This window comes from Bidens hawaiensis, unplaced genomic scaffold (assembly GCF_021521415.1).
Source record: "Bidens hawaiensis isolate Kalapana, Puna unplaced genomic scaffold, B.hawaiensis_p1.1 tig00045921_1, whole genome shotgun sequence".
Taxonomy (NCBI): domain Eukaryota; kingdom Viridiplantae; phylum Streptophyta; class Magnoliopsida; order Asterales; family Asteraceae; genus Bidens; species Bidens hawaiensis.
In genome coordinates, this window is record NW_027498162.1 from 1 (window position 1) to 63,896 (window position 63,896).

Below are 63,896 nucleotides of genomic sequence, written 5' to 3' on the forward strand. Positions count from 1 at the left end.
GATGAATAAAATAATGAACGGAGACCGGGACTAAACTTTTAATGTTTTTTATTAAAAACTTTGTTGAATTGTAAACTCTAATACTTTATCAACTTTGTATTCGTATGATTCAACTTTGTACTCTAATACATGCTTGCAAAGCTGAAAATCATCATTTTCTTTTTTTTTTAAATTTTTTTTGCAATGCCTACATAGAATTGAAAAAAAAAATAACTATAACTGAACCGAAAATAACCAAAAAATCGAAAACTAATTTGCTTGTATATTCAAAAAACAATGACTTCGGTTTCAGTTTTGCCTAATAACCAAACCAAACCGAACCGTGTTCAGCCCTGCCATTTCTTGCATTTCGTATTATTCATAAAATAACTGAAAAAAGCGCTTGGATCAACGCCTCTTTTTGTGAATTTCTGCTTCATTGGAATATCTAGTAACTCCGACTCCGAAGAACTATCCAATGAGCCTGGAATTTTGAACCATTGCCACACGACGGTACATATCAATTTTGCCACTTTACAACTAACCATAATATGTTCTAATATTTTTGATTCAAGTCATACTTGAATAGTTTGTTATTCATATTGTATAGAGGACCATCATTGGATGAACTTTGGTTAAAAGTCAAAATAGTACCATTTCCAAAAACAAGTTAGGTCTTAATTTAAATAGTGTACTAAAAAGTAAAAAACTAAATAAAGATCATGTGAACCCCTCTGATTGGCTACCAAAATAAAGGAATTGACATGCTGCTTGTGAGTCTACTCACGGCCCACCCCGATGACCCAGCGTGGTGTGTCGTGGTCGTGACATCTAGATGGTCATCCTCCCTCACGATTACAATTCATTACACATGGTCTTAGAATCATGGTTAATAAACATTACATAAAGTTATCCGTTAAAAATGTTTAATCCAATCAAATGAAATTAGAAATTAGCATTCGATAAAAGTTGGACGCTAATATTTGGCTCGAAGTCTTAGGATGTGTTTGAAAGATAGTGTTGTTAAGTGCTGTAAATAGTGCTATGATATGATGTTAAATGGTGCTGTAATAAAGTGTGAAAATGGTGCCAAAATTTTAGGGGTGAACAATAACCGAATCGTTAACCTAAACAGAACCGAAAACCGATGAAACCGAACCGATATAACTGATAACCGAATTAACCGAACCAAACTCTTCGTTTTTAAATATTTTCAAGCTTTTTTCCTTCTATTTCATGTATTATATGCATTAATAGTTTAATACTATTATTTTTATGTATTTATATCTTAATTTCATGTATTAATATATGTATTTATATCTCAATTTCATATGTTTGAACCTTCATTTCATGTAGTAATGCATTCATTTCATGTATTTAAACATTAATTTCATGTATTTTTAAGCAAAATTTTAGCCCAAGTTTGATACTGTTTATTAATCGAAATTAACCTAACCGAACCGATAACCGATCAGTTAGGTTGGGCTAATGCTAATAACCTAACTTAACCGAACCGTGCACACCCCTACAAAATTTGGTGTTAAGTGTTGTAAATAGTGTTGTGATATGCTGTTAATTAGCGCTTAATTGCTGAAATCTGATGTTGTAGATTGTACTATTATATGTTGTTAATTAGTGCTGAAATTACTGCAACTTGGTGCGGTAAATTGCTGTAAAATGGTGTTGTATATTTTGTGAAACTATGCTGAAAGTTGTAGTAAAAATAATTCTTAAATTTATTGTAAGTGTTTCTTTAACCAAATACAAATGGGTCAAAGTGGTTATGTATGAAATGAGTATATGGTAAACTTATATGGTTTGGTGATATAGGTGGACAATGGGTCGGACGAGTAAGTGTTTCCATACAAACTTATTACAAAATGGCATTTACTAAATCGTTCAAGTTTGTAAAGTTTTATGAACAGGGTAATTAGAACATGTACCGATACGAATGTTTTGTACAAACTTATAGAATGACATCTTGATAAGGTTCATTAAGGATATAAGAATAGTCGATTTTGGGATATATAAATACATGATGTTCTATGAGTAGAACTAATGAAGTCGAAAATTTATAGATGCATATTTTATTTTTAACCTTTGATTAAATTTTTATGTTGTACATTTGTACATGATTATAGAAACACTTATACGGTATAATTATGTGTAGACAAGGTTTTGTCGTAGGGCATCTCGGGTATGAAATCTTGGATCAGATCAAGAAGAATATTTTGCGTACGTCAATGGTAACAAAATCTTGTTTTTGTATTTATTAACGTTTTTGTTGCACTTAAATATAGTACACAATTATGTGTTGGAGGTTTTTGAGACAATTAACATGAGTTTGTTTTATCTAATTAACATTGGTTAATTATAATGAAAGTTTGTTAGAAAATGTATTTTGGTTGGTTATATTGAAAGTATTTGTCATTCAATACAATTATTAGGAGTTATGACTAAACAGATTTATTTTATTCGCCACGAAATAATTTAGAGGTGTAAAATAGCCATTCTGCACAATCATTAAGAGGTCTAAACAAACAACACTATACTGGTTCAACACTTACTGGTTCAGTCAGACATCTTACTGATTCAACACTTAATGGCTTAGCATTTGCCAAACTAGGGTTGTTCAAAAAGCCCGCGGCTCGAAACTCGCTCGAAAAAAGCTCGGCTCGAAAAAGCTCGATTCTAAATGAGCTCGACTCGACTCGGCTCGATTTCTAAACGAGCCGAGCTCGAGCCAGGGTCAGCTCGGCTCGTGGTTCGGTTTTGGCTCGACTCGTTTGCTCGGCTCGTTGGCTCGTTTATATTAAACCATAAATTTTAATATCTATATATAATAATATCATACCAAGAAATAAATAAATAAAAATTATACATATATTATGTCACTCGATATCTAAAACCTTATAAAAATAACGAAAATAAGACAAATAAATATATTAATTCTTTAGTTTATAAATTTTATATAATATGTTTGTTAAAATTATATTTTTTGTATTTTATATATCAAAATTTGTAAAATATAAAATAAAAAAATAATAAATAAAAAATAAATTTTTTTTAAAAAAATATTAAGGAGTCCGGCTCGACGAGCTCGGCTCGAGCTTTATACGAGCCGAGCTCGAGCTCGATTTTTCAGCTCGACAAAGAAAACGAGCCGAGCTCGAGCCAGCTCGATTAAGTTCGAGCTCGAGCACACTCTGGCTTGACTCGACTCGGCTCGTTTACAGCCCTATGCCAAAAAGCCCCTTAGTCAAATACTTAAGTTTTTTTATTATTATTAAAACAAAATGGCAGAATAAATAAGTTTCACGAAAAGGTTAGTTAATCTGTGTTTCAGGGCCGGCCCTAGGGTAGTGGGAGCCGACAGTTCGCCGAGGCCCGTAATTTTTGGCTCTCAAAATTTCTTTTGTATATATAGGTATGAAACTTAATAATTGTTAATATATAGGGCCCAAAATTTTTTTATCGATTATCCATTTAAGCTATCGGGCTAACTTAATTTAAAAAAATAAATAAATAAATAAAAATAATTACATCCGATATATTAAATTTATGCTTAACTTATATATTTCATTATTCGTTAGAGGACAGAGGTTATGACCATTTTTATTTCCGTTCAACCGCAATATCTCAATTATATGAGACGGGCCTCTTGTTTCTTTGTAGTGATTTAATATAATTAATAATGCCCAGATTTTCAATACGGAATGAACATACACGGAAAGGAGTCCTCATACATTCATTTACCCCACCTTTCATGGCCCAACTTTTGTCGTCAAACATATTTTTATATTGCTTTTCTTATTTTGGTTTCATGTGTTAATTAACTTAATTTAGGTGACTTTATCTAGTTTGCATGGTAAGATTAATGAAAATGAGAATATGTAACCGTGTAAGATTAAAGAATTGAGGAGATAGCAAACCATTACTGGTTAAGAAGTTTTGCGTTATAAGTTGGTAAAAAAAAAACTGTAATTGACTATTATCTTGAAACTTGATGTTTATTTGATTCAAGTCATATTCAAATAGTTCGTTATTCACAATACATAGATTGCTTTTTGTTGGATGAACTTTGAATATTGACACTTCGATTATGAAGGAGAGCCTTAAAATATGACAGATTGTGAATGTCATAACATATAGTACCTTTCGCAAAACCAAATGTAATTAAACCACATTCAGACGATCTTACAACAAAGATAATATTCTTAATCAAATTAGGAATAAGAAGACAAAGCGTGCTAAGGGAAATTCGAGAGATCAAGGAGACATGGCCAATACTAGCCTACGGTCCTTGTTAATTATGTAGCACATGCTAAGAGTTGCAATGTTAGATGTATACAGGAATCCAGAACAAGCAGACTTTCAGGTTAGACCCGATTATAAATTCTAAGGGTGGGACATGCATATCATCGGAAAAATCTTTCTAGATTAAAGAGGTTATACCTTTCTCTTGTGTAAACTCGAATACTATCTATTTGGAAATTATAAAAATTCAAAATTTATGACGACTTCAACAACTTGTGCATCATTGTCTATGTTTAGACTAACCCAAAGCAAATTGAATGGTTTAAGGTTTGTGTAGTTTAGTTCATGGTTTACGATTTGAAAACCAAATTTAATGCTTAAAACCGGGCATGTAAACTAAACCATTAGTTTACCTTTATTACTTTTCTTTTTGTTTTAGGAATTTGAAGTTTTGAATATGTATAATGAAGCATCTTATCATTTTTATATATTTATAACATATGCAATTGCCTATTAAGATCTTTATAAACAAAACATGACAACTTATATAGACATTACTTTCGTAATAATTCATCCATGGAACGCTTTGACAATTCTAAAGTGTTTATGTATGTCTACTTTGAACATCTCTTAAAGTTGGACAAAATTAGGTTTATGTGAATGTAAATGCTTGAATGACATTTCATCGCTTTTGACGTTTTTTATTATTTTTGTAAGACAAATATCTTGTATTTTAGGGAACTCGAATCTGATACATTTAGATTTTTAAGAGACTTTGTTACTCTTACTGAGTCACCATTCTCATAACACATGTTTTATTGTTAGTTGAGTTTCAAAATTATTAAATTATTATATTTTAAAACAAAATGTAAACTAAATTTGTTTGAAAGTTGAATTTAATATCTAAATAAAAGTAGGATTTTAATATTGTATCCACATGAGATAGCAGCATGGTGATTTTTGTCTTGGTGTAAGGATGAACATGGACGCAATTAAGATGATGTTATCCCTTTATAAACCTGTTTTTAGAAAATCACATAAATTATTTTAAGTAAACTGCGGTTTTTGTCCCTGTTGTTTGTCCAAATCAGAGGTTTTAGTCCAGTAGTTTTAAATCTGCGATTTTCGTCCCAATGGTTTCATTTCATTTGTAGTTAAATCTAACCTCACTAACCCCGTTAAGTCTGGTCGTCAAATCCACCAGCGTTCCCTCACGTGAGGGGCAGTTTTGTCCGTTTTCTCCCCATATAAACCTCAACCATAATTCGCAAGACCCCTCACATGAAGGGCTGAGGTATATTAAGGGAAAAAAGGACAACATTACCCCTCACGTGAGGCGCGCACTAGTGGGTTTAACGATAAAATTTAACGAGTTTACTGGTGTCGGGTTTAATTGCAAGTAAAATGAAACAACATGAACGAAAGTCGTCAATTTAAAATTATTGGACTAAAACCACAGATTTAGACAAAACACATAGACGAAAAGTATAGTTCACTCTTATTATTTTTTTTCTCACGTATCAATCACAAACATATTACAATAATATTTATATAGTTTAATTAATAGATTATATCGCGTAGTGGGTAATTATTGTCAAGTTATGAGTAATAATTAAAGTATGCATTGTCTTGTAATGTTTTGACCATTGATATATATATATTTAGTTAAAATGAAGTTGAAGTTGAAAACGAGATCAAGCAAAAGCATTACTGCATTAGCAAAGAATATAACTCCAGATTTGGGGCAAACACCTAATCAAATGCTTACTCTTTTATCTTCTCCCATATCTTGTCTTTTGATAAAACATGGAATATACCAAGTTCACTTTATTTTATTGTGGGTTTTTTGCTACACGAGGTTTTTTTACAAAACGAACATCGTATCACTAGACCATAAACTGTCTTTAACTTGATGAAATAGATGATAGAATTTGAAAGGAGTCTAAACTCTAAAATGTGGGTTGAAATTTAACAGAGAACGACTTGAGATTGCTGGGAGAAAAGGAGATTTTGTGTTGGTATACATAGAGCATAGAAGATTGGGGTTCATTTCTAATAATTGTTATTTTTAATTCTCACAGTTGATCAACCAAAACGGTCATATGACGTTGCACATCTAAGGACTCGGGAAGTAATCACGGTACCAAGGGGGTGACTTAATGCTCCTGCTGGTCCCGCTTAACCCCGCCTCCCATCCCGTCAAAGTTTGATTTATTTTCCTAAACCATACAGGTTGAATTTCGCGGTTTCACCTCATTCAGATTTCATTAAAATACACAAACGCAAACAAGATATCTATTATTGTGTGTACGCTCGGCGTAAATTACATAAATACCCTTTCAAGCTAATGTCCTATAAACACAAACCGTTTTTCGGTATAAAGAATGAACAAATGAAAACATACATGTAAAAAAAACAAAAAGACAGACACTTACACACGATATAAACATGAAAGTAACAAAACTTCTTAAGAGTTATGTGTGTTGACCTTTTTTGCTTCCGTTTGCTTGAAGTGCTTTGGACATTGACCTTAGCCTGTTTGTGATCTCAGTAAAAGACGGTCGTGCGGTGGGGTCCCCTGACCAACATTGCTCCATCAATTTCCTCCACTCGGGATCACACTTTTCGGGTATTGCAGGACGAAGGGTGTCCTTCACAATCCCTCCTGTCATCGTCATTTCACATTATTAAACATTTTCATGAAATAGTTATCGCATAATAATATACAGAAAAACAGATTACCAATGATTGCACCACAATGCATGTTTGCATAAGGTTCATCCCCGGTTAGAATCTCCCACATTGTAATGCCGAAAGAGAACACATCAACCTGTCAATAACCGAAATTAAGTTTGTTTTATTTAACGAATAACTCGATTTAGCTTTCGTATTTTATGGCATATGACGATACAAGATATTATTTGTACCTTTTCAGAAACTTTGGTAGTGCTACTATTTAACAGTTCAGGTGCCATCCAAGGTAAGGTCCCTCTAACGCCACCTGAAACTAGAGTGTTTCGCTTGATCCTCGACAGCCCAAAATCTCCAACCTGCAAGTATCATAGATGTTACAATATTAAAACTACTTTTAGTTATAAACATGTCATACAAGACAAACCACTCGAGATTGGCTCGCTAAAAGGTCGAATCGATCCAAGCTTAAACAAGCCCAAGCCAAAAAATAACCTTGTTTAATTAACGATTCTGAGCCAAAGCTTCACTTATGGAGCCAAAGTAGGCTTGCGAGCATATATACTTACGTAATATTTATTAATATCATTATATATAAAATTATGATAAAAGTAACTAAATAGTGTATATTATGTTACAATAAAATACATAATTACTAACTAATTATTTATCAAATAAATAATTAACAGGCAAAGTCCGAACAGAGCTCAATCTTGAAAAATAACTCAGGAGACGAGCTCGAGCTCATAAGTTAAACAAGCCAAGCTCGAGCTTAGTTGAGCTTGGGCTCGGCTCATACAAGTGTAAAACAAAAAAATAAATGTCTCAAAAGAAGAGATGGTTAAATGGGTGAGTTATGTAAATTGTCAAAATGAGCTGTTTTTTAAATGGGCGGGTCTGGTCAGGTTGACCTGGTATATATATTTTTTTATTTTGCATCTGATAACAGCCAGTTCATTAAATGAACTTTTATAACCTGTTATTCTATCATTAAAATAATAGGTTGTACTTTGTAGTATCAAAAGTATTATACTAATTACATTTGTTGATGTGTCATAAGTGTTAGTTGCTAACATCCTCTAATAAATAGTTTTCTGAAAAAATAAGATCGTTATTTATTAGCCTAACTTCCAATTACCTTGCAGATGGGTCGTTGTGGGTCCCGCATATTAACAAGCAAGTTATCACACTTTAGATCAAAATGAACAATATTCTTTAAATGCAGATATTCCATTCCAAAGGCTGCATCCATGGCTATTATAAGCTTTCTACGACGATCAAGTGATCTGCACATAAATTGAATTTTCAGTAAGAGTTAAGATCCAAAAAAAAGCAAAATAATGACCAAGAGCAGAAAAGTAAATTCACCTGTCCTTTTTAATCAAAACATTCCTAAGAGAGCCATGAGTCATGAATTCAGTAACAGTTGCTAGGGTCCCGCCAGTCCCATCTGGTACAACCCCATAAAAAGCAACCACATTTGGATGATGCAGCTTTGAAAGGATTTGAGCCTCTCTCCAGAAGTCATTAGTCTGCATAGTTGGAAGTTAATGATGAAATACTGCAAATATTTATAAAAAACAAAAAGAAAAGTTACAAAAACATTTGAACAGGACCCACCAATCGTTCTTGCTCTGATGATCTCCCAGAAAAGCAGCTTTTTTTAATCCTTTTAATGGCAACATCTGAACCGCGCCATCTGCCATGATAAACAGTTCCATATGTCCCAGATCCCAACTCTCTTAACTCTTCAAGTTCAGCATCCTTTATTATCTGCATACACGATATTTAATGGCTCTTGTTACTTAACAAACCACCTCTAATTGATGAGAAAATGATAGATTGGCTTATCTGTTAACAGTTATAGTAATGTGTACCTGGAGACCATACATATCAGCTTCCATTTCAGCTATTAATGCATTATTGAACGGGCCTTCTTTACCTTCATTTTCGGTTGCAGCGTCCTGCATAACAGGGAAATGCCTTACTTCTCAGTCAACAGGTAAGATATACATATAGTAACATAGCATAACAAAATTCAATACCACAATACTATAATCTGAGATAGCATGCACAGCTTCTGTTAAACTTGTGGAGAGAGCTTCACTGCTGACATCACCTATAGCATCAGTATCCAGTTGTTTTTGTACCATACTATGATGCTCTTCATGGCCCAAGTGAGCAACCTTCTGTTTGGTGTGATAGAAGTTTTCATCAATGAATTTCACTTCTCTCCTAACTTCAGCACCTGTTGTTGGTATCTGCGCCAATGAAACATCAGCTTTCTGTATAGGCTTATGGTTATTTAATTCCTTCTGATGTGAACCTGGTAGTTGTACAGCAGGTATATCAGATCTTAAACCAGCAGATAAGTGAGAAAGAAGATCATTCAATGATCTGTCAGCATCAGATATATTATTATTGTGACTGGGAGCCATACTTGTGATTCCCATGATATCAGGCCCGGTATAAACCTGCTGCTGATGTTCAACAGGTTGTTGTACGTTACTGCTTAAAAATGGCTGCATCGCTGCATTTGATATAGGCTTTGGGTTATTTGTAATTGATGTAGGAGCAATGTTTGGTGTGCCGGTTACAAGAACAGGTATCTGCTCATGATTGACCCTTGAATTATTAACAAAATTCCCAGATTGAAGAAAAGGTGGCCCATTTCTATCATAATCATGTCGCAACTCAGCACTCTTATTTGAACCTTCTTTCAAATCTTGATGCAAAAAATCTGTTTGAGTGTACACAACAGAAGGATTCACATTTGGCATCTCAAATGGGACTTGTGGATTAATACTATCATATTGTTCAACCGACTTCCCCTGCAAGAAAGAAGATGCAAGCTGTGCAGGTAGTGGCGGAGGTACAAAGTTCATTGTAGAAGGAAAATTCGATCCATCTTGAGATCCAAATACAGAGTTTGCTCCACGTTCTTGAAGTTGTGGGTCCGAAAATGATTGTGGAATACCCAATTGAGACCCATCGGGTCCCACAGATATATTCACTGGATCGGGAGGTAAAATACGGTTTTCAGAATGAAAAGCACGACCCTTGAGTATTGGGATCTCAATACTATCAGATAGCGAGTCATTGTACACTTGTGCATGACCATTTATAGCATCATCTTGTGGCACTAGAACAGGTGAAACAAGAACAGATGGAGTGGCATTCGTGTCATTTAGACCAGCATCATAATCGAAAGGATTAAAAGGCGAATGCTTTATGGGCAAGCTTGGATTTTGGTCAAAACTAGATTTTAACTGACTCACTTCATCTGTAGAAAACGGTTTATCATTGTTTCTTGTCAATATATCATCAACTATCCCATTAACAGCAGCTACATATTGGTAATCTGGATTGTTCTGGAGATTAGCATCAGCTTCAATGGAAATTGCATTTTCTAACTCGGTCAAAGGAATCAAAAAGATTCTAAGTCGTGAAGAGCCATCACGACTTCCAAGCCCATTATATTCTTCAATCATATTCTGAAAATCCTCATTAGATGCCACAGATATAAGAGCATCAAGATCTTCTCCAGGAAGCTGGTACTTGATCGTGTGAGGCTGACTGCAATATTCACTTGCTCGCTTCACAAATTCATTGAACGACATGTTTTTCTGTAATGAAAAGATATGTGTCTCACCTCCCACATATCTCAGTTTCCCATCACCAGGTCTAGGCAAAATTTTACCACCAGAACTGCAAAGAAACTTTATCTTATCTCTTTGAGAATCATTTGAAGCTCGGTGAGGCAAAGATGGAACTGAACCAATGACTGGTGCACTAACCATAGAAATAATATCAGGTGTATTCGAATTACTTACAAAATCCCGTCTTTGCAATCCAATCATACCACTAATTTCATTATAACCAAGAAGCCCATTGACATCACTTCTTGATCCAGCTATAGGCCCGTGGTTCAGATTCATCTCACCATTAGGAATCCTTCTTGTACCACGATCCTGAAGAAACTCAAGGGAAAACTCTTCACCGGTTCTTAAAGATATATTGTTATTTGAACTCTTGCCTACTAACCTTTCTTTTACAGTTGAAGAACTTGAATCTTGCTCAAGCTCACTGGTCATTGCTGCAGCATCAAATCTAATTGCATCAATTCAAATAAACAATTTTCACTGAAAAACTGTGTTTATGCAGATCTTCAATCACCGTGAATGTATTCAATGCTAACTTCTTCACACTGAATACGTAACAAGTGAACAGACCAATTTTGCTCCCAATAAGTTAATGCAGCCACAAATTATCCTGAACTTGATCTTCCTCTAAATCGTATTGCAGAATCTATACAAACACAATAGACAGCATAACTTAAGAATTGCAGATGCTTCACAAAAATACACAAAACAGTAATTGTAAATTTTAACTAATTCCAGTTATAATCCTAAAATTTGAAAAAACCACCTCCGTATCAAAAAAAAATTACCGATCAGAAACGTAATTCAACCCTAGTAAATGGATCATGAAAGCCTATTCACACTGAATCAGTTACAAATTAATGCAGACACAAACCTCACAATTGATCCTTCACTACCTCTTCCTCTAAATCGTATTACATAATATATACAAACACATAAATAGCATAGCTTAAGCAATTATCAAACAAACTAACTATCTCACAGACTCTTCATCAAAATACACAAAACAGTAAACCTAATTTAAATAAATCGCCTCCGTATCAAACAAATTTTACCGACTAGAAACGTAATTTAACCCTAGCAAACCGGATCATGAAAACGTATTCACACTGAATCGGTTACAAATTCAATGCAGTCACAAAACTCATAAGTGATCTTACACTTTCTCTTCCTCTAAATCATATTGCAGAGTCCATACAAACACAATAAACAGCACAACTTAAGCAATGATCAAACAAGCTAACGATCTCGCAGACGCTTCATCAATATGCACAAAACAATAAACCTAGTTTAAACAAATCGTGTTCGTATCAAACAAATTTCACTGACAAGAAACATAATTCAACCCTAGCAAACCGGATCATGAATGAGTATTCACACTGAATCAATTACAAATTCAATGCAGTCACAAATCTCACAACGATCTTACAATTTCTCTTCCTCTAAATGGTATTGCAGAATCTATACAAACACAATAAACAGCATAACTTAAACAATAATTAAACAAGCTGACAATCTCACAGGCGCTTCATAAAAATACACAAATCTATAAACCTAAATTCTACATAATTCCAGCTATAAACCTAAAATATGAACAAATCGCTTCCGTATCAAACAAATTTTACCTACTAGAAACGTAATTCAACCCTAGTAAACCGGATCACGAAAGCCTATTCACACTAAATCAGTTACAAATTTAATGCAGACACAAATCTCACAGAAAATCTTACACTTCCTCTTCCTCTAAATCGTGTTGCATAATCTACACACACACAATAAACAGCATAGCTTAAGCAATTATCAAACAAATTAACGATCTTGCAGATGCTTCATCAAAATGAATAAATCGGCGTATCAAACAAATTTTCCGATTAGAAACGTAATCCAACCATAGTAAACCGGATCATAAAAGAGTATTCACATTGAATTAGTTACAAATTTAATGCAGACAAAAATCTCATAAATGATCTTACACTTTCTCTTCCACTAAATCGTATTACGAAATCTACACAAACACAATAAACAGCATAACTTAAGCAATTATCAAACAAGCTAACAAGCTCACAAGCTCTTCATCAAAATACACAAATCAGTAAACCTAAATTAAATGAATCGTGTGCGTACCAAACAAATTCACCTATTAGAAACGTAATCCAACCGTAGTAAACCGGATCATGAAAGCCTATTCACACTGAATCAGTTACAAATTTAATGCAGACACAAAAATCCTATTGCAGAATCTATACAAACGCAATAAACAGCAAACTTAAGCAATTACCAAACAAGCTAATGATCTCACATACGCCTCATCAAAATACACAAAACAGTAAACCTAATTCAAACAAATCGCGTCCGTATCAAACAACTTCACCGATTAGAAACATAATTCAACCGTAGTAAACCGGATCATGAAAGCCTATTCACACTGAGTCAGTTACAAATTTAATGCAGACACAACACTTATAAATGATCTTACACTTTCTCTTCCTCTAAATCGTATTGCAGAATCTATACACGCACAACAAACAGCATAACTTAAGCAATTATCAAACAAGCTGACGATCTCACAGGCGCTTCATCAAAATGCATAAAACAGTAAACCTAATTGAAACAAATCAATTCAACCGTAGTAAACCGGACCATTAAAGCTTATTCGCACTTAATCAGTTACAAAATCAACACAGACACAAATCTCATAAACGATCTTACACTTCCTCTTCCTCTAAATCTTATTACATAATCTACACAATAAACATTAAACAGCATAACTTAAGCAATTATCAAACAAGCTAACGATCTCACAAACTCTTCATCAAAATACACAAATCAGTAAACCTAATTCGAACAAATCGCCTCCGTATCAAACAAATTTAACCGATAAGAAACGTAATTCAACCGTAGTAAACCGGATCACGAAAGCCTATTCACACTGAATCAGTTACAAACTTTAAACAGACACAAAAATCCTATTGCAGAACCTATACAAACACAATAAACAGCATAACTGAAGCAGTTATCAAAGAAGCTAACAATCTCACAAACTCTTCATCAAACTACACAAATCAATAAACCTAATTTAAACAAATCGCGTTCATATCAAACATATTAAACCGATTAGAAACAGAATTCAACCGTAGTAAACCGGATCACGAAAGCCTATTCACACTGAATCAGTTACAAATTCAACACAGACACATAAATCCAATTGCAGAATCTATACAATCGCAATAAACAGCATAACTTAAGCAATATACAGAAAACAGTAAACCTAATTAAAACAAATCGCGTTGGTATCAAACAAATTAACCGATTAGAAACGTAATTAAGCCCTAGAAAACCGGATCATGAAAGCCTATAGCATATCCTATCGTTAACAATAACTACCTAACAAAACAAAATTAAAATCGATGCGTATATAACTATATATATATATATAACCTGTGATTTGATAGTAACGGATTCGATTGGTGAATTGTAATATGTATATATGTGTATATGTATGTATATATGTGATTAATTAGAGTTGAATCTCTAAGGGGAGATGCGTGCGTACACAGTGCACACACATGGGGGGTGAGGTGGGTTAATTGTGATTTTGAATTAAGGTTATGTTATGAATTCATACAATACAATACAATACAATACAATTGGACGTCGTTATCGACGCTACTGGTCAGTCGTCTTGGGTGGATTCATACTTCTCTCTTACTTCAATATATAACTTTTTTTAATTTTAATAATATTGTAGCGATAAAAACGATACATGAGGAATTCTTTAATAATATTATCGATATCAAACATGAGCTAAAATATTGTTTAAAAATACATGGAATGAATGTTTAATCACATGAAATGAATGTATGAATATATGAAATTGAGATATTAGTATATGGAATGGAGATATAAATACATGAAAATAATACTACTAAACTATTAATACATATAATACATGAAATAAAGGAAAAAAATGTTGGAAAATATGAAAAAAAAAATGAAGAGTTCGGTTAATTCGGTTATTTAGGTTTTTGGTTACTTCGGTTCGGTTCGGTTCGGTTTCGGTTAACGATTTGGTTATTGCTCACCCCAAGTAAAATGCATTACATTTCGAAAGCTATCGTGTTTTACAACGGAATAGGATGGGAAGTCGTCTGGTATTGGTTTGTTTGTTGTGGTAAAAGTTTTGTGTCAAATATTTTATTACCAAAGCTGACAGACTGGAAAGTAAAGACAAAAAAACTAGTTTTTAAAGTTGAGGGGCTAAATAATAAATATATGAAACTAAGTTGAGAGGCTAAATTGTAGTAAAAGTTTAATTAATCAAAGTTTATAAATAAAGTTGAGAGATTAAAAGGTAAATAATGAAACTTATGTGGCTACAATATAAAGAATTAAACTCTTTATAGTGTGATGAAACTTTATGTTGTTAACAACAATAATCATAACTAACAAAATCTCATTCAAAGTAATTGGTTGGAAACTAGTTGCTTTAAACCGACGCGTTGCAGGGGAACTCGGTCGATGTTGGTGTGATACATTACGGTATGGGGTTGTACTATATCAAAAATATGTGGGGTTGGTTGTGTAACTTAATAGAATATGAGGGTTATCGTATTAAAAGTTTGTGGGGTTGATTGTGTAATTTATGAAACATGAAGGTTATTTGTGTAATTATATAAATCTTGAAGGATACAATATGTAAGTTGTTACGCATTGTTTTCGAATATATACTTTTAATATATGTTCTAAGAGTAAAAGTTGAATGTAGTTAAATAATAACTCTATTTCACATTGCATGACTTTTAAAAAGACCTCTAGCTTCGAAACTATATCCCGGGTTGAAAAGATATTAAAAACATAAAATATTACTAATACTCATGGAATTTAAATAGCATAAAACAAGATGTACTTTAAATACAACACCGATAACATAACAATGGATGAAAGTGTACAATAGTAGCGTGTAAGGCACCATATAGACACGAAGAAAGTAACATGCAAAGACCATCAAAAGTATTGCCTAACAAAGCATTACTTTGATTAAGGTTATAATCATAACTAAAAAAATCTCAGTATAATAGATTTTGTGGACTTGAGCTAGATGATTACGTCTTACGTCATCCTTAAGTGACCTCATTGTTATCTATTGTTTTAAAGAAGTCGACAAAATGACTTGCTTCGTGTTTTGAAGATGTTCGAAAGAGTTAAGTTACCGAGAAACCCTTACATGTGAATGGTCTAATATAGAGTATCCAATGCCTTTCATTACTCGAAATTTTCATGGATGATCTATGAAATGGACAATATGTGGACCTATAATAATTATGCGAGTGGGATTGTCCTTGACAGATAAATTACATGTTACATACACTAAATACATAATGAAGGTTTTCCTTTACCAAAAATGGGTTTTTTTCACATGTGAAAATAAAAGGAAAAACCGAAAAAAAAAGTAACCATGTATATATAAGTACATGTTTGCGAGTAAAATGCTTTAAAACCTAGTACGAATCAGCAAAATCGACCTGTTTGGCACGCAAGAGAATTTCATTATCCGAGAAATTGATTCACTACTAGTTGGCATGTCCAAACTGGCCGTTAGATTAGATTTCATATATAAAATTCACCTCAAATATGCTTGTTAAACTTGTTGATACTAAGAGCTATGTTGATGGTCTATTTGGGGATTGTTGGGTGCTTGTCCTTGTTCCGAGAGTTTTCTTGTAAGGTTAAGGATGGCGGGAACTATTTTGGTAGTTACCGAGAGCATTCCCGTAACCTGGAGAGACACAAAAACAAAAAGTATCATATAGTAGAAGACTAGAAGCTATTGCTATTAGTGAGTATAAAATTTGAATAAAATGATTTTGGCGGTTTTATGTATGAAAAATACTCAAAGCCATTGCGGAATGCAGAGGCAACGTCGAGTTGAACCCACAAAGCTTTTGCGGCCAAATAACCGACGAAAATCATAACTAGATACAACGGATTCCTGAAAATTTTGATAAATGAAGAGAGGTTAGTCACTATGTAATCAAAGAATATTATGGATATGGGAGGTATGCTAAAGCCGAAAGAACCTTAAAAGAGTCACGAATTCGTTGAATCCGAGAACAAATAAGGCCATAATAGCCCATGGAGGTGGTAACCAATTGGTGCTTTTCTTGTTAGCTTCCTGAAAATCACAGCAGAAACATATATTAACTAACGAACTTAAACATCAAAAACGAATCGCGTGTTTAGATTTGCATTTTGAATTTTATTCTGATTATTAAGATTTGAAGTCGCGAAAGTTAGCTTTTAATGTCGGGTCACATAATCAGATTTGCAAATGCAATTTCAAGCTGCAAAAAGTTAGCACATCCAAACATGTAGGGGTGTGCGTGGTGTGTGGTTCGGTGCGGTTTTGGGTTAAAACCAAAGTGAAAACCAAAACTTCGGTTTTTGGGTTCTTGTAACTGTTTGGTTTCTGTTTTTTCAGTTTCGGTTTTCGGTTTCTGTTTTTTCGGTTATTGCCATTTGAGCTTGAAAATTTTAGGCCGAAAATAATGAATTTATGTATAAATAATTTTGTTAATTATTAACTAGCAGATTGTTATACATTTGGCCAAAAGTATTGAGTTACATGTTTATTAAATTCTTATAAATTACTTAAAATGAAAAAAATAAAAAACAATAAAAATCTAGAAATTCGGTTCGGTTTGGTTCGGGTTTTTCGCTTTTTATTACATGCAAAACCAAACTGAACTGGTTCGGTTTTTACAAAAACATAAAACCAAACCGTCGGTTTTTTTGGCTCGTTTTTTTTTGTTTCGATTTTTCGGGGTTTTTTTTTAAATTTCGGACGTATTTTTCGGTTTCTTGCACACCCCGACCAGACACTATTTTCTATAACCAATGATTATCGAGCATCACATAGTCATTTTAAACCATGCATCCAAGCATCCATTATTATGTAACCTTATGTTAAGCATGAGAACCCAATAGTGGAAATCTCACGGGACCCCACCAGTACCCTACTAACCAATGAGATTTATTAAAACCAGTGGAAGCAAGATTCATAACCGAGAATTGATATTATTAACATAATAGCATTATAGCTAACATACCTGGGCAGAAATAGCTTGAGTAACCGTATACTCGGTCTCTTTTTGAAACTGGATCCACAAAGTTTTGCACTGAACGGGAGTAATCAACGTCCTTGATGCGGGGACCTATACGTTTAAACAGACATAAATAGCCAAAAACACGGTATAAAAAAATCTTCAACATTCACATATGATACCTTATCCCATGTGCTTGAGGCCAATGGATCATTTGAAGTTGAGCTCTTGGCTTTCTTTGGATCTAACAAAGCAAGGGTAAGTGTATCTGAAATCTTATCAGTGTCTCCATCCAAACGAATCGCAGCCAATACCGATAGCAGCTTTAAACACTGATTTTGTTTTGTAAAATGATAAATAAGAACACACGTATAACATGTTGCGACTATAAGATTATATTCTCTAATGACGAGATTCTTACAGAGGAACGAGCTGTTTTAGTAATTTCTCGAATATCCTCCTTTCCACTCCAAACCCGAGGCATTTGATCGCTATTGTGATTAAATATCATTGTAAACCTGTGCATGGTGTTTTAGATAATCACATGATAAGTAAGATTAGTGAAAACTAAAGAAAGAAAATGACTGAAACGGGTTGACATTTCTCGAGTTTTTTTTGTGGAACGAGAAAAACGTAGGAAACTTTTTAGTATTTTTACTTTTTTAGTTTTTGATTTATATTTCGAGTTATGATTTTTTAATTATTATTTTTTTTTTAATCTCAACCCATTTCAAAAACCCCTCATTAAAAAATTAAAAAAAAATAATTAAAAAATCATAACTCGAAATATAAATCAAAAACTAAAAAAGTAAAAGTACTAAAAAGTTTCCTCCGTTTTTCTCGTTCCATAAAAAAGCTATAGAAATGTCAACACTTTTTGACCCGTTTGAATCATTTTTTTTAGTTTGACCCATTCTGACCCATTATATACATTTTATTACAACTCATTCAACCCAATGGGTCACATTTGTCACCCCTAATAAAAAAAAATGATGTATATTAACCCGTTCATAAGTAAATACGTCGAAATTACGAACTCTAACTATGAGCCTCGTGATAATAAAGAACAAACAAATACCTTTCTTTCATAAGATATAGAACTCTGCCGGCTTCTTCTTTGGCCTTCTTTTCAACTAATGTTATCGAGTAATTCTCCAATTTCGATAAGAAATCCTTTTTGGATTCTTCTTACATTTCAAAGCCAGAAAGCGCAGCAGAACACTCAGTGACAACAGTTTCAGTCTCACTTTTAAAAAGTTTTTTTATTGCAGGCCAAGTTTCATCATTAGGTGCTTCTAGAAGTGCTTCTACCGGCCCATATAATGCATCGTTTAGTTTCGACTGCAGCATAATTCATACAACTGTCACGTGTTCTCATGATCATAAAGAAATAACGGGCAAACATGATTACAAAACTAGATTATTATGTTAACGAAAATATTATGAACTCTTTATCACTTAAATGATTAAGTAGGAGTTATGCATTTCGATACATTTTAGATGACGTTAGATTTTTCTGACCCGTTAAAAAAATAACCAAAATTATTCAACTAATATTACCTCGTATAGTGTAGAAAGTTCGGATAGCTTTGCATTACAAGCATCGGAAATATGTGCGTCAAGATCAAGCGAAAGCTTTTCCCTTTCTTTAAATGTATCCCAGTCAGCTTGTTTGATGATAGCACCTGCATAATCAGTGTATTAGACCCGCAAAAATCAACACGAGACGTGTTTAAGCACATAAATATGATGATATTAACACCATCACAAATAATTATTTGAGTGAACTGCGGTATTCGTCCCTGTGGTTTGTCCAAATCTGCCATTTTAGTCCAATAGTTTCAAATTTGTGATTTTCGTCCCTATGGTTTCATTTCACTTGCAATTAAACCCAAATTCATTAACCCCGTTAAGTTTGATCGTTAAACTCATCAGCGTGCCCCTCACGTGAGGGGCATTTTTGTCCTTTTTCTTTCCAAATAAACCTCAGTCGTAATTTGCAAGCCCCCCCTCACGTGACGGGCTGGGGTGTATTTGGGGAAAAAAGAACAAAACTGCCGCTCACGTGAAGGGCACGCTGATGGGTTTAAAGACCAGACTTAACGGGGTTATTGAATTCGGGTTTAATTGCAGGTGAAATGAAACCACAGGGACGAAAATCCTGACCCGTTGCCCAATCCGCTGTCAAATGACTATTATTGTGATAGTGCATAAATATTTTGTTAAAGAAATAAAAATGGTCATAGTGTTTGTGACAATGGCATGTTTTAACCCACACCCGTCTTGACCCGTTGCCCAATCCGCTCAACCCAACGATCTTGCCACTATTATTAAATTGTCGTTAACTGAAGGTATACCTTCAGAATGTTCATCAAATAACTTCATGATTGATGCTTTGCAATTAACAGCAGCTTTTGAAAACCCTTGTCCATCACTCAATGCACTATCAAATGCTTTATTAAATTTTTCCAATGTTTCAGCCCTTATGTGTTCCAAAGTTGCATGGTATGCCGGTTGAACAAGCTAAAAGAAATACAATACCATTAAGCATGTCGTCTTGTAAATGTCGTTGGTTAGTTAATATAAAAAAGGATTAGCAAAACGCAATGTTGAAAACAAGATTCTGATATAAAGTAAAACGATAAGCAAAGTAATTCGAGAACAAAAAGAGCAAGATAATGCCTACAATCCGAGACGCAGGTGATCATCCAATGTCTAAAGACTCAAAACTCGCAAAATCGAAACCCTTGTCACTAATACCTTGTTTATATTAAACAACTTCCTAGACTTACCATAAGGTTTTTTTTTTTTTAATATCTAATTCTTGCAAAGGGTCACAAGAGAAACATCACCTGCAACAATTTCTCTTCGAGTTGCTTTTGCTTTGCTGTCCTAACTCCTTCTTCAAAAAACGTAGTCTCGGCATCATAGCTGCAAAAAGTTCATAATAAATAAACATGTGAAGCCAAGTATAAAACAAACAACAAAATTGTAATAATGTTTGCCTCTAAGTAGGGGTGAGCAATAACCGAATCGTTAACTGAAACTGAACCGAAAACCAACAGAATCGAACCGAAGTAACCGAAAACCGAAATAACCGAAATTAACCGAACCGAACTCTTCAATTTTTTCATATTTTCCAACCTTTTTTCCTCTATTTCATGTATTATATGTATTAATAGTTTAGTACTATCATTTTCATGTATTTATATCTCCATTGCATGTACTAATATCTCAATTTCATGTATTTATACCTTCACTTCATGTAGTTATACCTTCATTTCATGTATTTAAACATTCATTTCATGTAATTTTAAGCAAAATTTTATCCCATATTTGATATCGGTTATTAACCGAAATTAACCGAACCGAACCGATAACCGATAGGTTTGGTTAGGTTAATGCTAATAACCGAACCGAACCGTGCACACCCCTACCTCAAAGACCATGTTAATTAAAAAAAGTAAAGTAACTAGACACAAAAACCTACCATAAAAGCTAAGTTTTTATATCATATTATCAGAAGCACACTAAACTTGACAGCAAAAGAACAATTTCTATCACTTAGATAAAAATTTTTTGAAAATATCAAGTTTTGTAATTAAATCTATTCACATGTGAATGGATGATATAATGTGTTCACATGTGAAAAAAATCTATCTTTTTGGATCCAAGGGCCAGGATTGGTTCTTTACTTCATAGTTTTTAGTGGCTCTCAGATTAATTTTCTCCTAATCATATACAAAAACAGTTAAAAATGCTTAAACATATGCAACATATGCAACATATACGCGCGTACCCTGAAAAACAAGTTTCAAGCATTGAACTAAGCTTCTTCTCAAAATCGGGCACCAAATGAGATATCACAGCTTCCTCTAGTTCACACCAGTCCTGTAATATTGTAAGCAAATTAATTCCAAAACCTTAACGAAGAAAAATATCGTTAACTAGTAGAAATGAAAGCAACGAACCTTGTTTGAAACAAAGCATGAGTATTTCTCATTAGCGATTTCTTCACAACGCACGGTGGCCACCATCACCTACAAAAAGCATTAGACATTGAAACTTTTTTAAAAAATTTGTAGTTTTTGTGCCATTATCACCTTTTGATTTTACATAGCAAATTACAATACCTTGTGAGCTGGCAGGTCAAGGTCGCGATTCTCCTTGATAACTTTCCAAATATGTTCTGAGCTAAACGAAAAACCCGAAGCAGGAACGACTCCTTGCCTATCACCAGCAAGCCCTCCAGGTGCAATCGAGTTTTGGAATCTTTGCCTCAATTTGCCAACCTTACATTATAAATATATATAATTAAAATGTAACTAATAGGGGTCGAGTCACGTCGAGCTAACAGTGAACACTTTGTTCATTTTTTAGTCATAAATAAATGTGTAATATATACATGATAACAAAAATGATATCACAAGAATTATCTTATTATTCTTTAGTAACTGATTTATCCGGTCTATGTGTCGACTGTCGATTATAGGATTTTGTTAAAAGAAAACATGTACTACTCTACCTGTTCTTTGAACAGGTCTTCCTTCGCTTCGAAACTAGAAAGAGCAACAACTTCAATCTGATCAATTCATCGGTAAGGAAAATAAAAACTAATATAGTTAAACATGATAATTTGATTGTGACGGATATCGGGATAATGTTAATTAAAAGACAACAAAGAGCAATATATTTAGGATCTTACATTGAAAAATGTACTTAATGGTGTTTCTTTATGGGCTTCTGGCTTGGGAACAGAATCCCATATCTATAGCCAAGAAACAGTTGCATAGTTAACAATATAAAGATTTTTATTAAACGATAAAAGAATATACGAAAACTTGAAACGAGTTGTTAACGAAATTTACCCTCTGAATATCTTCCCTTAAGACGGGCTCTAAATATTCCAAAGGTGTCTTGAAGATAATAAAAGAAAAATCAGCAGACGAAAATATTAAAAAGATTTAAAACGTCTGTATAAGATAGATTTTAGATAGTCAGATAGACAACACTTACCTTTGTTTGATCGCGTATAACAAATATCAACGTTGTTTTACGCAGGCTAAATAATTTCATCATGACCTGAACAATGAAAATATCAAATTAAATTGTTGGAAACTTTGGTTAAAAAGAATAACACATAGATGTGTATACATATATGTATATGTATGTACCTGAAAAACGGTTTTTAGTAGAGGCTTATTTGCAGCATGCTCACGACCAATATCATGGCACCACCTAAGCAAGCGACACACGTTTTTATGAATCGAAACGATACTGGTATACATGTTCTGTTCAATTTATGTAAACACTGTATATGTTTATCTGATTTTTCAGCATACTTACATGTTTATAAGCACTATGTCCGAAACAGCAAGCGCGAAAAGTGCACTTTGTTTTTCAAACGCGGTATCATCCTGAAACATGTGAAAGTTTGCTGATATGCAATCAAGAATAAACCATAAGTTTCTTTATATATAGACTGATTATGTATTAATTGTAATGACACGTTCAATGCAGTGAACTGTGAGAACTGCATAAACACTTGTACAACCAATTATTCTTATGTGTCACATTCAAACCAACAAGCATACATGTCTATGCGGTTCTGACAGTTCTCTACTTAATTATGTACTGAACATCCGTCTCACTACGTAACCGTATTATACACACAATTAATATGCCATTATCCTTTATGATAATTTATCAACTAAAAGAAACTTGTATAATATATGGATTCAAAATGCTACCTCTCCTCGTTCTCTTCCATCGGTACCCTCAAGATCCATAACTATAGTGCAAGGTTCAATGCCAGCACAACTAGCCATCCATATACCTTTAGTGGTCTGTGACCTGATAAGAATAAAACACACTCGGTTTGCTGAGCTGGATAATCGAAAAAAAATTATAAAAATAAAAAATAAATGACGAAAACGGAAGTAAACGCTTGCCTGCCTTTAAACGCATCCATTTCCCTGAAATTGGTATGAAACAGATTATTCAAAAGTGTGCTCTTCCCTGTTCAAAACATACAATCCATCAATTGTTTTCGGGCCAAAAAACTACATCAATGAAAAACTGGAATATATACCGCTGCTTTGTGGGCCCATGATGGAAACAACAGCATAAGAAAGACCGCATTTCGTGAGGCTTACTTCCTTCATGAATTGTTTGAGTCCAGCTACATTAAAAGTCCCGTCCCCGTCTATAAGGTGGGTCGAGCAACATTCATTAGATTCGCCTGCAAAGAGCAAAATGGTACAAGTATATCAAGATTATGATTTCTTTGGAATAGCATTATTTTCATATATGTTTATTAGTATATGGCCTACGGCCCGCGCATAGGCTTCTCGGTTTACCTATATATTGAAGGTTCCCTCCCTCGTTAAACATTCGGATATATTTTCGTTCAACAAAGTAACTTACTCATACACGTTAGTCTCATAAGCGGGTAACATACTTGGTCAAGGAACTTACTCATAAAACCTTTTGAAAAACTGACTTGTTACCCTTAAACGAGTCTAGAAATGCCGTTCAATGTACAATGTTGACGTGGATAAAATTTTCCAATTATATATCATGATATGCATTCGTAGTTAAAGCGGTAATAAATGATGAAGCAATGTCTTAGTTCAACTGACCAAGTATCAGCAAAATGTTGATTGCATGCGTCCACATATATAATAATTTCGATAGTAATTAGCCACTAAATATAGTTTGTTTCCCAAATACATGTAATTTGAACAAGTCGAGGGATTTTAACGTAACCAACTTTGGATTTTAATAATCCTAACTATTACCTATTGGCCGATAATAATCCATAGTTACACTTTGACCAACGATAATCCTAACTTTCACTTTTGTTGCCAAGAGCAATCCCGGTAACATAATCATCACATATTTACGCTTGATTTTCACTCGGTTTCTCACAATAATGATTATGACCGAAACGAAGAAACGTACCAACAAAATCACGAACTAGGAATGTTATTAGTGGACAAAGTATAAGCATGAATCATATTCCGACCTAATATTTCATCATTCAATATTACATAATACATACATATCACGAATTAAAATTCAATATCAATTTGTTTCTAATTATTATACAACCTATATATATCAAATGAATCATGTAAAACACATTATATTACAAATGATAGTTACAATTCAAATGAGCTAGAAAATATAAATTGATCGGCATTACCCATGGGATTATGTTGAATTATTATGATCAGACAACGGTTGAAGAATCAGATACAGATTCGTTGATATGAATTACATATTGATGCGTTTTGTATCGTGTTTGTAAAGGCTTGAAGCATGGAATTGATCGTTGTAAGTTGTAACCATCGAGTCGAATTTTGTTAAATCAAAGGAGTACACTTTTGCAAATTTCAAAGGTCCGTAGGAATCTGAATTATTAATTAATTCATTTCTTTATAATTTTTTTTTAATTTTACTAGTAAATTTATGTAGTTGTATTGGTTCCGGTGGTTAGGGGTGTTCACGAGCCGAGCTGGAACCAAAGCTGGCTCGGGCTCGGCTCGAATTTTGATCCAGTTGGCTCGCCTCAAGATCGAATTCGAAATCGAGCTGAAAACCTGAGCTCGAGTTTGGCTCGGTTTTAAAACGAGCCGGCTCGGCTCGATTCGAATTGGCTCGAAATACAAAAAAATAATGTAAATTTTAAACTTAATAGCTTAACTTAACATATAATATTTAATTTAATAAACCATATACAAAAAAAGTTCAGCCAAATAGATAGATGTCCAAATCAAGTCCATATATAAGAGATAAATATATAATAATTAATATATACATATATATACATTATTAATTATATATATATATAACCACGAGCCGAGCCAATGAGCCGAGTCGACCATGGCTCGGGCTCGGCTCGTTTCGAAACCGAGCCGAGCCGTTTTTGTTCGAGCTTTTTTCTAGCCGAGCGAACCACGAGCAGCGAGCTTTTTGAACAGCCCTACCGGTGGTTGTTTATATGAATTAATGAATTAACTATCATATTTGTTTCGTTACTAACAGAATTCTAACGCCAGAAAAATGTTACTAACAGAATTCTATCGCCAGAAAAATGTTTTTGACCGAAAACTCAACATTTTTATCTAAACATCTTTGTAACATTGGATCGGACATTTAGGAACCTTTTTGTTAGTAAAAGCTCATAGGCTTGTAATTTTGGCTTGATTTGTTGCTCTCTCTTTTGCAAGTTTCTTATGCATCATAGGTTGTATTCAATGCAGGTTTCCTGAACTTAATATTTTTGTTAACTATAACATTTACCTAATTAGATTCTGAAATGTTATGATACAACAACGTACATAGACTTTACGTGATTTTTGAATATACCCTTGACATGTTTTTATCTACATTTCAAATCGAAAGTATGACAATCAAATGCATGTCCTATTATTGAGGTCACAAGATTACAAGAACCCTAGATACATCATCGGAATCGGTTGGTGGTGCTAATGTGGTGGTAGTTGGTTGGTGGTGGTGGCGATGTTCAGATAATGTTCAAGTTGAGTTTTCCGGAAAAAAATGTGACTTTCCGGCCAAAAGCGTTTTTCCGACAACATGCAAGTAACGTCATTAGGACTTTGTTAGTTGCGGGCCGTCGGGAACACATACGTTAAAGATGAGACCGTCAGTAGCCAATTCGTTAGATGAAATCGATAGCGACCAAAAGATGATAGTTGAGATTAATAAAAACTAACGTATCATTTATATATTACGAATAAAAGTGATTTTTATATTTTTTTATTACGTATTGTAGATCCAATCGTAGAATCAATTATGTTTTCATATTGTTATTTATAACATATAAAGGATGTTCAACGCATAATCGATTTTAACTAGCGAATCATTAGAGCTGTTGTACGTAATGATCATTATATGTAGTGGAAGTGAGAAAGACGCCGGTTAGACAATCAAATAACCGTTTTTATATATCATATTTGTTATTTAATATAATAAGTTTGTATTTTGGTTATCACAGTTTTATATATAAAGCTGATTGTGTGTTAAAACGTTTATTTTGTCATAAGTTGGTACTCAATGAATCAAAGTAACTATAATTGTTGTTAGCAAAATAATGGAGAGGGGGGGGGGGGGACAAGGGACGTTATCTTTAGTCTTTCGCTCTCCTTCATACACCTGAATCAAACACATGGATGTTTTAATAGTTATGCGATAGGAGAGGTAGCGAGTGTCGAGAATGGTGTGTTGGTGTTGACATCATGCCAGGCCTCAATAATAATGTGTGCCAAGTTTGTTACATGAAGAAAATAAAGATTTTATTTTGCTACACAGTTACAATTACAATACGTGTATTACTTTGATATATTTTAATGTGATTAGCCCATGTAATAATTAAAACGGTTTATTTTTATATTGTATGCATTTAGCTCATATGTTTGTATCAAAATTTAAAGGATTATGATTGATGAGTTATTGGATTTTAATAATCTCAACTTTTGCCTATTAGTCAATATTAATCACAATGCAGAAAATGTTTACAGAATGTCTCAATTTAAAAGTATTTCCTCCATCAATTTCATACTAACTGAAAAGTAACCTCAGATTTTTGATGAAACTGAAAATAAAATATGTTCAAAGTTTGACATGTTTTTAAAAAATTCTGAGTTGAAATTAATCTCAACCAATAGACAAAAGTTAAGATTATTAACTTCCAATAATCCAGATTCAATAGACAATTTTATTATTTTAAATGTATTTCTTAAAGGAGTTTGTGATTACTTGTTGTAGGTGTGTTTGCTTGTTATGTACTTCAACTCATGTTGGCAATCTTAAAAGTTTTCTTGATAAAAATGCTAACTTGTTTATATTTAGAATTAATAAACACTTCAAAAACATGTTATACCTACTTGTTTTGCAAGTAAAATACATTTTGAACATAAACAATATCAAACACCCCTTATTGTACGCACTCCAAATAATATGATTATATTTATGACACTTGGTGTAATCTAGCGACTTAACAGGTGTTTACTTTCAACTTAAGAAGCTATACGAAAACATGCCCAAACCTATATAACGCCATGGGTATACGTTCAAGACCTTTAGTTTCAGGTAGGCGTCACATCACTCACTTTATCAGTTTTCACTTCACCTCATCTTAAGGAACGCTAAACTCCGTCAATTTAACGTTAAAACAATTCATAAATTATTGTGTGTGAAACTTTGAAGGTATAATATTTAAAGTGCATTAAAATTTTAACCCATCAGTTTTAGTGTGAGATTATTGATTTATGGGAGTAGATTTTAATGGAACTAAGACCACGGGGAATAGATTTATGCCCATTAACTCAACGTATGCGTCATATTGCCCAATTGTACACCTTTTTACTTCATCTTATTTAAAGAAAATGGTTTAAACATGCTCAATTGAATTTAAAAACAATTATTAAATTATTGTACGCGAGTGTAGAGAAATTTAAAGTCCGTTAACACTTTAACATAGGTTATCTTTAACGCTCCTTAACCTATAAAGAGAGTGGTGTCCCCACTCACACGAATTTATAGATTAATATAATCAAAATAATAGTTTGCTTTATTCACGAATGGTGAAAGAAAACCGTCATTAACCAGAAAATCATCTAGTTGTCATATGGGGGACAAGGAGCCCACGTCTTAAGAAAATGAGGACGAGGAACTCCCCCTAACTAGGGCTGTCCAAACTGCTCGCCGCCCGTTCGTCACTCGCTCGAAAATTGCTCGAACAATGCTTGTTCGATTTCAGCTCGGTTTGGAAATGAGACGTTTGATTCAGTCCGGTTTGAAAACAAACCAAGCACGAGCAAAGCCTCGCTTAGTTCGGTTCATTTTTGCTTGAATTAAATTTTTAATATATAGATATATATATATATATATATTTATACATATTTTATGTGTATATATAAAAATAAAGTAATTTTTAAAGTTTTTGAAATTTAACTCTTTTGCGTTGACTTTAAAGTTCAATTTTAAACTCTAGCTAATCGTTTTATATATGTTTTCTTGTTAACTTTGAGTCTTGGACATTTTAGCGTTAGAATTCTAGAAATTTTGGAGTAAAAAGTCTTGAATTAATGATATTTTTCACTAATATAAATTCAAAATAAAAAACTTTGTACGAAACCAAGCAAAACCAAGCAGCTCGGTTTCAAACCAAACCAGGTTCAACCATAAAAATATCGATTGTTTCTTAAAATTCAATCCGCTCATTTCGGCTCGCTTTCAAACCAAACCAAGTACGATCAAGCCAACGTTTGGTTTGGCTCGGTTCATGAACAACCCTACCCCTAACCCCGACTTAAACTAAGTTTTTAGTAGTTATATCTACTACTACTAAACAAGTTTTTAGTCGTTTTTTATTGATTGATCGTTCAAAAAAAACCGCATTTACATAAACTAGTCTAAAACGTAATATCTGAGTTTAACAATTTTTAGTTTTTAACACGTAAAAGAGTTGCATTCGAACTGATTTGACTACCATTCATTTAACAATATTTAATGTTTTGAAATATTTTACTTAAACCCGAAAATATAAAGACCGTTACGGGCTTTACTTTGACCACCACCATACGACTTATTAACAGAAACAACTTTCCAGAGCAAAACCCACTAAATCCAGAACCACACACGCTTCACCAACTTGTACATTCACCACAAAAATACAAAGTACAACCCACCACCGCCTCAATATCCACCGTTATTCTCCCACCACTCGCATCCGAACGTGTATGTAGTTGTATCTATAGATTCTATATCACTCCTTTACACCACGACGCCATTGATGCTGTTACATGCTTCTATATTACGCATTGTAATCATTATTTGTAGATCTGGCTGGATAATAATAATAATAATAATAATAATAATAATAATAATAATAATAATAATTAATAACCGCTGGATATGACTGAACCGGAGCTCATTCAGGTTACTGGACCGGAAATAGATGACGGTCATGTAGATGTTGCTGCTGGTGGTTCGGTTTCTAACGGCACTACTAATTCGTCAGGTTATAGATTTATTATTATTATTATTATTATTATTATTATTATTATTGTTATTATTATTATGTTGATTGAACGGTGATGTTGCTGTTGCTGCCGGTGGTTCGGTTTCTAACGGCACTGTTAATGCTAATTCGTCAGGTTGTTAGGTTTTAATTTGTTATTATAGATTTATTATTATTATTGTTATTATTATTATTATTATTATTACTACTAAATTAAGTGTTGATTAAACGGTGAGTGATTGTGTGAGATTAGATTTGAATATATTAAGGCGGTTATGTGATAAATTGATAGGTATTGATACCTTACCGATTAGTTAAATATGTTTAACTGGATCGAAGTTAATGTTAGCTGTAAACGAACGGAACCGAATAAGGACTTGTTTTTGTTCGTCGGTTCAGCTTTAATTGGACAAGTGAAAACGATCCGTGGACACAAACGAATGAACGTGATGAACACAAACAATGTTGATAGATTTGGCTGACCGAGAATGGTCGGTGTCGGTGGTTTGGTTCGGCTACCAAGTTTGTGGTGTTTTTTTTAGCATTCGTATTCATATGTTAATATTACATATAATATGTAACGACATAACACTATATGTATTTTTGTTTTATAGTTAATAATTTTTCTTAAATCTATATGTTAAGATTAGAAAAGTCATTAAAGAGTAGTAAATATATTAGAAAGTAATTAAAAAGTATTAAAACCTTAATAACAGACAAAAACGAACGTAAATGAGAACGTTACCTAATGCTCACGAACACAATTGAATGAGCATGGCCTCTGTTAGTGCTCGCTCATTTAGTTAATTGAACGAAATTCCTTGATCATGTTCGTTTATTTATCAAACGAACGAACATAAACGAACTTCCCACCGAACAGTTCGTCGAACGCTCGGTTTGTTTACAGCCTTACTAATTTATAAATGCTTATTCAACTTATTTTGCAGAAATTTCTAGTTCTCATAAGTTAGAGTTATCTTCTGGTCAACGTAAATTGCGTAAATTACAATCAGAAATATCGAGCTCTGACAAGTTAGACTCGCCTTCTAGTCAACTTAAGTTGGAGAAATCAAAAACAGAAAGAGCAAGACGTAACAATATACTTGTTGAAGACGCTTCTCAAATATTTGATCAAAAAATGTCTGTTAACCAGAAGGTACATTGCTAGATTTATGTATAATCCGCATTGAACGTTTGTTTTGTGTTATTATCATATTTTGATGGTATTCATTTGATGTAGCTGCTAGATGTTCTACACACGCGCATATCTGTGATTTCTGTTAAACATTTAAATCATTGCAGCTCAAATTGTTGAACAGAATTGCTACTGTAAAAACCGATGGAACAGTAGAATTTGAGATCCCTGCAGATGCTGAGGCTAATGCTTACGTGGATGGAAGTGGCAAAGTACAAAATGTATGCAATGAAGATTTTGCTGACTCAGTAGAACTTCCATGTATTCAACCATTACAAATTGTAATGCTTATTGTTGGAACCCGTGGTGATGTGCAACCTTTTGTTGCAATTGGAAAATGTTTACAGGTCTGTAAACATTTATAGTATCTATGAAATATGGATTTTTTAATAGTTTATGAATGCAAAATGATGTTTCATATATATTTTATCAGAAATATGGTCATCGAGTTAGACTAGCAACACATTCAAACTTTAAGGAGTTTGTATTGACAGCTGGATTGGAGTTTTATCCGTTAGGTGGAGATCCTAAAGTTCTTGCTGAATGTAAGTTCTTACTGATTGTACGTTCAAAATATATGATGTTTTGTATTTTTTTTAATGATATTATAATGTGATGCAGACATGGTTAAGAACAAAGGATTCTTGCCCTCGGGTCCTTCAGAGATCCCGGTTCAAAGAAGTCAAATGAAAGATATCATCTATTCGTTACTCCCAGCATGTAAAGAGCCTGATCAAGATACTGGGATTCCGTTTAAAGCAGAGGCAATTATAGCCAATCCTCCAGCATATGGTGAGTGCTTAATCATTTATAGTTAATGATTTATTGTATCTCTACTGACTAACACAGAAAACTGCTACAGGACATACACATGTGGCCGAGGCACTGAAAGTGCCTATTCATATATTTTTTACAATGCCTTGGACGTAAGTCTTTCTGATTTTGGTGTTATATATATTCTATACTTTTCTAATTATAAATCACTTTTGATTTGTTCAATTCAGGCCAACTAGTGAATTTCCTCATCCGTTATCGCGAGTTAAGCAACCAGCTGGATATAGAGTAAGTTTATCATCTGACTTTAAATATTAGTCATTAAATTACATGTTAATATTCTCATTTCTTATTCTATGTCTGGTTTTTGTATGCGTAAATTGCGTAAATTACAGCTGTCATATCAAATTGTCGATTCTTTGATTTGGCTTGGAATACGAGACATGATAAATGATCTCAGAAAGAAGAAACTAAAGCTGCGTCCAGTCACATACTTAAGCAGCTCACAAGGCTCGGAGTCTGATATTCCACATGGATATATATGGAGTCCTCATCTTGTTCCTAAACCAAAAGGTACATTAAATTCAGTTTTAGTTATATAGATAATATTTTAACTTAATATTTGAACACTTGTTTTATATATGTTTTGGTATTTTTGTATGCAGATTGGGGACCAAAGATTGATGTGGTTGGATTTTGTTTTCTGGATCTTGCTTCAAACTACGAACCGCCTGAAGAACTTGTCAGCTGGCTTAAAGCGGGCCCGAAGCCTATCTACATTGGGTTTGGTAGTCTTGTGAGTCTTTGTTTCTTTCTTTGTCTTTCAACCATTTTTATTAAATGTTGCATTAAGATTTATAAAAAAAATTAATTTCAGCCTGTTCAAGAGCCCGAGAAAATGACAGAGATAATCGTTAAAGCTCTAGAAATGACTGGTCAAAGGGGAATCATCAACAAAGGATGGGGTGGTCTCGGCAACTGTAAGTTATGCTTATTAGTACCTTCTCACAAAATCAAATTAAGTTAACTAACCATTGTTTCTCTAGTGAAAGAACCTAAGGATTTTGTATACTCATTGGATAACATCCCGCATGACTGGCTTTTCTTACAATGTGCATCTGTGGTGAGGCTAATTTATACGGGTTATACTCGCTATTTATATTTGTATGTGGTGACAGTTTTATAATTAATTTATTTATAAATGTATTTTAAATTTTAATGTTTATAGGTACACCATGGAGGTGCTGGAACAACGGCTGCTGGTCTTAAAGCTGCGGTGACAATCTTAACAACTTTTTTACACTACTTTCTTGTATAATATTTTTGAATGTGTTTCTGAATTTTCCTTCACTTTTTATTGCTATTTAGTGTCCAACAACAATCGTACCGTTCTTTGGGGACCAACCTTTTTGGGGAGAACGGGTTCATGCCCGAGGCGTGGGGCCCTCACCCATACCCGTTGATCAGTTTACACTTCCTAAGTTGGTTGATGCAATTAAATTCATGCTAGATCCTAAGGTAATTAACCTTCTATTATTGTTATTTCATGTTTCAGCATGTTGGGAAATCTGGTCAAAACAGGTTAATATGTCGGGTTGGGTTGGCTTAAAAGTCGAAACACTCGTGTTCACTTTATATTTTTTTAAAATAATTTGTAGGTGAAGGAAAGAGCGGTGGAACTTGCAAAGGCAATGGAGAAGGAGGACGGGGTGGATGGTGCGGTGAAGACTTTCTTACGACATCTACCCCGAGACAAGCCTGATTCAGATCCCCCACCCACATCGTCAGGTTTATTCTCAATACGCAAGTGTTTTGGTTGTCACTAGATGTGGTTTTCAAGTTCAAGTGTGTATGTATCTATCTTTTCATTAAGCATATATATATATATATATATATAGTATTGTTGTAAGGATGTATAAGTTTTCTTATATTATTAGGTTAGGGTCGTTTTTGTCATTTTAAAATTGCCCGGCAAGATTTTGGTTAAGGTCGGTAAACTAGAATCAAGTTTATATTCGGGTTAAAATGTGACCAAGTTGATCTTAGTTGGTGCAAAATTCTCAAAGTGTTTTAGAATATTACTGATGTGATAAGTTAAAATAAGGGTGGCCGGTGGGTATCGTATCTCCACTTTATTTGTAGAACCATACCATAATTTTATTAATCTAGTTAATCTAGTCTATTGAGCTTAATCATGAAACCCTTATAACGAGGCTAATATGATTGTGAATTTGTATGATTTGTATCAATTTACACATTCAAAGTGAAACTCTAAACTAAATTCTACAAATTTTTCCTATTGTAACAATATATTTCTCCGACTAACCAAAACATCCTTTATTTTAAAGTCAAGAACATGGTATACTAGATGACGAAAAAAGACTAATTTCGTTAAGAGGTAGATGAGAGAGAACAATGACAGTCTCGTAAACATATATAAGCGTACTGACAGATGGATTTGGGCAGGTTGACGTGGAGGGCCCCGCAAGAATCCAAGTGAATGTTTTATATTTCATTAATTTTTTTTTTTGAACGACCAACTAAGTAACGCCGGGTACTCCGTACGCGGCCCCCATTAGCTAAAGGTAGCCCGAGCCGGCCACTAGTCCGGACGGACGAAGCCCTTAGCGGTCCACCTATTGAGGAATTCCCCGGATAAAACCCGACCCCTACGCCTGCCACGGCACGACAGCGAGGAGCCGGTAAACCAGGTGAGATCAGGACTCGAACCCTAGCTCGCTCATATATCCCATATAAATTGGTGATATTGAGGTTTGAACCCTCTACCTCTCACTTATAAAGTGTGCTCTATCGAGCCACATCCAATTTATATATTTCATTAAATTTAACCAAAATAATATAATAAAAAAAACAATCCTTTTCGTTACAAATTAATTCATGAACTCCTAGCCAAAATTTTGTTTCACGGGATTGTGTTAATTGCTTGTTGGAGCATTTGAACTGCAAGGAATGGATTTTTTTTTGAAAAGGAGATCAAGACCGATCTAATAATCGGGGAGATTAAATTGTTAGGTTTTTTTGGTACAACCATAGACAATGTTGCAAAAAACCCGACTAGGCGTTGATTAATTCCCGATTAATCGCTAGTCTATTCACTAATAAATTTTGGTCAAATCGGCCAATTAATCGGTCACTGGTCAAATCCGGCCAAAATAAGGATTAATATGACTCAATCGGCCTTTCTCTAATGAGGTTTTGGCCAATATCAGCGGCTTCCGGCCAAAATCAGCGGTTTATTGCGAGAATATAGCAAAAATCAGCGGTTTCCAACGAGATTTCAGCCGGTTTCTGACCAAGATGTGTTTCTGTATGTATAAAACTGAAAAATGAAAATTACATATAAAAGTATGTCTGTGTACATATAAAACTGAAAACTATACATTAAATTCTGATCCAATTAATTCGATTAATCGCTAGTCTTTACCTCACCTCCCGACTAGAGACTAGCGATTCATACAACACTGACCATAGATCAAGTAGTTGTGTTGTTTCATGAGTTTGGCAATCCTCCGGCTTATGAAAGGTACCCGATCGACGTTTTTGTCGGTTGTTTATAAAAGTATACTTTTCAAAAAAAATGAACTCAAATTGCTGAAATGGAGCATAAGATCCTGCGATTCTTACAAAACTGCAAAACCATCGATCAATTGAAGCAAACCCACCTTCAAATCCTCACAAATGGCCTTAAAGACAACACCTTTATACTCCAAACCCTAATTACACTATCCTTCAATCTCATTTCACCTAATTACGCTTTCACCATACTCCAATCTTCAAAGTCACCAAATGTAATCACTTACAACACCATGATTCAATCATTCATTGGCAATAACACAATACCCACAACCCATAATAACCCAATCACTGTCTACAAATTAATAAAGAAACAAGATTTTGTACTACCCAATAGTTTTACTTTCAGTTTTTTGATTAAGTGTATTCAGGATTTGGGTGTTGGTGGAATGATTCATGGGGAGGTTTTTAAGATGGGTTTTGATGTTTCGAGTGTTTTCGTTGGAAACGGGTTGTTGAATTTGTATGGCAAGTGTGGTGGTGAAGGTGTTGAGTGTGCATATAAGGTGTTTGATGAAATGCCTGTGAGAGATGTTGTGTCTTGGAATACTATGATTGGGGTGTTTATGGATTGTGGGGAGGTGGGACACGCGGTTAGGTTGTTTGAGTCGATGCGGGTAAGAAGTTTGGTGACGTGGAATTCGATTGTGATGGGGTTAGCGAAGAACGGGGAGATGGGTCGTGCGCGGAAAGTGTTCGATGAAATGCCGGAGAGGAATGAAGTTTCGTGGAATTGTTTGATTTCCGGGTACTTGAAGGCGGGTGATTTGGGTAAAGCGGAGGCGATGTTTGGTGAGATGCCGGTAAAGTCTGTGGTAGCGTGTACGGCGATTATGTCAGGGTACGCGTCGGTTGGAGACGTTGAGTCTGCGAGAAAAATGTTTGATTGGATAGGGACTAAAAGAAATGTGGTTACTTGGAATGCGATGATATCGTGTTACATAAACAAAAACATGTTTGACGAAGCGCTTTCGTTGTTTCGACTAATGTCGGTTGATGGCAAATGCAAACCGGATCAAATCACGTTGATTAACGTGGCATCCGCGTGTGCTCACTTGGGTTCACTTGAGAATGGAAAGTGGGTCGTCTTTTACATCAACAAAAACAAGATAAATATTTCGACCCCTTTAGGAAACGCGTTGATCGACATGTTTGCAAAATGCGGTGACATTGCAAGCAGTAAATCAATCTTTAATCAAATGTCAAATAAATGTATAATCACATGGACAACAATGGTGTCAAGCTTAGCTGTTCATGGGATGTGTAAAGAAGCATTAACATTATTTAACAACATATGTATGCAAGGTACAAAACCGGACGATGTCATGTACATTGCGGTTTTGTCGGCTTGCAACCATGGAGGTTTAGTAAAAGAGGGTAAAATATTATTCAACCAATTGGTTTATAACTTTGGGATCAAACCTCAAATCGAGCATTATGGATGCATGATCGATCTTCTAGCTCGATCGGGTGATTTAGACGAAGCGATAAAATTAACCGAAAGCATGGATATGGAGCCGAATGCAATGATTTGGGGGACGTTAATTGGTGCGTGTAAGCTACATGGGAATAGTGAGTTGTTTGAGTATGTAACTAAAAAGATATTAGATCAAGAACCGTCGAACCCGAGCTATTTGACATCGGTTACAAATTTGAGTTCGTCGATTGGACGATGGGAAGATGCGTTGCGGTTTAGGCGAGAAATGAGGGTAGAAGGGGTTGAAAAGGTTCCTGGTTGTAGCTCAATTCAAATAGGAGATAATGTGCATGAGTTTGTAGCTAGAGATACAAGACATATGCATAGGAGTGATGTGTATGAGATGTTGGAGTGTTTAAATGGTCACTTAGTGTTAAAATCTTATTTTGAGGGATTATGTTTGAATACATTATAAAGTTTTGATACTTAAACCTGGTGAGTAAGCAGAGTCCTTCTCGCTTTCAAGGAAAGGCCTTCTACCCTGATATGATTTTTAGAGAAACAAAGTTGTGTGAAATTGATAACAAGGTGTGTTAAGGCTAATATAGTTGAACTTAGGTGCTGTTCTTTTTTATGAAAAAGATCTGCGCAGCCTCTTTTGTCTGTGCCGCGCAGCGACACGCAGACATTGTCATCTGCAGACTGTTTGGTTCTCGAAGACGTTTCATTAAAAAAACGCATGCGTAAGCTCTTCTTGATGCAGACGTGACAATCCACTTCTAAGATCTGCAGAGGATTAAAACATCACACTTAACCAACACCCACTGTCCACCACCACCGCCCACCACTCACCCACCGTCTACCTCCACCACCCACACACCGTCGGCCACCACCACCACCGTCCACAACCACCCTCCGTCCGCCACTAGCACCTTCCACCGCCTTCTACCACTGCCACATCCATCACCACCACCCACCGTCCGCCGCCACCACCCACCACTATCACCATTCAGCACCACCATCACCCACTACCAAAGTTCGTACACCACCATCAGTTTATTTTAGCAAACTACAGGCGTTAAAAAACAATCAGTCCTCCTTGCAGACTGCAGAGCTTTGGTCCAACTCCTCTTCTGCAGATGTCTGCAGATTTGGTCCGCAAACTACAGACATTTTATCTCTGAAAAAACAAACAGCACCTTAGTACACATACATTCTAACCAATATAAGTTTATATAATTACAAGATGAGAGTCTTTGTTCTCGGTGTCACATAGGAGTTGGTCATTTAATAGCAGCTAAGTTGACTGATTTCTTTGCTTCTTAATGAGGTCAAAGTGGACTCTTATGATTAGCTTATAAAACACTTGCTTTGACTCTAAATTCAATGATTTGTTTTTAGCAAGATTAAAAGCAAACAACCTAATAGTTTAAAACACGTGTTGACTTTTATGGTCAAAAAAGACTTCAAGTCAAAGTTATAAACACAGGATCAAGTAAATCTGGTTTGATGATGAAGTACAACACTGTTTCATAAGATACCTTTTCGACCGAAGGCCAAGAGACGTTCACCTCATTAATAATGTAGGCTCACCGACACCAAGTCAACTCTAACACGTCTTAACTTTTAAAAATTATTTTCTATCGACGGTCCCCTACAGTATTCTATGTGTTTGTCTATACATTTTTTTAGTTGTGTCTAATTTAATGCTAAGGTCCATGGCAAGTGACACAAGCTAAAAATGTATGCTTTTGCCCACAACCCAAAACCTTGATGTACATGTGGGACATTTAAATAATCAGAAACTATAAACTATATTGATCATGAATCTGACAAGAAGGAACAAAAAGGCTTCGGTACGGAAAATAAATATAATATGCAAAAACAACACTGGACTACGCAAAATTTGGGCAGATAATAGACGATCATTAAATCCCGGGCAACACGTTTGAAGCCATGTATGGTGAAACACATCCTTGTACCTGAACAAAAAAAATAGTTTAAAACAATTATGAAGCAACACATTATCCAAACTACAAACATTATAGGTGAAAAACCAGGCGGGTAGGACTGGGCGCTAACGGGTCAATGTCATAATGGGTTATATTTTAAGGGTGAACTGAAACGGGCCGGGTTGACAACTCACCAACACTTCTTGGCAATTATTTCTAAAGATAAATTGTCACATTAGATTAAAAAACTATATTACCACTTTAAAATAGCAATTAAGAATAAATAACGTTTATAGATTCGACCCATTACAAAAAATATATATATCAAAATCAATCAATTCATTAGTAATTGTAAAATGGAGCCTGTAACCATCAATGTGCTTTGATAATTAACCATCATTCTTATGAAAAAGAACAGCACCATTTCAACCATTTACTTAATCAATGGTTATCTTTCTCTCTAATAATGCATAAAGTGAAAATTTTGGATTTAAGAAAAATGGATCGAAATTCGTACATGATGTATTTATAACACATAAAACCTCAAATCTATTTATTAAAAAAATAGCAATAATATTAAAATAACAATATAGGTGGTGCACCTGCAGCAAGCAAGTAGGAATCTGAATGAACCCTTGCAGTAGAACATCAACATCCTCAAGAACATTTAGTGGTACAGGAGTAATTATGTAGAGAGTCCGTCTCGATGTGTCTATTCCTCGAACAATTCCTGAAAAAAAATTCCCAACATATCAATTTCAGAGCAAGTTTAATTAACTGACACGTTATATCTTCTTAAAGACTCTTAATTAGAACAGAATGTACATGAAAGAGCTGAAACAATAAAAATGTTAAGCTACTGTGATATATTTAAATATTACAAGCATGTATATATTGGAACATAACCTACCAAGGCCAACACATCGAGGTGGATGCTCAGAAACTTCAGAATTAACTGCCAATCCAACTATACTTGCATTTAAACTGTAGAAAATTTCAGCTTTTGGTACCTGTTTGTTTTACAGAAGTTGAATTAAGATGATGTAATCCCGCCTAAAACAGATCGGCAAATATATATTTCTAAAGTAGCAATTTACACAAATTTATCTATGTATGGGACAATTTAAGTTATGGTTAAGCCCTAACGGGTCATATATAAAAAACAAAAAAAGTCACATAGATTGAAACTTGCCTAAACTACAGACTCCTAAATCATTTTATTTAAAAAAAATAGATTATTATTGTAGTAAACCAGTTTTTGTGATCATAATGGGCAAAAGAATTATGGTCAACTGAGCTCGTACTAAAATAGAACCTGTTTTTACCCAGTTTTACCAGTTTTTTTCAGGTAAAATAGAAGTTCATATAAGCATGTACATCTAATTGTTAATTGAGCTTTGTGCCTATGTCACATGTAAAATATATTAAACCAAAAAATAAGAGGATAAACAAAAAAAACCAGGACGAAGAAACAAAAAGCTATTGAAATAAATCTTGAAGTAACCTCACAATGAAGGTGCTTAATGTTGACAGCTGACACGGGAACTTCATAAGGAGGGTGAGCAGCCAATGCTTGAGCAATTTCCTTAACAGAGCCCATATTAATATCACTAGGAAAACACTGTCTGAAATATGTCACAATACTTAAATCCCGTATGTGTCGCGAATCCTTGTGTACCAGAACCCTGAAAAACAAAATAAATATGATTATATGAATGCATCACCAAGATGGCAAGATTCACTTATTTAAAGCTTGATAGATAACAAAATCAGTATACATACGATCGATTTAACGAGTCTTGGCGAGCCGAATTGATTTCAATTAGGGTAATGGCCCCAGCATCTCCATCGTGTGACCAAAATGCACCAGAAGGTAGGTTCTTACGTTTAGAAGAAATACAAATATTAACCACATGACTAGGAGTAATGTCCTGCAACATATCCACCAGTACATCATATCCAATACCTGTGACACAAGTAACAAAATGTTGCAGCTTTATAACATTTTATAAAGATATGTATTATGATGTAACAAATATAAAGCATACCTTTAACCCATCCGGGCGTGTTGACAATTAAAGGCACCCCGCTATAGTGTTTCTGATAGTGATCGTATAGTGCAAATATATGTGTCAAGTAAAACTGTGGATCTCTTTTTGAAGATATGTCACCATAGAAGAAACATCTGGAGAATATCAAGACAAAGGTTTACCATATGAAATATTTGCAAAATGTTTCTTCTAAGTGAAATAAAAGCGTTAATAATAATAACAATACTTTTGTGGTTGAACTTTGGTATCTGTAATGCAAGAAAAAAAGACATGTGTGAGAAACATAAGGTGAGATTTACAAACTAAATAGCGAATGAGGTTATGAATACCAAGGATTTGTGTATCTAGTACAGTAAGTGAGAGGCATCCAGGAGGGGTGAATTCAGGCTGTCCAACGTCTGAATCTAAGTAAGCAACTCTCTTGTGCCTGAAAACAGATACATCACTCAGAAGACCTAAGTCTAATACTATCATCAAAACAAACACAAAATTACAGTATTTACAAACAAATAAAACTAAGTGCAAAATCATCCACTACTACTCAAATCGTTGATATTAACAGGGAACACCTAAATGCAAAATCATCCGTTACTACTCAAATTGATGATATTAGCAGCAAGACCTAAGTGCAAAACCATCCAATGCAACTCAAATTAAGAGCAATTTTCGGCAAAACCTAAGTGCAAACTACAAAATACCTGACACTAGTCAAATTGATGATATTAACAGGCAAAACCCATGTACAAAATCATCCGAAACTACTACTCAAATTGATTAATTAACAGACAAACAAGGTCAAAATCATCCGATACTAGTCAAATTGTTGATGTTAACAGGCAAAACCTAAATGCACAATCATCTGATGCTAGTCAATTTGAAGATATTAGCAGGCAAAACCTAAATGCACAATCATCTTATGCTAGTCAATTTGAAGATAGTAGCAGGCAAAACCTAAATGCACAATCATCTTATGCTAGTCAATTTGAAGATATTAGCAGGCAAAACCTAAATGCACAATCATCTTATGCTAGTCAATTTGAAGATATTAGCAGGCAAAACCTAAGTGCAAAATCATCCGATACTAGTCAAACTTATGATATTAACAGGAAAAACCTAAATGCAAAATCATCCGAAACTACTAGTCAAATAGATGATATTAACAAGCAAAACATAAGTGCAAAATCATCCGAAACTACTACTCAAACCGATGATATTACCGGCGCCGGAGAATTTGAAGAAGATGACGCGAGAAGGTTGACTTGCCGCTGTTTTTCGGACCGCATATAAATGCAGTTATAGTGTGTGCACCGCCACAAGCAGCTATGGTGTCGGCTGCTTCGGACCAGTCTTCCGGTATATGTATTATCATCTCCTCTTCCATTGCTTCTTCACTCACTTCAACCTCCATTGGTGCCATTTTCTATTTCCTATCATAACAGGTCAAACACGACACGATAAGATACGATAAAAAACACGAAGCTGTTATAATTATAAAACAGTTACGGATATGTGATACAATACAATATGATATTATGAAGCGTCACGGATTGATTTACGCATATTATGAGGTCAATTAAGTGTAGTAGGTATTATTATTATGATGATGTTATAATTTGAATTCATATATAATAATAAAGTAAAAACTGAATTAACGTGAACCTGACGTTGACCGGTGGTGTACGACGACGGAGAAGGAGGTTTGACAGGCGAATTGGACGGCGGAGGAGGCTTGACCTGAATACACTCGTTCGTCAGTAACTAACGTGTGCTCTCAATACATATATATCCGGCCCATAGCCCAATCATTTGGATAATTAGGTTCAGCCCATTTTGTTAAGTCTTTTAATAAATCGGGCCTGGATGGACCTGTCTGTCTTTATTCTAAGGCTTGGTTGGTTATTTAAGAGGTGCACAAATCGGGTTTTTCAAATACCCGGGTTCGGTATAGAACCGGGTTCGGGTATGACCTTGTATTGGAAAATCGGCTATTGGTAATACCCAGGTCGGGTTCGGGTCCAGGTATTGTCTCTAAAAACCATACTCTATGCATCGGGTTCGGGTAGGGTATAGAACCGAGTATTTAAATAACTTATTTTCGGGTATTGAAAAAACCGTATTTTTGGTTTTTTTCGGGCTTTTCTCCAGGTATTTGTTGGGTATATATTGGATTTTTTTAAAAGTTTGCACTTTTTAGGGGTATTTTTCAGGACATCGGGTATTTGAAATAACCGGTTTCGGGTATTGGAAAAACCTACCGGTTCGGGTTTTCGGGTATTACTGGGTACAAATCGGGTCCAGTTCGGGTTTTAGCACCGAAATGCATACCATATCTGTACCCTACGGGTAGGTTCGGATTTAAAGAAAAAACGGTTCTGGGTTTTTATTTTGGGTTCGGGCTTTTTGTCCACCTCTGGTTATTTATATTTATAATTTAATTAAAAACAGTAATTAGGGCTGGCAATTAGGTACCCGTTTATAACACGATAAAATATGTTAATAAAAAAAGTGCGGTATATGATTTTTTATTTTCATAAGTAATTGAAATTAGTAGGCTAGACTCAGTTTTTCTTTATTGGCACATGAAAACTTAAAATTGTATTATAGTCATGTCAAATGAATAAAGTAGTTAAATGAGTCGGATTCATGTTTGATACGTTTGTTAAGTGTATCGCTTCAAACCTGTTAAGACATGAATTGTCAGCCATACCTGTAATTAACTTATTTCTTTGATCATTGTGTAATTGTGTTTATTGTCTATGATTTATCTTAAAACTGGTTGTGTGATTACACAACCAATTTAAAAATTGGTTGTGTAATTGTGTTTGTTGTCTATGATTTATCATTGTGTAATTGTGTTTTTGAGTAGGGTTCAGCGTGTTGTACATGGAACCTCTTCAGCTTTTAGGTCCCAAAGTTTCATTTTTAGCAGGATTGGATTTGATATTCAAAAGGGGTTGCTGCACAACTTGTTGCCCGTTTGTCTGCCACTTTATTGTAATTGTTTTAAAGGTTTATTATTATTATTAACAAGGAAAAAAAATTAAAAAGTTTTTGAATTTTCTTCTATATTTTAAAGTTTTGAATATGTAACTGTGTATATGTCTAGTGTTTATAAAATACAATCAATTACGAAAATATCATTGCAAACTCATGAACTTGAAACGAAAAACGTTATTCAAACCAGGAAGTCAATCGTCTTTGGTGGGTTTGGTCCGCCTGATACGTCCGGTTTAGTTTGTCGGTTTTTAAAATCGTAGTTACTCGTTCAATATAGAAATTTTGAAAAAAAAAATGAACCCTACCATGAATAACCACGGATAAATTAAAAAACAAAAATAAAACAAAAAAAAAAAAAAAAGAAAAACGAAAATAACTAAACAGGATATGATTGCGTATAATTATATATTCAAGCCAACATTATTATCTTGCAGGTCTTGTCTATTATCTTGAATAATTAAAACCAGTCTAATATATATTTTCTTTATTTCAATTATTAATAAGTGAATTATATCAATTATCAATTAAGTTTTCATACAATGTTCAGTTCTCTTGATTATAGTGTTGAGTGATTTAAAATACAAACGTCAAAATCAGCATAATCAATTAACATCTCGTCTTAAAAATATTTACTCAATCATTGTAAAGTTATAAAGTTAAAAGAGAAGGTTTAATAACCCGTTAAATTATAAAATAAAAAATAAAAAGATAGGTATTTCATATTTGGATGGCGGACAGAAATGGATAGAATCGCGACATCGGATGCTCTCTTCAAGAGAAATGTTGTGAATGAGATAATATGGTGCCCTCTTTGTGAAGGCGAAAAGGAATCGGCGGTTCATGTGCTAACGTCTTGCTATGTTGCTACGGTAATATGGCAATTCATTAGTAGTTGGTGTGGCTTAAACCCGGTGTATGCTTTTGATGTACGAGACCTGCTTAAGATTCATCTAACTTGTGGAGTAGATAAAATAAAACAAAAGGCGCTTCAAGCTTTAATCCTTACGACGTGTTGGTGTATTTGGAAGGCTAGAAATGAGGCTATTTTTGATAATAAGAGAGTCTCGGTTAATAGAATCTAGAAAGACATCAAACGGCTTAGCTTTCTTTGGGTGAAAAATAGAGAGGAACTTGTAGACATAAGTTGGGATAGTTGGTGCACTTTTTCGTTTTAATTTTCTTGTTTCGGTGTTTTGTATTGGGCCTTTGTTGTGTATAGTAGCCTCTTGCTAGTCTAGGCTTCTTTTTTTTTATTTTTCAATAATTTCAGCAGTTCAAAAAAGAAAGGTATTTCATATTTGCTAGCAAATATAGAGAGGTAGAATAGAATAGACGGTGAGTTAATTGGCTGGCAAGCTCGTGTCTACAGAATATCTCAACAAATGCACATGGACACGTGGCTTCTCATCGTACAACCACACACTATCCTATTCGCATTTATTGCTATTCTAAGTTTTACAATTCACATTTTGTCTTACGTTATTATTATTTTTGTTTTTTACTTCGTAAAATACTATATCCATCTAAATTATTTTTTCATATATCTTCTGATTTCATGTTAAAGAAAAACCGAGAAGAGATTGAAAAAACATAATTATTGGTATCATAAGTTTATCCATACAAGGGGTATGTTTGGCAAAACTAGCTAGTAGCTATAGCTGGAAACTGCTAGCTGGTGGTTGGAAGTTGTAGCTGTTGCTGATAGCTGTAGCTTTTTAGATATATTTAAATGTTTGACAGAGTAGCTGGAGCTTTTAATAAAATGTATAAAATTACTAAAATGTCCATAAGCATAAACAAAAATAGTGAATGTATTTATTTTGGAAGGTTATTTAAGTAAATTAACATATTAAAAGCTTGTAGTTTTTTTCTAAACATTACTAGTAGAAGTTTTAAGCTTTTTCTTCTGACCTAAAAGCTTAAAGCTCCTTGAACCAAACAAGGCTTTAATTGAGTATGAACTTTTTCTTAAAAGCTTAAAGCTTGTAGCCCCTAAAAGCTCATAAAAGCTTCATGCTTAACATACCCAAGATATAATAAAATTATTCGAATTAAAAAAAAAAAAACTATTCAATAGCATGTATCAATTATCATAAGTACATAACCAGCCGTTATCAAACTAGCCGTTTATTTTTATGGTTGGATAGTTTAAAAAAATGAATGACAACATAAATAATTTAAAACAAAATATGAAGGTTGAAATGCAGTCCAATTATTTGATTCAGTTCGTCAGTTTAGGTTACTCTTAGATGGAGTTATGTAATTAGTTTTTAATCCGGTCAGTTGATCTGTTCTGTTACGATTATGGTGTTAAGAAATAAAAGATAAGTACAACAGAGTTTTTATTTTTTGTTTTTGGTTATTTACCAATACATTGCATATAATGATTGCCTAAATAAATAAATTTGCGGTTTATAATTTGTTTATGAGAGACATATGCAAGGATTGATAATAAATTGCAATAATTCACATCATGTGAAAATTTTAGTTGTCTTCAAATAAAACACGTTAGAGTACATGTTATTCAAATAGTTAAGTAATTATAAGTCCAAATTATATATGCCTTTATTTTTTAATTGAGTTCTTTTTTAATTATTTTATTTTATAGCTATAGTAGGTTTGATTGAAAATGAGTATTTTTTTTCTTTTACTAGCTAAAAAGATATTATTCATCAGAAATCAAAGAAAAATTTAGGCTAATTACAACTAGAAGTTTTGAAACTCATAATTCTAATTGCAATGCATGAAAGAAACAACCCGACGAAGCTGAGAATTTCAGACACCAAAGTGTTCCTAGCATACGCTACTTTCACGAACTTGTATAGCTTTTTAGAATATGAAACACCCGATATATTACCGACCTAGCTGTGAAATTTCTTGCTCTTGCGAGAAGTCATAAACGCAACAGCATGCGAATCATGTGATCGGCCGATCCCACCCCATAAACATTGGCCACTTAGCGAACACGCATATTATAAGCGAGTATTATTAGTGTTAAATTATAATTATTACTACTAAATTAAAACAAAGATAATTTGCATACTTACTAACTTATGTACTTATATTTTAATTCCGATAAGAATAAAAACGTGTCACCATCTCAAATGATGTGATCTCAAATTAGTTTTATAGAAAACAGCCAGCAAAAATCATTGTTTTATCATGAATTCATGATATAATGTATTCTTGTAGTACATAAATAGTAACTTCTTTATTCTTCAGATATATGTTTCTTTTTCTTCTTTTGTTAGAATGCCTGAATTCTACTTTATACAAGACTTAACTCAATAATTCCCAACCTGTCAGTGTTTAAAGGCTTTGAGATCAATGAACTGTCAACCATAATTGACAAAATCTCCCCTCAAATTTATTTTTTTTATTTATTTACAACAACTAATTAAGAGACTCTATGATACTTTGCATTTCCTTTGTCTTTTTACAACACTTGGACTATCACCACTTGAAAATACATATGTTTACAACCCCCCCCCCCCCCCCAAAAAAAATGTCGATAATTTTAAACGATCAACTTTTATGAATAAAAATGAATACTAGCAAGATGCTAGGATTCATAAATACTCCATTATACACTGAAATTTCTCTTACCCGATTGTTTATATAAAATTTTGTTTTCTTTCTTTCTTTTATTTTCTTTCGGTCTATAAGTTGTATGAACTATTAAGATCATTCATACGAGCATTCACACTCCATCCACTATCTCTATCACTATAACATTTTTTAATATTTTTTTAATTTTTAAAAACCTCCCACATCTCATTCCATGTTTTTATCTTTATCTTATTCAAAAATTATTGTTCTATGATTTTTTATCATTTTTATACACTCACAAAAAATTGATGGATGATGAATAGTAGCTTTTTAAATATTAAAAATTGTTATAGCATTTTAAAAAAAAATATGGTGGATGGGATGTAATATGTTTTTATAAGTTTTTTTATATATATTGTAAAGATGGGAAAAAGATGGTGGATGTAAAATATCACAACGTTTTGTTTAGTTTTGTCGTCAAGAGAAATGTTAGGTTCATAAGAGAAAACAAATATGTAAGCTCGTTGTGAACAAAACAAATAATTTTGGTGGTTTAAGGGGGTCTAGTGTTACAAATGTTATCATAGCCACTTCCATAATGAAAGTGAGACAATCCTCACCGAGGATGATGAGTCCCGGGGGGGGGGGGGGGGGCTTATAACACCTTAGGCAAATCTCACATAGTTCTGTTTGGTTATGTCCATATGAGAGATGTTGGGTTCATAAGTATTGTTTCGTCTCAAATATCATTGGCGTGTTTTGGGTTTAAGACTTCAAGGCGGGGGATGAGATAAAGGATAACTCCATAACAAGTCGATCACAGTTCAGACGAATGCAACCTTTCTTGATTATCGAGCGTATGTATTGGTTGTGTTTGACTAAGCGCATGGGTTTGGACAAAGACGATATTCGGAGATATTAAGAAGAAAGCATTACTTGTCATTTATTTTGTTAGGACAGTATCCATAACAATTTTATAAATAATGACTTTTCATGTAAACATGACTCATTTCAGTCATCAATTACTGGATTTGGTAGTGATTCACGTGTCATGCGTTGAGCCTTCTTATCGGTATGTTAGTTGCCCGCTCCAAGGTTTTCGTCCCCGTTAAGGCCGCAAGTTATAATTTTAAACGAAAACTATCTAGAAGATTGAAAGACATCTCTATGCCCTATTTAGTATATAGTCGTGCCAAATAGCAATATTGTAAAGGAGAAAATGACAACTCTATGAATTTAAGTAACATAGTCATGTAGTCTATTACAACCTATATGACTTCCCTTGGCAAACATTCATTTCAATTTTTTAATATTTCAATCCTTATAACACTATTCTTCTATGGCTAGAGACAACATTAATCTTTTCCTCTATAGGATAAGATGACATTACTAGGCTTTCCGGATTTATTCTTAGTATATAGAGTGCCCTTGTGCCCCTTATCAAAGGTATGTGCTTTAGAGTCACACTTTACGACTGGTGTATGTGACACCTTCAATACTGTGTTAGCAAATCTTGCAACACGTTTTGGGTTCCAGTGTGGCGAATGAATTCGTTGGTGTTCGTAAGGTCATACTTTTGAGTTGTTGCAGCATAAGTTCCTATCAATTAAGTCGAGGCTTGAATTAATATTTCGTTTGCTTATGTCAATTGTGCAAGAAGTCTATTGGTTTACTTTTAAAATGTATAGTTTCATAACAAATATTAAATAGTTAGCTCTAGTGAGTGTGTAAAATGCTCTCAATTTAAAATAAGACAAAGAAAATGTGGTGAAATTGTTAACCAATGATTAACAATTATATGAACCTTTTAACATGCATGTATTGGCTGGCAATTCGTGTTTTAACAGGTTTAACAGGTAAGAGGCGACGCGTGTAACACAAATATCAAACTTGAATACGACTCGTTTAACTACTTTATATGTCATGACTATAAGACAGTTTTAAGTTTTTTATATCAATCTATACTATATATAATATACCATTGATGGGCAAATTAAGACGCTTTGTTTAAGTAATTTACAACATTTAATGCATGAGGTACAACATTAATTAGGGGCACAAATGTAATGTCATTGTAACATCCATCAAATCTCACGTCATTTGCAATGTCTTCAAAATAATTACAAGTTTTATCCCTTAAAATTACACCATTAGTCCTTGGTCTTTTACATATATATTATTTTATTTTCATTTTTAACCCAACTACCCCCACGATTTTTAAACGGTCATAACTATTTCGTACGTTAATATTTTTTAAAATAAATGACATCATAAAAACGAGCATTTTATTATCTTTAATTTGAGTATCATATTGCTATAGTTTTCGAAGTAAAAAAAATTATGCAAAAATGTGTGTGGTTTGCTTTTGATGGTTTTTTACACGTTTACCGTCAACTTTACACATTTTTTTTGTCGTCGAAAACCGAAACTAAATTGTTTCTAAATAAAACCCAACTAAACCGAACCATTACCAACGATTAGACTCTGATTTAGTTTGTACTTCGATAAAAAAATTGAGTTTAAAATTTAAAACAAGAATTATTAATCTGCATATACATTCACTTCAAACTAATCATCAACTAATACATTATTAAGAGAATCATACTATGAACAAAGATAACTTTGGTCTTATAAATAATAAACCTTATTAGAATAAATAGAAGGCGAAATAATAACAAGAACAAAAATTATAAAAAAAAACACTGAAAATTTGGCTAAAGTTGTAATAGACGAATTTGGTCGTATTAAATAAAACGGTGGTTAACTATGTCTAATATATATTATATCTAATACTAAATAAGTAAATAATTAGCATTTCAATATGTACGGCCACCTCCGGTTTCAACCGTGAAACCAAACTGGTGAATGATCTCACAGTTTTAAACGAAATAATGAACACCCAAAAATTTGTTACAAGATTATCAAAGTATGTGTTCCAGTTTTTCGCTGCATCGCGCGGGGACTCTTCTAGTAAGGGATAATGAGGGAGTCTAGTCTAGTAATTTCAATTATTTAAGAAAATAAAAAAATCAAATACCGCACTTTTTTGCTTAACAGGTCTTATCGTGTTTTTAACAGGTACCCAATTGCCCGCAATGTAACCCCCACAAGGTTGTCCTCATGGTTATTTTATTTGTGATTTAACTTAAATACCCCAAAAAAAAAAGAGTCATGTTTGATTTTCTACTCAGACAATCTTTTTTTGCTTTTTGTTAACATAGATTGATCAATATTTTAATAAGATATAATTTTTCATCAAAAGTGTAAACTAATTTAAATAATTACTTTAAATGATTATATATAAATTTAACACCATTTTGATTTTTCTATCACCCATGTTTTAAATAGTCTTTTCGTGTAAGTATTAAGTTATTAACTTTAGGTTTCACACAGTGACAAAATAGAATATGTATATGTATAGTAGATTATCATAAACTTTAACACATGTTATATAGATTCATAAGATTTGGTAATTCACGTTAAAAATACACCATGGGGCTCAAGTTGATAATTAATTTATTGCATCACAAAAGGTGGTACGGCATATAAAGTACTAGAACACATTTTAGCTGCAATACTTCATTAAAACAATCGAAAACGTGTTTAAGTATTATAGAGATAGGATACCAAAAATATTCAAATACCCTTAAGTATCACCCGCGGGTCGGAGAGGAATCTCTCATATACCACCCGTGGGGCATAAGTATCACCCGCACAAACATGGTAGAAGAAGAATATCCTTATACCACACGCGGAAGCATCCAGGCACTCTCAGACGTCACCCGCATGATAGCACATCTATCCGCCAAGTTGACTGGAAGGCAATGCCAACAGGACAGCTGTGAATAACTAATTACATTCTAGAAGAATAACCACGATTGTTTCTTGAAGAATACGTAACTCGTCAACCAATAAATGAAGGACACCTGGCCAGGTTGTTATAACTGTGCACATGGCCAAGGATCAACTCGTCCTATCATAGAATGACTCGTGTCCAGGTTGTTATACCCATGCACATGGGACGTATAGCTCAACTTATCATGTAAAGACACACGTCCAGATGGTTATTGAAGATCTTATAGAAAGGGACAGCTGGCCCAATCATATTCTCACATCCTTCGGCTATAAATACCCTCTCCATATGCATGAGGTACACATTCACTCTCAACTATCTACTCTCAATACTTAAGTACTTCCTCTACGTCGGAACTGTATTTATTCTCACGCCGGAGGGTGGTTACGAGAAGACCCCCACTCTTGTCCTGGGGTCTTCCCGTAACGAGCTCACGATGTTTGTTTTGCAGGTTCGGTCATTGGACTTTTGGAAGTTGTGCTCATATCGTGTTGGTTGTTATCGTATCCTACCCGGTTGACTCATTAGATCTAGGAACCGTATAGGGGATTGGATCCGTGTTTCTTCAAGTATCTTTAACAATGTCAGTCACTTCTTTTTTTAGCCCAAGTGGTGTTCTGGCTCATTCGTGAGTGTTGGGGATCGTATCTTAAGGGTATTTTTGGGATTTTGTTTTTAGACAGACGGGTCGAGAGCAAGGCAGAACCGGGGTTGGGTTCTTTTTTCCTTCTTTGTTTTTGTTTTAGTTTTCCATTGATACAAGAAAAAACTGGAGGTTAGATGATAGATGTTGTATAAGCTTCGCTTTGCCTGACCAAAAATTTACACTACGTATAAAAACGGGGGATAGGGACCCCTGGGTTCCTATATACAAGCTTCGTCCATGCCTAACCGTAAGTCAATTTAGAGTTCGTTGGTTCAAATGACCCCCACCCCCTAGTCTCAAAATTGGTTGGCCAACAAAAAGAGGAGGGGACGGTTTTACTATGATTTTCACTGACAACAATCGCTTCATTAATCACCCATATCGTAACTAAAACCAAAACCGACAACACAATAATCTCTAGTTTTCTGTTATATATACAGACTGATATGGTTTTCAAAACACAAAATGTTATTTTTGTTCTTCTAATAACGTCCCCCAAATTTGCTCCTCGACACAACGTAATTATACTTTTTTTCCTCCTTGACACAATCTAACTTCAGTTTGGTTTTTTCTATCATCCATGTTCTTAAATCTCATGTTCTTGATAATCTTTTCACGTTAATAAGACAAAATATTGTATACAAAAAATCAAAAATACTGTTTTTAATTTAGTCATATGTACAGTAGATTATTATTAAACATTAACAATGTTACATAGATTCATAAGATTTGGTAATATGTTCACGTTAAATATACGCCATGGGACTCAACTTGATAATCTATTTATTAATCTAAAAAGGTGGTACGCCACATAGCGCACTAGCATACCTTGTGGCTTGTGGTTATATTGTAATTCATTAAATACATGGAAAACTTTATAAAATCAAATGTGTTTTTAAGCGTTATTAGTTTTTTCACCGTCAAAAGAAAATGAGGTTGAGGGATAAACAAGGATGCCACTAGACCAAAAGGTCAACGACTTTAAGCAATTGATATATTAATATGATTATAAAGTGTAACACAAATACGACTTTTTTTTAATTAAAATCGTACACCCTTAAGCCGAGTTTCAATACATCGACTTGCTTAATATGTATCTATAGTACTTAATATGTTGTCTTGGTGAAAATGGTAAAGCTGATATTTTAGTAAGTGTTACGTCGAGTAACTTGCATTTAGTGTAACAATAATTCCCCCCTATAAATTATTAAGTTTATCATCAAAATCTATTCGTAAATAACAACGACGAAACACAAAATTATAAAACATACTTAGGTGTAAAGGAGTAGTTTCTTAATTATTTATTATAATAAAACTAAAATTACAACCAATGACCCTTTCATAGGACCATACATACATGAAAACTTACAAAATATAATTATGACTATGAATATGATGAGCTTTCGGATCATTAATGATCTCTTCTTTTTAGGTTGTGTTGTGTTAAACTAACAGAGGTTCGTTAAAGCGTCACATAAAACTATGTCACTAACATATAGACAATGGACTTTAACTTTTTAAGTAGTCAGTTATTTAACAAGCATGTTATAGGTTAATTAGACTTTTGAAAAAAAAAAGTGATTGATCATTAGTAGAGTTGAACCACACCTTTCAGTTCTTAAGGCGCCATCAAGATAACGAGGAGATGGGAAAAGGTCCATGCCGCCATCTGGATAACTAGAGTGTTATGAATCTTGTTATTTGGCGCAAGCATTAGTGGGTGAGATGCCCAATGGCGACTCCGTTCACCAGTATCGTTTTCTCCTCGAATCAGTAATCAAAATACACACTTCTGGAAGACGTTTTATTTTCTTACTTATGGCCATGGTACATACGTATAGTGGTCGAAATAAAAAATGTAAGGTTAACTGGACCGAGTAGCCCCAAAACCCATTTTTATTTTTGTAAATTACCTATCTAGTGTCTTGCTAGTCGGTTACTCTAACAAAATGGTCGTTTAAAAATACAAGTTTTGTATGTATTCTATGAAATGCATTAATATTTAAGATCCATTATCATATAACATAGACGCTATTTTATACGTTATATATATAGTCTTCGAACGCTCGATTTTTATTTGTAATTTATATTTCCTTAATAACACCTATTTATACACGTTTACAAACATAAACAAGTAAAAAGTGTTTTTAGTCTAACCATCTTAGATATATAAATCACTAAATCATACAATCACAATTAATCACCATGTGAAAATATATCTCATGAAAATAAGGGAATAACACGTTCATCAATAAATAAATAAATAAAAATAAAAAAAATAGTAGACACAAGGATTACATTACATCGTGGGACAATAATAATGTGAGTTTATTTATTTATTTTCGTAAGAATCGCTGAATGTCAATAAATTGGGGCTGAGTGAATTATTAAGAGATTAAAAACATGGCACGTGACTCATGGCACGTTGCACGTGAGAGATACTCACTCAAGCCCAACACATGAACTAGAGTCGGTTAGTTAGGTGTGACGTTAAAGTGGTTAGTTAGGTCACCACTTCCGTACCTTTTTTTCTTTCTACATTTTATTTCAACTTTCTTTTTAACATTAACATATATGCATTATATTATGGGTGACATAAACTAGAAATGCAACACACATATAGTTTTAAAACAACAATTTCTGGGATGCATTGTGTCGGATAGGCTAAATGCATTACATGTTCGAAAGATACAGTGTGTTGCGTCATAAATGCAACGGGAAAAGCTGAAGATCAAAAAGCAAAGATGTAAGATGAAAGGACGAAAGTTTTATTCTCGAAACTGAGAGACCAAAAAGTAGATGTATGAAACTAAAGTTTAAAAAACAAAAAATTATATACGTGAAACTTTTATGTCGAAAGTTTAATGAACGAAAGCTAGATGGTAAAATTTACATAAATAAACCTCCAAGTAACCTTTTAATTTTAATTAGGTTTATTGGATTTTAATAATCCCTATTGAATAGTATTGGCCGATAAGAATCTTTATTTATTTTACCGCCACTGGCGGTCCCAAATTTAAAAAAGCTGGTCTCCAATGATCCCTCGTTAAAAAGGACTTAACGACGTTATATTGTTTTTTTTTTTTTAAATTTCAAACTAATGTTTTAGGGCCTTCGATCGGAAGGATGACGGATGACACGAGTTTATTGATGTAAAACTTCGTTCGAAACGGTGCTCCAAAACGACAAAAAATGCTTCATTTCGGTTAATTGAACTTACAATTAACACAAATCAACGTGTGTGGATCATCGTTTCAAGCTAAGTTTTACATCAATAGACTTGTATCCTCATTTCGATCAAAAGCTCTAAAAAATTAGTTTGAAATTCAGAAAAAAGTATAACGTCGTTAAGTCCTATTTAATGAAGGACCACTAGGAGGCAACTTTTTTAAATTTGATTTTAAATTTGAGACCTCCAGTAACGATAAAATAAATAGAGATTATTATCGATCATTACCATTCTATATGGATTATTAAAATCCAATAAACCTTTTAATTATTATATATATAATTAGGTTTTGTTGATTGTTATATCCCGTTTATCAGTTGGATCATACATAATAAAATGCATCGGCCCACAACCCGATTCAAATTAGAATACAAAAGGTTTAAAACATGCATAATTCATAAATGCAACTTCTTTTAAGTCCCTAACAATCGTCAATCAAATAACATGTTTATTACAAAATGCCAACTCTTTTGGCATGACAACGCGCATTACCGTGTAAATAAATAAGCTATACATGTCATGTTTCGTTTATATAATGTCAAAGTAAGTTTACGTTAAGATTAATCTATTTCCAACCCGTCAACCTGGAAAACATCATCATGGCATCGTTGATGGTTCACATACGTAGTATGATTATATTGAAACTTTTTTTAGAATAACATGTATGATGAGGCGGGGAAAGTGAAATTACACTAAAATGTAACATTTTCAAATATAAACCAATAACATTTGAGTTATTTATTTTACACAATACATATATAGATTTTAAATGCATTACACCGCTATTATTAGCATTTTAACGGTTAAATTACACTAAATCCGTCTTTAACGGGGCTTAAACCCAGTTAAAGGGAACAACACTATTATTTAAATTTGGTTTTGCCAAACATTTTTCCCTAGCTAATTCTTAAACCCCATATGCAACTAACTCAATAAATGTGTTAGATTTGGTTTATTACCAAGTATTCACTTTCAACTATTTACTTCAACAACTTTTATAATTTCAGTTACACCCCAACGTGTTGTGGGACAAAAAGTCTGATGTGTTTCTTACGTTTGTATCTAAAACACTATTTGGTCTTAACAATTTATAATAATAACATATATAAAAAATAAACTTAAAAATGTTACTAATAATTTAAATAAGAAAAAAACAGGGAGAATTTGTACAAATACATGGAAGATAATCGCTACAAGGGAGAACAATACAGGCATTTAAAACCATCTTATATATAACATTTAAAATATGTAACAATGCTTATGCAATTCTTACGCTTTTTTAACAATTCACTATGTAAAATTCGTTATGAATTGAAACTATTTGAAGTTAACATGTAGCTTTGAGTGAAAATGTAGGTTTTGGATTATGTATGACTTGAGTAGCTTTTTGAGCAGTGTATATCACTTTAAAATTAAAGTATTTCACGGATACACTGTCAATAATCAATTAAGATAGAATTTGTATTTCAAAGAGTAAGATGTTCTTTGTGAAAACTCAAAGTAACAAATTAGTTGTTGAAATCAAACCATATGATTCATTTACACAAGGTTAAATCATCATAATAACTATGCATAAATGTAGCAACCATTCATGAAAGCGTACGACAGTTGGTTATGACTGATGATGGTTGAAAATGCCTTGCAGTTATCATTCGAAAGAAAAACCAAAGGTGGTAAACCTGTTGCGTATATATAAGTTGTGTTTAACGTAAAATTTTATGAATTTAAACTTTTGGTTTGTAAACATTTGCAGAAAAAAGTTGTTCGACAAGTAGCTTTAAAGAGCTCCTGAATGCTATTAAAGGCTAGAAAGATATAAAAAGAAAAAAAAAAGAAAGAAAGCAGATATAACAGTGTTGAAAAATGTTCTAACTCGACTCCAACTATGTTGTCAAAGCCATGGTCCATAGTCACATTACTTATTCAACAGAAAAATAGATTAACCTGCCACAAAGCTTTAATATGATATATTTATTTTTTTAATATATTCAAATAGAGTGATACAAGAAACATAATGTGGAGAATTTATTCAAAAATTCGACACATGACCAAATTCTATTTCTTTATATTCACTTTCTTTTATAGAAAAAGTGTTTATGCTCACTTTTATTGTTGTCATTTGTTTAGATCACCTTATAGTAAGTTAAATTATAGGTTGAGAAGTTAAGTTGTTCTTTTGGTTCTCTTTTCATAAACCATAAACACAAACAGTAAATGATGTATTATGATAAAAGATAGAATTTGATAGATGCATGTTTGTCCACTTTATTGAATCTATAATATTTAAGGATATAACTAAATGATTTTTAGTGTAAATGACTAATTTGTTACAAACTTCTTCCTTTAGGATGTCAATTATTATAGTCAGTAAAGAATAATACCCTAGAGTGCAATGAGGTATATACATGAAGAATGAAATATGTAATTAACTAAAACTAACTTTAGGTAAATTTATTAAAAACATATCAAGAACTCATACAACTAATTTATAAGATAAGTTAAATAATCAATAACAATGCATTATATCATGTTATATCTAATGATTATTCTATGTCTTATACATATGAATGTAAACAAGCTAAGTCGGGTCATGAGCTATGTGAGATTGGCATATTAAAAGTTCAAATCAAGCTGACTTTAAACGAGCTCAAATCCAAGCCTTAAAATAAGCTTGTATAATAAACGAGTCTGAGTTTGAGATTCACTTATCGAGCTTTAGCCGGCTGTCGAGCCTATTATTTATATTTATAATAAAAGTAACTAAATATTATGTTATGTATAAAAATAATAATTAAAAAATATATAAGTAATTAAATATGTATATAAACTAATTAATAAATATTAATCAATTCAAGCATGACCAGGCTTGAACCTCAAGACAAAAACTCGAAATAAGCCGGGCTTGAGCTTATGAAAAAAGAACATACCCTAAAAACTTTATATTACTGAAAAATAATCTAAAAAGACTTTCTAAATTTTTTTTAAATAAAAACAAATTCTTTATTTAATTTCCACATAGATATTACATCAACATAGCAGGTAGGCGGGCAACAAGCTGCGCCGCAACCCCTTTCTAAATTTGAAATATAATCTAAGAAGATTACCTAAATGGTCCTATCTTGATTGTGACACTTAGAGATTTAGATAAAGCTTACATCACTTATTCTCAAACTTATGGTTTTTCTTCACGGGGTTCCTAAAACCACATATATGACACTTAAAATTTATGCTTTTGGTTTCTTCTTTAAAAAAGAAGTAAATATCTAGGAAACTGAATTTTGTTCAAATGGAAAGAATAGGCATCAAGTCCATTTGTTTAGACTATAAAAACAATAAATCATATTTATAGTTTTAACTCGTATTTTTGACACCTTTATAACATGTTAGTCAATCTTTGTTCTGATAATTAAAGTTAACTTATTACAAACACAACATATATGAATCAATCACTATGTTACAAAATACTCCCTCCGTCTCATTTTAAATGTCATGGGATCCAAAACACACAAATTAAGAAATGTTTGATCATTTTATTTTATGAGCTGTAAAATGACAATAATGTCATTTAAGTTATTATGGCTAAAAAATGACATTTAATAGTAAGGGCATAATTAGAAATTGAATTTATATGTATAGAAATGACATTTAAATTGGGACAACCAAAATGGAAAAATGGACATTTAAAATGGGACGGAGGGAGTATATTATTTTAAAAAGTTAAACTAACCATTATGGATATAAACTAAACTGGATTGGCCAAAACCTTATAAAAATCGGTTTGTAAAAACCTATTTAGGAAAAATGTTCAAAACTATCAAATCAATATGGGTCGGGTTATAAACCGGTTTAAGACAAAAAAAAAATAAAAATAATAAAAGAAACCAGTTTTTGGCATGCATTTCACATCAGGTGAGGTCCAAGTTATTTCAAAAACGAGACTACGAACTTGTATACAAACTGACGGGTTGGGTATAATCCAAACTGGCTTGGCCGAAACCGGTTGTTATTAATAAAATGGTCCGGTTTTATAAACCGGGTTAGCAACATACTTTTTTTACAACTCTACTTACAACCATCAAATGATTTTATTTTTTGAACGGAAATCCCGGTTACTCGAAGTAACCCAACGGCAGAACGACCGAAACATACGCTCGTGATCACAAGCCCACCATCTCCTGTTTCATGGAAAACCAGCAGCTCAAAAGCAGTGGCGGAGTTTGGACGGAGATACTCGTGTGTTTGGGGGGAACTCAAAATTTATTTAAAAAATTTGTAAACAAGAGGGGGTTGGGTTCAAATTTTCGATTGAAAACGACTTAATTTACACTACGTATATCTGCGCAAAAAAAATAGGGGGGCCAGGGCCTAAGTATATTTCGCCCTGCTCAAAAGTCCACTACAATAAAATCCGGTTAGGGTCAGAATCAAATTCAAACCTAAGATCTCTGACTTAATCATAAATCTTCACTTCCTCATGTACCAGTTGAGCTATAGATGACCGTCACCATCAAATGAAATTAATTCTACTCTCTCTTTAAAAAAAGTTAATTCCAAAAACAAAACTAAAAAAAAAAAACTGAGTACGTGTCACATAACCCAACCATGGTTAAAGTCACTAACCCACATGAGTTATGTCAGTAACAAGCAGTCGTTAATGGATTCGCGTTGGCGTACTTGTTCCTTTTAAAAGACCCTCCTCACTCACCTCTAATATTTGTTCCATTCATTCTCCATCATTCTCTCTAACTCTCTCTCTCTTTGCGCACAAGCGGTTGCGCGAATATAATCTAATACCACACAATGGTGATCAGACAATTTGCACTATGTGTATTGCTACTTGTTATACATTTGGTTTCCGTCAATGCGGTTTCCAGGTAACGTGTATCATTGTATCAACTAGTTATAGTTATAGTCCTCAGTTTGTTTTCTGCAATATTAATCATAATTCATATTATTATTATTATTATTATTATTATTATTATTATTATTTAAAACAATGTACGTTCGAATTTGCAGATTGGATGAGAAAATCAAGTTACAAAGTTTAGCAGCTAACGTAACAACCTCGGACAGGTTAGTTTGGATCGGTAGAATTGATTAATGAACTTGATTTGCTTTGAATGTTGTACGAATCGATACAGATCGGATAGATGTTGTGATCTATGATCTATCTGATTGATCGTATTAATCATGGCAGTAAAAACTGCGCCTAAGCGTCGATTAATCACTAATTAATGACTTGCCAATACGACAATACCTCACCGACTAGTTGCTGATTAATCGCTATTTGGTTGCTTTGAAAAATTACATGTACATTCAAATCCAACTAGTCTCGATTAATCGCCAGTCCCTGCAACCAGATCAAAATTAAAATATTAAATTCGCATATGTTACTTTTAGTTTTCTTACTCCTGAGATACTTAGTCGAGTCCAACAGATCATCATAGTAATGTTATGACCCCCGGGATCTGTAAACGTATTTTTTTTTAAAAAAAACTTGGTTTTGTTATCTAAAAAAGGCTAGCAGTGCAGTTTTTTTTTACCAGTTTGCCTTAAATTTAGATGTAAAAAAAAGTACGGGTGGGTTCCAGACAAAAACTTATCACATTATTATTAGATCTTAAAAATTTAATGTAACTCAGAATTTATATTTTGTAAATTGAATCCAATTTTTTAAATCTAGTTATAAATTTTTAACAAATTTTCAGTACAATTGAAGAAATTGCAATGGAAAGGAATGCCAGAGCAGCTGATGAAGATCCAGAAAGAGTTGCTTCTATGGTTAACATGTGAGTGGATTCTCTAATAAATAAATTAATTACTCTATCCACATATATTCATGTATTTTAAACTGACATTTAATAATTTAATAAAAATTGAATAATAAAATAATATAAGTGAAAAGAGTCACATGATCACTGAACAGCAACAACAAAACAATACCATCATTTATCTATCTTTTGTTGTTTGATCCTCTGTTCACAAAAATAATTGAATGTGTTACTTCAAGACCTCCCATGTTCTTATGCTTTTGCATCTTTTATCTTTAACCAATTTATTTTTACTAGCATTGTTATGTGCCAGAGTGGCCATGTGTCACATGACCCTCCTGTCTCATCTCCTAAACTCTACCATTTATTATTCTATACCATATTCAATACCATTTTTACTGTTTATAAATGTTTAATAGACACATGGAAGAGTAAAAAAGTTATAAAAAAAACCCGAAAAGCTAACTAACATTAACCGAATCGTTGAGAAACCGACGGTTCGGTTATGGTTTTTCGATAATCGATTTTTACGGGTTGAAAATGATGTGTATAAATAATCAAACTAAGCGACGATAAAACCGGTCTATATTTTTTTTATGAATAATATGATATATGTCAGAAAAGTTGTGTCGTAATTTATTTTTTACGTCACCCCCCGTTGCTTAATCTCTTTTGCAAATTAATAAGATCGAATATAACTGGATTTATTAATTGAAATGAGCTCGAATCCACTCACATCTGAATTAGCCAGTTAATCGAACCATCTTTTCCAATAACTAAATAACTAGATATTATATAACCGAAGTTTAATAGTTATGAAAACCTAGAAACCGAATTATCAGGTAAACAAGTTCGTCTCAATTCATAACCAAACCAAACCGAGTTATATCCGCGCCTAATTTAACCATTTTACTTAGAAAAACAAAAGATTATTTGCTCAATAATTTTGTAATTATAATTTATTTGTTACACTATTATAATTCAAACAAATGGATAAATATTCTTTTTATCCACATTGTAGTTTCAATCACTTAACCATGTTTACATCTGCATGCATGGTACTACATTAGATCACTGAATCACTCATTGCAAAATGTCACATGATTACCGGCTCGAGCCAGTCCCAGAAACACGGACCCATGTGGGTCCAGGCATGGGTGAAATTTTAAATTGGATAGGAGGAGTCCCGACCCCTCCTGTATTTGAGTTAACAACTTCTAAATACAGCTCATATATTTTCGATAAATATAAACCATATATTTCAATAATATTTTTAGATTCAGAACTGATAATAAATTATTTTGGTAGCCCAAACCAAACCAGCTAAAAAAACTGATTATTTTTTTAGGTCTATTTGGTGAAAAATGTTGGTTTTTTTTCGGCCCCTCCAATTTAAAAGTTCAAGTTTCGTCGTTAGGTCCAGTGGTCAAGAACACGTACGAAAAACACTAGATCTGGTTCGGGTTGAGGTCCGTAACCGACACAACCATGTCCGTAATAAATGACTAGACTTTCCCCACCGACGATGCATGGGTCATTTATTTTATTCCCATCTCTATTCATTTATTAGACACCTACACAATCATGTTGTTTCACTTTCCGTATAATCCGTATTCATTTTTCCGTAACTATTATTATTTTATTTGACCCATTGTCCGTGTTGTTACCTAATGGTTTTTAATATTATACCAAAACACAAAAGAAATTGGTACATATATTAGGTCCCCTATTATTAATTGCTCACTTGAAGCATTTATGATTTACAACAATATGGTTAGAATAACCGAATAATCAAAATAATAATTAAGTCATATGGTTTGATTATGAATATTTATTCTGCTATTGGCATGTTCGTTTAGAGACAAGGTGTCACGGATACCCCTTAACTTTTTGGCAAAATACAATTTTATGTATCGTGTATCTAAAACTTGAAATACGTCATTTTTATATAACAAAATTCTTTCTTGATATGTAAAAAATAAAATAAAATTGGAATACCTTAAAAATTTTCTTTTATATCCGTCACAGGGTTGTTTGTATAAATAACTAAATTAACTGAATCGAACATGCATCAAAATCAACTTTAATATTAATTAATATGTTTTTCTTTTTTTTTCTTCTATTTATATATAAATCTTATGTTGTAAATTAAAAGTTCATGAAATTGAATAATATTTTCATCTCAAAAAGTTTGTTATAACTTTTTAATGCATCACATTGGTTGTCTCTTCCTTTTTATATTTTTTATTATTATTAAAAAGGTTGCTGATATTTTATGTGACTTAAAACATGAATTGATTTATTAGCTAAAATTAGTTTGGTTGTTTGGTACCACTAGAGTGGACACTTAACCGATTATTAACTATTAACCAAATTAACAAATTACTCTAAAAATAAAATATCAATTATAGGTTTAGTTATAAGTTATAACTCATAATAAAAAAAATGACCAATGTTTACCCTTATATTACTTTTTTTTTTAAGTTATGTATTTATAAAGTTATGTAATTCAAAGTTTTATACAAATTTCAGGAGCATTAGGAACAGTACAGAAAGAAGAAAATTAGGATTTTTATCATGTGGTACCGGAAACCCAATCGACGACTGCTGGCGCTGCGACAAAAACTGGCAGCGCCACCGCAAGCGTCTGGCCAATTGCGCCATCGGATTCGGGCGCAATGCCATCGGGGGCCGCGACGGACGATACTACGTCGTCACCGACCCAAACGACGACGACCCGGTCAACCCCCGACCAGGAACCCTACGACACGCGGTCATCCAAGACCGACCCCTATGGATCATCTTCAAACGAGACATGGTCATAACCTTAAAACAAGAACTTCTCATGAATAGTTTCAAAACAATCGACGCGCGTGGAGTCAATGTTCATATCGCGAATGGCGGGTGCATTACAATCCAATACATTACAAATGTTATTATTCATGGGTTGCATATTCATGATTGTAAACCGACTGGTAACGCAATGGTTCGAAGCTCACCGTCTCATTACGGGTGGAGAACAATGGCTGATGGTGACGCGATTTCTATATTCGGGTCGAGTCATATTTGGGTTGACCATAACTCGCTTTCGAGTTGTGCTGATGGGCTTGTTGATGCTATTATGGGATCA

The 63,896-nt window shown here is 33.5% G+C and overlaps 5 protein-coding genes and 2 pseudogenes across 10 annotated transcripts; 4 read left to right on the forward strand and 3 right to left on the reverse strand.

Moving 5' to 3' along the window:
- Window positions 1-6,507: 6,507 nt before the first annotated feature.
- Window positions 6,508-11,277, reverse strand: LOC143595959 (RAF-like serine/threonine-protein kinase 20). The gene is made up of 8 exons (XM_077074845.1): window positions 8,973-11,277; window positions 8,805-8,891; window positions 8,548-8,700; window positions 8,296-8,459; window positions 8,066-8,213; window positions 7,164-7,286; window positions 6,979-7,066; window positions 6,508-6,901 (listed from the first exon to the last, which is right to left on the reverse strand). The coding sequence occupies exons 1-8, from the start codon at window positions 11,019-11,021 to the stop codon at window positions 6,711-6,713; spliced, it is 3,003 nt and encodes a 1,000-aa protein (XP_076930960.1). The 5' UTR covers window positions 11,022-11,277; the 3' UTR covers window positions 6,508-6,710.
- Window positions 11,278-17,581: 6,304 nt separating this feature from the next.
- On the reverse strand, window positions 17,582-23,952 carry LOC143595958 (protein ROOT HAIR DEFECTIVE 3 homolog 1-like; annotated as a pseudogene). The gene is made up of 20 exons (XR_013146620.1): window positions 23,781-23,952; window positions 23,641-23,707; window positions 23,440-23,542; window positions 23,036-23,106; window positions 22,864-22,927; window positions 22,706-22,771; window positions 22,558-22,605; window positions 22,395-22,457; window positions 22,215-22,271; window positions 21,823-21,981; window positions 21,661-21,729; window positions 21,489-21,580; window positions 20,542-20,620; window positions 20,047-20,212; window positions 19,250-19,374; window positions 18,768-19,030; window positions 18,111-18,207; window positions 17,872-18,021; window positions 17,696-17,800; window positions 17,582-17,602 (listed from the first exon to the last, which is right to left on the reverse strand). The product of XR_013146620.1 is annotated as a protein ROOT HAIR DEFECTIVE 3 homolog 1-like (transcript).
- A 5,648-nt stretch (window positions 23,953-29,600) lies between these two features.
- LOC143595960 (sterol 3-beta-glucosyltransferase UGT80A2-like) lies at window positions 29,601-33,663 on the forward strand. 3 transcript variants are annotated; one of them, XM_077074846.1, is made up of 14 exons: window positions 29,601-29,738; window positions 30,686-30,894; window positions 31,041-31,280; window positions 31,367-31,478; window positions 31,555-31,725; window positions 31,796-31,859; window positions 31,938-31,995; window positions 32,103-32,280; window positions 32,373-32,503; window positions 32,585-32,687; window positions 32,754-32,830; window positions 32,936-32,983; window positions 33,076-33,225; window positions 33,366-33,663. In XM_077074846.1, exons 1-14 carry the CDS (start codon window positions 29,633-29,635, stop codon window positions 33,531-33,533), a joined length of 1,815 nt encoding a protein of 604 aa, XP_076930961.1. In that variant the 5' UTR covers window positions 29,601-29,632; the 3' UTR covers window positions 33,534-33,663. The 3 variants fall into 3 exon arrangements, with proteins under 3 accessions (XP_076930961.1, XP_076930962.1, XP_076930963.1); XM_077074847.1 differs by lacking the exon at window positions 29,601-29,738 and having other exon boundaries at window positions 30,530-30,894; window positions 30,979-31,280; XM_077074848.1 differs by lacking the exon at window positions 29,601-29,738 and having other exon boundaries at window positions 30,530-30,894; window positions 31,058-31,280.
- A 1,617-nt stretch (window positions 33,664-35,280) lies between these two features.
- Window positions 35,281-37,201, forward strand: LOC143595957 (pentatricopeptide repeat-containing protein At3g29230-like). The gene has a single exon (XM_077074844.1). It carries the CDS (start codon window positions 35,325-35,327, stop codon window positions 37,191-37,193), a length of 1,869 nt encoding a protein of 622 aa, XP_076930959.1. The 5' UTR covers window positions 35,281-35,324; the 3' UTR covers window positions 37,194-37,201.
- Window positions 37,202-38,512: 1,311 nt separating this feature from the next.
- On the reverse strand, window positions 38,513-42,426 carry LOC143595961 (polynucleotide 5'-hydroxyl-kinase NOL9-like). 2 transcript variants are annotated; one of them, XM_077074850.1, is made up of 10 exons: window positions 42,381-42,426; window positions 41,939-42,141; window positions 41,051-41,148; window positions 40,948-40,969; window positions 40,719-40,855; window positions 40,453-40,636; window positions 40,175-40,355; window positions 39,581-39,680; window positions 39,273-39,400; window positions 38,513-38,700 (listed from the first exon to the last, which is right to left on the reverse strand). In XM_077074850.1, exons 2-10 carry the CDS (start codon window positions 42,136-42,138, stop codon window positions 38,647-38,649), a joined length of 1,104 nt encoding a protein of 367 aa, XP_076930965.1. In that variant the 5' UTR covers window positions 42,139-42,141; window positions 42,381-42,426; the 3' UTR covers window positions 38,513-38,646. The 2 variants fall into 2 exon arrangements, with proteins under 2 accessions (XP_076930965.1, XP_076930964.1); XM_077074849.1 differs by lacking the exon at window positions 42,381-42,426 and having other exon boundaries at window positions 41,939-42,269.
- A 2,032-nt stretch (window positions 42,427-44,458) lies between these two features.
- LOC143595955 (uncharacterized) lies at window positions 44,459-44,800 on the forward strand. The gene has a single exon (XM_077074842.1). The coding sequence runs from the start codon at window positions 44,459-44,461 to the stop codon at window positions 44,798-44,800; it is 342 nt and encodes a 113-aa protein (XP_076930957.1).
- Window positions 44,801-60,706: 15,906 nt separating this feature from the next.
- Window positions 60,707-63,893, forward strand: LOC143595956 (putative pectate lyase 20 pseudogene; annotated as a pseudogene). Its single transcript, XR_013146619.1, has 2 exons — window positions 60,707-60,784; window positions 63,299-63,893. The product of XR_013146619.1 is annotated as a putative pectate lyase 20 pseudogene (transcript).
- The last annotated feature ends 3 nt before the right edge of the window (window positions 63,894-63,896 follow it).

Bases quoted from the DNA above. Each gene is read 5' to 3' on its own strand.
- LOC143595959 (XM_077074845.1), bottom strand. From the start codon at position 11,021: ATGACCAGTGAGCTTGAGCAAGATTCAAGTTCTTCAACTGTAAAAGAA. The intron at 8,701-8,804 runs GTACACATTACT...TCGTGTATGCAG, and splicing joins CTGATATGTATGGTCTCCAG to ATAATAAAGGATGCTGAACT. The intron at 8,214-8,295 runs GTGAATTTACTT...ATTTATGTGCAG, and splicing joins GTTTTGATTAAAAAGGACAG to ATCACTTGATCGTCGTAGAA.
- LOC143595960 (XM_077074846.1), top strand. From the start codon at position 29,633: ATGACTGAACCGGAGCTCATTCAGGTTACTGGACCGGAAATAGATGAC. The intron at 31,479-31,554 runs GTAAGTTCTTAC...AATGTGATGCAG, and splicing joins TCCTAAAGTTCTTGCTGAAT to ACATGGTTAAGAACAAAGGA. The intron at 32,688-32,753 runs GTAAGTTATGCT...TTGTTTCTCTAG, and splicing joins ATGGGGTGGTCTCGGCAACT to TGAAAGAACCTAAGGATTTT.
- LOC143595957 (XM_077074844.1), top strand. From the start codon at position 35,325: ATGGAGCATAAGATCCTGCGATTCTTACAAAACTGCAAAACCATCGAT.
- LOC143595961 (XM_077074850.1), bottom strand. From the start codon at position 42,138: ATGGCACCAATGGAGGTTGAAGTGAGTGAAGAAGCAATGGAAGAGGAG. The intron at 40,637-40,718 runs GTATGCTTTATA...CTTGTGTCACAG, and splicing joins CACGCCCGGATGGGTTAAAG to GTATTGGATATGATGTACTG. The intron at 39,401-39,580 runs GTAGGTTATGTT...ATTTTTTTTCAG, and splicing joins ACCTCGATGTGTTGGCCTTG to GAATTGTTCGAGGAATAGAC.
- LOC143595955 (XM_077074842.1), top strand. From the start codon at position 44,459: ATGGATAGAATCGCGACATCGGATGCTCTCTTCAAGAGAAATGTTGTG.